This window comes from Bufo bufo, chromosome 1, assembly GCF_905171765.1.
Source record: "Bufo bufo chromosome 1, aBufBuf1.1, whole genome shotgun sequence".
NCBI lineage: Eukaryota > Metazoa > Chordata > Amphibia > Anura > Bufonidae > Bufo > Bufo bufo.
Window position 1 is genome coordinate 290,732,057 of NC_053389.1, and position 72,089 is coordinate 290,804,145.

A 72,089-nucleotide genomic window follows, 5' to 3' on the forward strand; every position below is an offset into this window, starting at 1 on the left:
TAAGTAAAACAGGGCTGGAGGGGGTTAAAAAAAATAAAAAATCATTTAACTCACCTTAATTCACTTGCTCGCGATGCCGGGCATCTCCGTCTGACTCTTTTACTGTATAGGACCTGTGGAGAGCATTAACTATAGTTTAAGGACCTGGGATGACGTCACTCTGGTCATCACATGGTACGTCACATGATCTTTTACCATGGTGAATCACCATGGTAAAAGATCATGTGACGTACCATGTGATGACCGGAGTGACGTCATCCCAGGTCCTTAAACTATAGTTAATTCAGTGCGGGTGCAATGCGTTCACCTCCCGCATCGCATCCGCGCGGAATACTCGCTCGTGTGAAAGGGGCCTTACTGCGTCCCACCTCAGCAGCGATGGCGCGCTGTGAGAGACCCTGTTTATGCAGTTCAACAACCCGACCACGTTCAAAAAGGGAGAGTTTTTTTGCCTTTGCCATCACAACGTGTGACTACCTGACAGAAAATGACAATGAATCCACATCTATGCACAGATTTGGCCTTTTAAAGGCATGTGGTCCTAAAATTTGGATCAGCTGAAAAACAGCCTGTTTCAGTTTAATCGTTATTTTCAATTAATTGAATGCTCAAAAAATGTTTTGTCTCACTCTCATTTTTTCTTGTTGCATGTTGAAGCTCTACTTGGAACCTTGTTAAGATCCTGCTAAATAAGATTTTTTGCCATTTTTCAAGTGGTCTTAAACTTTTGATCAGGACTGCATTATACTGTGCTCTGTATTTCCCAGTAGAAAATAATCCTTGAGAAACACAGTCCTCATTCCTGACCACCAGGACCAGGTCGCGCTGTCAGTACATGGCGGCCTCCCATGCTGCTCCGCTGTGTACTGGTGCTTACACTAGGGCTGGGTTCACATCCTATTTTTGCCATCCATTTAATGCATACCAAAAATGTATGCGTTAACAGATGCCTCAGACTGATGCCGTACAGTGGCGTCCATTCACCATACAGTTCCATGGTAGAAAAAAAAATTACGTTAACGTATGCATTTTTTTTATGTACTCTGCAGGATACAAAAACGTGGAGTGCTGCACATTTGTATACATCAAACCGATAGGAAATAAAATCTTTCTAGTCTGCAGCAGGGCACATTTTTGAGAGTTTCCCTTTAAGACGCATAATAATGGCCCCTGATTAAAATACATATTTTTTGTGGGAATCTTTGCCAATGATCCCCCTCTGGTATATCACTTTCCATGTTGTGGGACTATTTGTGTACTTCTAGTAAGTGTTTGCTGGCTGCAAATATGACCTGAAGGTTTTTCAGGTTTCGCCTGCCATTAATGTGAATGGAGAACGCGCGGTTCGCAAACATTTGATTGCGAACACGCATTCGCCGATGTTCATCCATCACTACTCATCATATCATCACGTGTGCAGATGCCAACTTTGCCATTCTTAAAGACTATCTTATCTTCACCAATCTGTTTATAATATACACTATAGCACAGGTGCTCGCTCTCTGCAGTTCTTCATCATTCATGCCCTCAAGCATCAACTGAACTAGTTCTAACACCAGTCTCTAAATGTTGCTTTTACAACCATACAACCATTTAATACATCTACATCAAACACATACTTTAACCCAGTGCTGCTCAGCAACTACCACGCGAGTATCTGTAGTTATCCTTTTATTGTCCTTGACCAACCACATAATTAACAGCAAGTTCTACCACTAGACTATGTAATATGGTCAAAAGAATTTTTTTATTTTTTTGAAGGAACGTGCAAGTGCACTTGTAAGTTGCCTCAATAACCCAGGACAAAGTTTGTGACTTACTTTACATGGGTTAAATATCTCCGAGGTACAGTACATACTTATTATACAGGCCAGCATTCCTGTTTTTATCATATGTAGATTTTCACTGATTGCATGCAAACCTGCAGGTGTGTCTGCACGGGGCGCGGTCGCGTCAGGAGAACATTGCTACATTTCTGTGTGTGCTCCGATACATGTAACAGGTAAATAGACCAGAGCAGAATATTCATTGGACAGATCTGTTACGGCACAGTCACAGCAGATTCTGCAGAGCATAAGGCCTCTGGACACCGAACCTTTTCAGGTAAGGCAAAAAAAATTATGCTTTCTTTTTCCTGGACTAATATCAAGATAACACCTTAAAGGGGAACTCCAATTTTGGAGAACTTCATCCTGGATGCAGTAGTTGTACTATTTAAGATCTGGGGCCCTCAACCAAGGACTCTAGGATTTCCTAAACTCTCTTATGAACCTTGCAGGAAACATGTTCTCATTGAAATAAACTGTATATATAGCCAGAGAGCTCCTAAGTTCCATTGGGAAACATTCAATTTGCATACAACATGAGGATTGCGTTTTTCATTTGCGTCTCCTTTTAGTCTTGTAAAGATTAACTGAAAATGGATGAAAACAAATAACAATAGATGATTTTTGGGGCTATTTTAGCACATTGGTGGTCCCAATCCAGAAAAATGATTGTGCATGTGTCTTTTATTTTTGCACCCAGGTTCCATTTACTCTAATAGTGTGTGCCAGTGACAGATACCCCATAAATACATAAACCTCAGATCCCTTCATAAATGACTTAGGTCGCCCCATCCAGTGTCCCATATTCCCCATGGAATAAGTCCGTATGACTCAGGTGACCAAACAAGTGTCTCAGGTATCGGTACCTCAGTTTTGGATTTCTCTGATCCCGCCATGTCTTCTTTTATTCCAAAACCACCCTAGATTTTGGCAATTGTCCACTTTTGGATACCTCCAACATCCGACCTACCCCTATATACAATACACATGTACTTCTATTAAATATGACTGATCCATATCTTAAGAACATATTGGGGATATTGCTTAGACAGCAGTTCTGTAAAAATATTATTTCTTGTGGAGTCTTGAAGAGTCTACTTATCCTAAGATGTATCCTCCTTAGAACACATTTTTACTCATAGAATTAATCTGTATAAAAAATTCAGTAACTTTGTACTATGAATGTATATGTTACCTTAGGTATCTTGTACTTATCCTGAATTAAGCCTGTATCAGACGAGGTGACTGTTGGCAAGTTCATCGTTAATGAGCATTCGCAGGAACACTCGTTATCAAATATTTGGCAGTCTAATCCTGCCGCTCGTTTATCAGGCAATTCAGATTTTTAAGCATGTTGTGGAGGAGATCGCTGCATGTAATAGCAGTGGTCCCCTCCACTGGTGAGCAGGCGATTGCCAGGAAGGCATGCTTCCCTCCCGATAATAATCTGCTAGATTGTTTAATCTAATACAGCCGTCACAGTCTGTATTATACTCTAAAGCTGCATGCATAATTCTGCAGGCGTTCACAGCTGTAATCATGGGCGGACTGGCCATACACCCTACAGGAAATCTCCCAGTGGGCTGATGGCCAGGGGGCTGCCTAAGCCCTACTCATGGCCGCTGGCCAAGTACATAATGATCTGATGCTCTCAGCATTAATTAATGCTAGGAGTATCAGGTACTTATGCACTGGCCAACAGCCACAGGTGCCCTCCTGTATCAGCGTCCACAGTATGCTGATAGGACAGCATTTTATGCTGTGGTTTAGCTAGGGTGGTATTTTATGCTGCACTACGGTATTGCTGACCCTAACTACTTCTATTGTCCCTGCCTACTTGTGTTGCCCCGCCTTTTGTCAATTTGGACTCTCCTACAATTTGGGAGAACTTTTAGTTTTTTTTTTCCAGGGCCACTTTAAATTCCCAGTCTGTTCCCTGGCTGTAATCTCCCAGTATTCCTTTCTGCAAACTGGTGTAAAGTAAAACTGGCTTAGTTGCCCATAGCAACCAATCAGATTCCACCTTTCATGTTCCAAAGGAGCTGTCCAAAATGAAAGGTGGAATCTGGTTGGTTGCTATGGGCAACTAATCTAGTTCTATTTAACACCAGTTTGATAAATTTTCCCCGTAGTCATTACACTTGACCACCTCCGGACTGCCTAATGCAGATTCGCATTCCGGAGGTGGCAGCCCTGCGCAGAGTCACGCATATATGCGTCATCTCGCGCGAGCCGAGATTTCCTGTGAACGCGCGCACACAGGCGCGCGCGCTCACAGGAACGGACGGTAAGAGAGTGGATCTCCAGCCTGCCAGCGGCGATCGTTCGCTGGCAGACTGGAGATGTGTTTTTTTTAACCCCTAACAGGTATATTAGACGCTGTTTTGATAACAGCGTCTAATATACCTGCTACCTGGTCCTCTGGTGGTCCCCTTTGTTTGGATCGACCACCAGAGGACACAGGTAGCTCAGTAATATGTTGCACCAAGCACCACACTACACTACACCCCCCCTGTCACTTATTAACCCCTTATTCACCCTTGATCACCCTTGATCACCCCATATAGACTCCCTGATCACCCCCCTGTCATTGATTACCCCCCTGTCATTGATCAACCCCCTGTAAAGCTCCATTCAGATGTCCGCATGATTTTTACGGATCCACTGATAGATGGATCGGATCCGCAAAACGCATACAGACTTCTGAATGGAGCCTTACAGGGGCGTGATCAATGACTGTGGGGATCACCCCATATAGACTCCCTGATCACCCCCCTGTCATTGATTACACCCCTGTCATTGATCACCCCCCTGTAAAGCTCCATTCAGATGTCCGCATGATTTTTACGGATCCACTGATAGATGGATCGGATCCGCAAAACGCATACGGACGTCTGAATGGAGCCTTACAGGGGCGTGATCAATGACTGTGGTGATCACCCCATATAGACTCCCTGATCACCCCCCTGTCATTGATTACCCCCCTGTCATTGATCAACCCCCTGTAAAGCTCCATTCAGATGTCCGCATGATTTTTACGGATCCACTGATAGATGGATCGGATCCGCAAAACGCATACGGACTTCTGAATGGAGCCTTACAGGGGCGTGATCAATGACTGTGGTGATCACCCCATATAGACTCCCTGATCACCCCCCTGTCATTGATTACACCCCTGTCATTGATCACCCCCCTGTAAAGCTCCATTCAGATGTCCGCATGATTTTTACGGATCCACTGATAGATGGATCGGATCCGCAAAACACATACGGACTTCTGAATGGAGCCTTACAGGGGCGTGATCAATGACTGTGGTGATCCCCCAATATAGACTCCCTGATCACCCCCCTGTCATTGATTACACCCCTGTCATTGATCACCCCCCTGTAAAGCTCCATTCAGATGTCCGCATGATTTTTACGGATCCACTGATAGATGGATCGGATCCGCAAAACGCATACAGACTTCTGAATGGAGCCTTACAGGGGCGTGATCAATGACTGTGGTGATCACCCCATATAGACTCCCTGATCACCCCCCTGTCATTGATTACCCCCATGTCATTGATCAACCCCCTGTAAAGCTCCATTCAGATGTCCGCATGATTTTTACGGATCCACTGATAGATGGATCGGATCCGCAAAACAAATACAGGCGTCTCCCTGGAGCCTTCCAGGGGGGGTGATCACCCCATATAGACTCCCTGATCACCCCCCTGTCATTGATCACCCCCCTGTCATTGATCACCCCCCTGTCAGGCTGCATTCAGATGTCCGTATGATTTTTACGGATCCACGGATACATGGATCGGATCCGCAAAACACATACGGACATCTGAATGGAGCCTTACAGGGGGGTGATCAATGACAGGGGGGTGATCACCCCATATAGACTCTCTGATCACCCCCCCTGTCATTGATCACCCCCCTGTCATTGATCACCCCCCTGTCATTGATCACCCCCCTGTCATTCATCACCCCTCTGTAAGGCTCCATTCAGACATTTTTTTGGCCCAAGTTAGCGGAATTATTATTTTTTTTTCTTACAAAGTCTCATATTCCACTAACTTGTGTCAAAAAATAAAATCTCACATGAACTCACCATACCCCTCACGGAATCCAAATGCGTAAATTTTTTTAGACATTTATATTCCAGACTTCTTCTCACGCTTTAGGGCCCCTAGAATGCCAGGGCAGTATAAATACCTCACATGTGACCCCATTTCGGAAAGAAGACACCCCAAGGTATTCCGTGAGGGGCATATTGAGTCCATGAAAGATTGAAATTTTTGTCCCAAGTTAGCGGAAAGAGAAACTTTGTGAGAAAAAAATAAAAAATATCAATTTCCGCTAACTTGTGCCAAAAAAAAAAAATTTTGAGGAACTCGCCATGCCCCTCATTGAATACCTTGGGGTGTCTTCTTTCCAAAATGGGGTCACATGTGGGGTATTTATACTGCCCTGGCATTCTAGGGGCCCCAAAGCGTGAGAAGAAGTCGGGGATCCAAATGTCTAAAAATGCCCTCCTAAAAGGAATGTGGGCCCCTTTGCCCACCTAGGCTGCAAAAAAGTGTCACACATCTGGTATCTCCGTATTCAGGAGAAGTTGGGGAATGTGTTTTGGGTTGTCATTTTACATATACCCATGCTGGGTGAGAGAAATATCTTGGCAAAAGACAACTTTGTATAAAAAAATGGGAAAAGTTGTCTTTTGCCAAGATATTTCTCTCACCCAGCATGGGTATATGTAAAATGACACCCCAAAACACATTCCCCAACTTCTCCTGAGTACGGAGATACCACATGTGTGACACTTTTTTGCAGCCTAGGTGGGCAAAGGGGCCCACATTCCAAAGAACACCTTTAGGATTTCACAGGTCATTTACCTACTTACCACACATTAGGGCCCCTGGAAAATGCCAGGGCAGTATAACTACCCCACAAGTTACCACATTTTTGAAAGAAGACACCCCAAGGTATTCCGTGAGGGGCATGGCGAGTTCCTAGAATTTTTTATTTTTTTTCACAAGTTAGTGGAAAATGATGATTTATTTTTTTATTTTTTTTTCTTACAAAGTCTCATATTTCACTAACTTGTGACAAAAAATAAAAACTTCCATGAACTCACTATGCCCATCAGCAAATACCTTGGGGTGTCTTCTTTCCAAAATGGGGTCACTTGTGGGGTAGTTATACTGCCCTGGCATTCTAGGGGCCCAAATGTGTGGTAAGGAGTTTGAAATCAAATTCTGTAAAAAATGACCAGTGAAATCCGAAAGGTGCTCTTTGGAATATGGGCCCCTTTGCCCACCTAGGCTGCAAAAAAGTGTCACACATCTGGTATCTCCGTATTCAGGAGAAGTTGGGGAATGTGTTTTGGGGTGTCATTTTACATATACCCATGCTGGGTGAGAGAAATATCTTGGCAAAAGACAACTTTGTATAAAAAAATGGGAAAAGTTGTCTTTTGCCAAGATATTTCTCTCACCCAGCATGGGTATATGTAAAATGACACCCCAAAACACATTCCCCAACTTCTCCTGAGTACGGAGATACCACATGTGTGACACTTTTTTGCAGCCTAGGTGGGCAAAGGGGCCCACATTCCAAAGAACACCTTTAGGATTTCACAGGTCATTTACCTACTTACCACACATTAGGGGCCCTGGAAAATGCCAGGGCAGTATAACTACCCCACAAGTGACCCCATTTTTGAAAGAAGACACCCCAAGGTATTCCGTGAGGGGCATGGCGAGTTCCTAGAATTTTTTATTTTTTGTCACAAGTTAGTGGAAAATGATGATTTTTTTTTTTTTTTTTTCTTACAAAGTCTCATATTTCACTAACTTGTGACAAAAAATAAAAACTTCCATGAACTCACTATGCCCATCAGCGAATACCTGGGGGTGTCTTCTTTCCAAAATGGGGTCACTTGTCGGGTAGTTATACTGCCCTGGCATTCTAGGGGCCCAAATGTGTGGTGAGGAGTTTGAAATCAAATTCTGTAAAAAATGACCAGTGAAATCCGAAAGGTGCTCTTTGGAATATGAGCCCCTTTGCCCACCTAGGCTGCAAAAAAGTGTCACACATGTGGTATCTCCGTATTCAGGAGAAGTTGGGGAATGTGTTTTGGGGTGTCATTTTACATATACCCATGCTGGGTGAGAGAAATATCTTGGCAAAAGACAACTTTTACCATTTTTTTATACAAAGTTGTCTTTTGCCAAGATATTTCTCTCACCCAGCATGGGTATATGTAAAATGACACCCCAAAACACATTCCCCAACTTCTCCTGAATACGGAGATACCACATGTGGGACACTTTTTTGCAGCCTAGGTGGGCAAAGGGGCCCACATTCCAAAGAGCACCTTTCGGATTTCACCAGCCATTTTTTACAGAATTTGATTTCAAACTCCTTACCACACATTTGGGCCCCTAGAATGCCAGGGCAGTATAACTACCCCACAAGTGACCCCATTTTGGAAAGAAGACATCCCAAGGTATTCGCTGATGGGCATAGTGAGTTCATGGAAGTTTTTATTTTTTGTCACAAGTTAGTGGAATATGAGACTTTGTAAGAAAAAAAAAAAAAAAATCATCATTTTCCGCTAACTTGTGACAAAAAATAAAAAGTTATATGAACTCACTATGCCCATCAGCGAATACCTTAGGGTGTCTACTTTCCGAAATGGGGTCATTTGTGGGGTGTTTGTACTGTCTGGGCATTGTAGAACCTCAGGAAACATGACAGGTGCTCAGAAAGTCAGAGCTGCTTCAAAAAGCGGAAATTCACATTTTTGTACTATAGTTTGTAAACGCTATAACTTTTACCCAAACCATTTTTTTTTTACCCAAACATTTTTTTTTATCAAAGACATGTAGAACAATAAATTTAGAGCAAAATTTATATATGGATCTCGTTTTTTTTGCAAAATTTTACAACTGAAAGTGAAAAATGTCATTTTTTTGCAAAAAAATCGTTAAATTTCGATTAATAACAAAAAAAGTAAAAATGTCAGCAGCAATGAAATACCACCAAATGAAAGCTCTATTAGTGAAAAGAAAAGGAGGTAAAATTCATTTGGGTGGTAAGTTGCATGACCGAGCAATAAACGGTGAAAGTAGTGTAGGTCAGAAGTGTAAAAAGTGGCCTGGTCTTTCAGGGTGTTTAAGCACTGGGGGCTGAGGTGGTTAAAGGAGTTGTCTGAGTTCAAATTTATTTGGGAAAAAAACTGCAAGGAGGCTGTTAAAATAATAAATAATAATAAAAAACCCACAGTCACCTTCCCAAGCCCCCTCCGATCCAGTGCTGCTCCATCCCCTCCGCTGGACTGCAGCCGTGAAGTAAAGTTTTGGCTGCACTTTTAGTATACAGGTACGTCACCACTGCAGCCCAAACATTACTCCATGGCTGCATCCTGGCAGAGAGGACAGAGCAGTAGCGCTGGAATGGAGGGGGTGAATTTAGATTTCTTTCATTATTTTAAGAGCCTCCCTACAGTCTAAGGCTACTTTCACACTCGCGTATTTTGCGGATCCATCATCGATCTTTAAAAACGCTTCCATTACAATAATACAACCGCATGCATCCATCATGAACGGATCTGTTTGTATTTTCTGTAACATAGCCAAGACGGATCCATCATGAACGCCATTGAAAGTCAATGGGGGACGGATCAGTTTTCTATTGTGCCAGATTGTCAGAGAAAACGGATCAGTCCCCATTGACTTACATTGTGTGCCAGGACGGATCCGTTTGGCTGTTTCGTCAAGCGGACAGCAAAACGCTGCAGGCAGCGCTTTGGTGTCCGCCTCCAGAGCGGAATGGAGATTGATCGGAGGCAACCTGATGCGTTCTGAGCGGATCCTTTTCCATTCAGAATGTATTAGGGCAAAACTGATTCGTTTTGGACCGCTTGTGAGAGCCCATGACGGATCTCACAAACGGAAAACCAAAACGCGAGCTTAAGGCTGGCCATACACATCACATAGCTGTTGACCCAGAGCTGAACGTTATCTCTTCCAACCCATCATTCAAGCATGCATGTGCTTTGAACAGTGAAAGGTAAGAAATCCACTGCCAGAAATGTTTCATCGAAAACAAAAGGATTGGGCAGTTGAAATGTAAAGCCTGTATTAGACTGGCCAATTGTCGGGCAGTTTATTGTTAGCGATGATCTGACAGTTTAATACTGCCACCAATTACCAGATGAATGAGCAAACCTTCATCAGGCAATCCAGATCTTTAAAGGGAACCTGTCACCTCAAAAATGCATCTACACCCGCCAGCAGTACCTCTTGGTAGCCCACAGCCTATTAATAATCATATGTTTCATCCTGTTGTCTGATGCTGCGTAAGTTCAAAAAACTTGGTTTTCTTCTCCATTAGCGCTATAGTGTCGGCCAGCTTGAAAGTCAAGGGGGCAGCGGCCTCCTTGCTTCAAGTCAAGGTAACCACGCCCCCTAACCGTCCCCTCTTGCCTGAGACTGACAGCCTGCAGTGCGGCCGCGATTCCCCAAGTCTTGCGCATGCGCGGTGCGCTCTGTAATAATGCGCTATCCCATCTCCTGCTGCCGCTGTTAGCCAGGTTTCAGCGGCGCAATGCGCATGCGCGAGACTTGGGGAATGGCGGCTGCACTGCAGGCTGTCACTCTCAGGCAAGAGAGGACGATTAGGGGATGTGGTTACCTTGACTTGAAGCAAGAAGGCCGCTGCCCCTTGACCTCAAGCTGGCCGGCACTATAGCGCTGATGGAGAATAAAACCATGTTTTTTGAACTTATGCAGCATCGGACAACAGGATGAAACATATGATTATTTACAGGCTGTGGGCTACTATGAGGTACTGCTGGCAGGTGTAGATGCATTTTTGAGGTGACAGGTTCCCTTTAAGCATGCTTAAAAATCATCATTTGCCGGTGGCAGATCGTGCTGTGGAGGAGATTGCTGCAGGTAACAGCATCGGTCTCCTCCACTACCGAGCAGGCGATTGCTGGGAAGGAACGCTTCCCTTCTGACAATGGCATGCCTAATCTGGCTGTCTATTACAGCCTTTACTGCCTGGTGCTTATCTCCTCTGCCATCTGCCATCAGTAGAGAGTGCCGAGAGGCCCCCATACACGTTAGATGGTTAGCTGGTCTGGCTGACATTTATCTAATGTATATGGCCAGTTTAACATTGTGAAGTAAACTGCTTTATGGGCAAAAATAACCCAAACAACATTAGCTTAGCTGTTAGGGGTGTGTATGTCAATAAGCTAGTCGACTGTTTCCATTAGCGACCAGTAGAATTGTGAACTCAGCTCTGGACTCTGTACAAGATAATTAAATGTAATGGGAATATTACTCAATTTTTTTGTAGATTAAACTGAGGTGTTTAAAGGGAGTCTGTCATCAAAATGTCACCTTCTGCTCTGCTTACCTAACACTGTAGCACAAATAAATATTATTTAAATGGCACCTTTGTTCTTTTCTTCCAATGTTCATAAACAGCAAAAATGTGGTTTTAATGATATGGAAATGAGGGCTCGGAAGTGCCCAGGGGCGGCGTTTGGGCAGTAAGTGCCCAGACCCCTCTGCCTTCTGCGTGCATAACTTCTCCCTAACCCCTCATCTGGCCCACCCTGCAATCCCTGCATCATCCTGTTGAGTGGCCGAGATCCTGCGAGTGAGTAGATCACCGCCAGCGCCAGCTATCCCTAGTGGAATGCCGTTAGCATGCGCACTGCTCTGAGCGCCCACCGTGGTTGAACATTTTGCACGCCCGAGCCTGGCCGTGTACTGCACAAGCACGGCATCTCGGCCACTCAACAGGATAATGCAAGAGGGTTACAGAGCGGGCCACACGAGGTGTTAGGGAGGAGTTGTGCACAAAGAAGGGCGTTTGGCAGGTGTGCACCTAGCCTTTCTGCTGCCTGAAGCGAAAATTTAAAAAGCTCCCCCCCCCCACCCATACCAAATTCTCAACCTAACCCCTTCCCTCCTAACATTACGTATATCACTACAGAACATATAGGGTAATACAGCGCCACATACCTCTTACATCCAGTGATCTCACTTTTGATGTAGATGTTCTCTTTCCTCATCTTCTCCTTTCAGACCTCCAGACCAGACCACCATTTTTCAGCCATTACTCGTCTCTGCAGTTTGACCAAAAAAATCTTAGTTTACTACTTTTCCGTCATCCTCCCATCTTCTGGACAAATCATCCTACCACCCCCAATACTGTGCCGCTGTGCTCCCCAATATTATACTGCAGAAACAGATACCCCCCCCCCCCCCCGATAATACTAGTGCCATGCAGATAGTGCCCTTTAATAATTATTTGCATGCAGTGTCCTAAAATAACTACACCCAGCAAATAGTGCCCCTGACACTAATAGTATAACGTCCCCCAAAAATAATTGTGGTAAGCTGATACTGTGCCAGGGTGCTCCCACAGTAATAGAGCTCCCAAAAGTCCCACCAATAGTAATAATTCTCTTCTAGAGCACACATGGTAGTAATAGTGCTCCTACAGTGCCTCCAACATGTCCCCACTGTGCCCCAGTAATCATGTTCCCCATAGACCCCCAGTAGTAATAAAGCCCATGATACCCCCCAGTAGTAATAATTCTTCTTATAATGTGACAGTACAAAAAATGCCCCCTTAAAATGGGTGCCAGTGCAAAAAAATACCCCCTTTTAATGCCCTCAGTTGAGCTAATGTCCCCATAGTGCCCCTATAATGTGCCAGTATAAAATGCCCCATATATAGTGCCCCAGTAGATGCCCTCAGTGTCCCCCATAATTTGCAAGTATAAAATACCCCTTCTTAGTGCCCCCCATAGATGACCCCATAGTATTCCTCTCCCCCCTTCCCCATAGTACCCACCATAATGTGTCCGAGTATAAAATGCCCCTATACAGAGCCCCCCTTATAAAATCCCCCTTCTTTGTGGCCTCAGTAGATGCCCCCATAGTGTGCCTCTCCCCCTTCCCCCATAGAGCCCCCCATATAAAATACCCCTTATTTGTGGCCTCAGTAGATGTCCCCATAGTGTCGCCCAATAATGTGCCAGTAAGAAGTGCCCCCATAGATGCCCCATGCCCCCATAGTGCCACCCAATAATGTGCCAGTAAAAAGTGCCCCCATAGATGCCCCCATAGTGCCCCAATAATATGCCAGTAAGAAGTGCACCATAGATGCCCCCCAATAATATGCCAGTAAGAAGTGTCCCCATAGATGCCCCCTCAGTCATGTGCGAGTAAGTAGTGCCCCCCATAGATGCCCCCCTAATCATGTGCCAGTAACAAGTGCCCCAACAGCGCTCCTCTCCTGTATTGTACAATATAAAAAATAAACTCACATAATGTGCCAGTAAGAAGTACCCCCATATATGCCCCCCAATAATATGCCAGTAAGAAGTGCCCCCCATAGATGCCCTCCTAATCATGTGCCAGTAACAAGTGCCCCAACAGCGCTCCTCTCCTGTATTGTACCATATAAAAAAAATAAACTCACATAATGTGCCAGTAAGAAGTACCTCCATAGATGCCCCCCAATAATGTGCCAGTAAGAAGTGCCCCCCATAGATGTCCTCTCAATAGTATTCCTCTCCCCCGTTTCCCCATAGTACCCACCATAATGTGTCCGAGTATAAAATGCCCCTATACAGAGCACCCCATATAAAATTCCCCTTATTTGTGGCCTCAGTAGAAGTCCCCATAGTGCCCCCCAATAATGTGCCAGTAAGAAGTGCCCCCAAAGATGCCCCCATAGTGCCACCCAATAATGTGCCAGTAAAAAGTGCCCCCATAGATGCCCCCATAGTGCCCCAATAATGTGCCAGTAAGAAGTGCCCCATAGATGCCCCCCAATAATATGCCAGTAAGAAGTGTCACCCATAGATGCCCCCTCAGTCATGTGCGAGTAAGTAGTGCCCCCCATAGATGCCCCCCTAATCATGTGCCAGTAACAAGTCCCCTATCAGCGCTCCTCTCCTGTATTGTACTCACATAATGTGCCAGTAAGAAGTACCCCCATATATGCCCCCCAAATAATATGCCAGTAAGAAGTGCCCCCCATAGATGTCCCCCCAATAATGTGCCTGTAAAAATTGCCCCCATAGTGCCCCCCAATAATGTGCCAGTAAGAAGTGCCTCCATAGATGCCCCCACAGTGCCCCCCAATAATGTGGCAGTAAGAAGTGCCCCCATAGATGCCCCCATAGTGCTCTCAATAATGTGCCAGTAAGAAGTGCCCCCATAGATGCCCCCAATAATATTCCAGTAAGAAGTGCCCCTCATAGATGCCCCCCCGAACATGTGCTAGTAACAAGTGCCCCCACAGCGCTCCTCTCCTGCCTTGTACCAGATAAAAAAAATAAACTCACATACCTACCTCCATCAGGCTGGCAGCGATGAGATGCAGGCCTCTTCCGGCCTGTGTCCTGCGCTGTACGGCTCAGGCTGCGCAATGACATAATCGCGCCGCCTGCACCGGCCTCTGAAGGGCTGCAGGCCTAGTGCCTGCAGCCTACCAGAGGAACGGGGAAGGGAGACGCCTCTCCTCTTCCCCGCAGCATCCATCTGTATCTCTGTCCTGAGGACGGCGATACAGATGACTATGGAGATGAGCGTTTCCATAATGGAAGCGCTCATCTCCCTGTGCCCTGCCGCCGCCCCCCCCCCCCCCCCCCCCCACTTGTCACCAGGGCCGCGCCACCTAAGGCGATCGCCTCACCTCTCCTAATTGGTGGTGCGGCCCTGGGGTTTGGGTATTTACTGCCCGAACATCACCCCTGGGCACTTGTGAGCCCTCATTTGCATATCATTCAAACCATGTTTTTGCTGTTTATGAACATTGGAAGAAAAGAAAAGGTGCCATTTAAATCATGTTTTTTGTGCTACAGCGTTATGTAAGCAGCGCAGAAAGTGACATTTTGGTGACACTCCCTTTAAGATGGTCTAGCTTATGCATTAGGATCAGTGGTAATACAGTCCCACCATAATACACTTTTCTGTCATCTGCATCTCTAATAAACCTACTCAAGCAAGCTCTGGCAGGGCCATTAAAGGTGTTATAGGTCATGGGTGCGGCTGAAAATTGGCAGATTGCCCTTGTCACACCTGAGATTCTTAATAACAAATATGTCACAAAAAGCAAAATCAGAGCTGAAAGCTGAACAACGGCATGCATGTTGAGTAGCAGAAAACACTTTCCTTTCCTTATTAGGAGCCTTTTGTTAGATTGCTGACTAACGACACAGGCTTTTGATTATCTCTTGGTTTCCATGGCAACTGCAACAGCACAAAAAGAGCAAATAATATATCTTTTTAAATTCTCAGAGAACGGTTCAAAATCTCTCTCTCAATATATATTCTACCAGTAAAGCTAGACATAGTTATAATGATATTTTACGTAGTATACCCAAAGGCTGTAATTATCATCTCATGTATTGTTGCCCTTTAAGGATGACATTTAAGAATATGAAAAATGTCTTAACACCCATCAGAGCATTTTGCCTAAAATAATATGATCTGTAAAATGTCACTTGCAAGAAAATAATTCTGTATATTATTAACAGTTGTTCCTCAGAAAGCTGACCAACAAACATTTTAGCTTAGGGACAGGTTTTCAAACACCATTCCTAGACTTCAAAATGACAAATCCATCTAGATATACACAGTCGAGTCACATTATAGTGATCACTTGCTAATTTCGACATTGCAGTGTGTAGCTCATGAAGGAAGTCATGTGTCTTGACTGGCTTGGTGGGTATATAAGGAGTGTGATAAGCTGTCTGTACAAGTATTCCTCACTTCTGTCAGGGCCCAGGGGTAAAAGTGGGGATTTATCAGAGTTGCAAAAAAAGGATGGTTATTGGCTTTTGGGCCAAGGGTGGCAGTGTTTCTGAAACCGTGCAATTTGTGAACTGTTCACGTGCTGCTGTGGTGAAAGTGAATGGTGAGTGGACAGATAGCACCACAGCAAACGTGGAAAATGCAGAGCACCATGTGCCATTAATGTGAGAGGTGAACGTCAGCTACGAGGGTGTGCAAGAGCGGACCAACACGGTACAGTGGAGCAGCTTATTGCCAAAATGAACCAGGGGGCTACCAGACATGTGTCAAACAGTTTTCCGAATCCTGTTATATATGGGGCTCCGAAACAAACCTATGCTTACTGCACCTCTGCAAACGAAGTTACATAAGCAGAAAAGACCTCAATTTGCGCGGCAGTATCAGAATTGGACCTCCGTTAATTGGCAAAGGCTGCCTTCTCCGATGAGTCACATTTTTTGCTTCATTAAACGGATAACCTTTGGCCTGTCAGGCGGGAAACATTCGAGAATAAACATCCTGCAACCATTGCTGAAGGAAGACAAGCTGTTGGTGACAGCATTATGGTCTGAAGAATGTTTTTGTGGCATTCTCTAGGCCCACTCATCCATGTGAAGGCACAACCGATTTGGGCATGAAATAATCCTTGCAGATCATGTACACCCATACATGTGCAGTGGCTAAGTTTGAGGTGGTCCCGACACTATGCTGGGTCACCTTGACACTTTTGAGTTGTCACCTTGTGTTACTGCTCACTGGAGGAACTCATGTGAAAAAAAGCACAGGCAAAACACTTAGCTGCCTTCTCCAGTCTCCTTTCTGGCAGAAGAAGGTTCTGTGCTGAGGAAAGGCCTGAGCTAGCAGTCCGTCTTTCTCTCTGTCTCAGAAGGCTGGTACCCTGACCAAAAGGCTGATGGCCCATGGTCTGTGGCTTAATCGTCCGACTGGCCCTCTGGCTAAAAGTCTGGTGACTCAGGGTCTATGCCAGAGTATCCTCATCTCAGCATGTTCTTCTAGACACTCATGCAGTCTGACACATTCTCTCCTACTAAACACTGGTCTATCTGCAGACAACTTAAGGCTCTAACTGCTCTCCTTATATATAGTTTCTAACTCAACTAGAACCTTCTAGTGGGAGAGTGGAGTGGATAATCACAGCCTAACAATAAACATTGTTGCAATGTCAGTTTGCCATAGACTTGTATTGAATTTCAATACAAATCTATGGGAATGACTAGCAGTTTTTCCAGACATAAACAAGTCTTCAGATGTAAACAACTGAGCTAAACCAGACAGTCAGAAGGTCAGTGTGTTTTTTATTTTTATTTTTCATCTCTAAAGCTTTGTATGGTACCTTATAGTAACTGTGGAAGATTTCTACGTTCTTGGTGGTGATTGTTTATTCTCTTGTATGTTACAAAGGTAAATGATGTCAATTGTAGTGAAGGTAATATTTTTACTGGTGACTGTATTTGTTAATAATTATTCATTCCTTTCTGGTCCTCAGCTGTGTCATGTGACCTCCTCTCTGACTCTCCAACTGACACAGTCTTACATGTGAACAGAAAGTTAGTTTCTTTATATATTCCTAGATGTCAGAGTGTCAGTCAAATGAGACAGCTGAGGACAGTGGATAACTCACAAATACAATCTACCTTTCTAATGGGTCAGTGAATAAAAGATTTTGTGGGAGTACTTCTTGAACTTATTCTTCTATACAAAACAACTTCAACTGGTGGGTAGGTATTCTCCCATGAACTGCTCACTTCAGGTCCTTCTACATTTCTAGTGGATTAAGATCAGGACTTTAACTTGCCCATTAGAAAACTTTAACCATCCTTTGGTAGAGCAACTTGTGTGAAATTGCCTTGCTGCATGACCCACATTCTCATGAAATTCACCTAACGAGAGATGTCCTGTCATCTTCCTTTAAAATATGCTATCAGAAGTTATTGTTTTATCCATGATGGCAAACCATGCTGCCTTAGATGCAGCACAACAGGACCAAACCATGATATTGCCACCACTGTGTTTCACAGATAGAATTAGGTTTTTATGTTGGAATGTAGTGTTTTGCTTTCTCCAAACATAATGCTTTTCTTTTAAACCAAAAAGTAAAATTCTCATCTTTCTACAAAACATTGTTCCAGTTGCCTACTGGCTTGTCCAGGTGATCTTTGGCAAACTGCAGATGGGCAGCAATGTTCTTTTTGGAGAGCATAAGCTTTCTCCATTCAATCCTGTCATGCACACCATTTCTATTCAGTGTCCACCTGATGGTGGATTCATGAACATTAACATATGATAATGTGAGTTGCTTAGAGGTTACCTTGGGTTCCTTTGTGACCTCAAGGACTACACACTTTGCTGTTGACATGATCTTTATTGCACTACTGTATTACACACATTTCTCTTGGCCTGAGCTTTTCACTGCTAGGAATGGTATTAATGAACTTGCATTTCCTCCATTTGTACACAATCTATCTGACTGTGGATTGGTGAAATCCAAACTCTTTAGAGATAGCTTTGTAACTTTATCCAGACTGATGAGCATCAACAAAACTTGTTCTGAGGGCCTCAGAAATGTCCTTTATTCGTACCATGGTACACATCCACAAATATGTTTTGTGAAGAGCAGATTTTGATATATCCCTGATCTTTCAGTAAAACACGTCACCCACTCACACCTGATTGTCATCCCATTGATTGAAAACATGACTGTAATTTTACCTTCAAATTATCTGCTAATCCTAAAGGTTCACATACTTTTGCCTCTTGCAGACATGATATTGGAACATTTTCCTCAATAAATAAATCTGTTTTTGACTAATTTGTTTGATTTGGTTATCTCCATCTGCTTTTTTATCTTTTGTGAAAATTTGATATACTGTAGTTTTAGGTCAAACATATGCAGAAATGTATAAAATGCATAAAGGTTCACAAACTTTTTAGCACCACTGTATATCCTTCTCTGCAAGGTGGAAATTAGACCCTCAAGAGTTCAGGAACCCAAAAATATAATATTGGTTTATCTTTTTGCTAAAAATAAGTGGATGCCAAGCCAGGCAAGAAACTTAAGACTGTAGAAGGGTGGGATTAAGTTTAGACCAGTTCCTCATTTCCTTGTTTGTTAAATGTTAAAATCTCCCCAAGTGTTAGTATGTATGTGAGGCCCATAGTGGAGCTGGGAGCAGAGTGTCAGGAATCAGAAGCCCAGAGCAAGAGATCAGGAGGAAAGAAGAGGACACCAGCTGCTGAGATGCCTATGCAGAGGGTGTCAGGAGAGAGTGGGACGATCTCCCCAAGGTGAGTGGATCATGACACTTAGTTGGGTCCTTATTGATGTAAACATGGCACAAGTCAATTGCTTACCTAATAAGTGAATGGTGACAACAAGTAATGGTAATATTATTTAGTAATAAATACTACTGAGTGCTCAGAGGTGTAACTAGGTTAATCAGGGTAGTGTTTAGGGTGGAGCCTAATTCTCTGTTGCTTGATCAAATCCACTAGCTATTATGGTAAGGCAGCCACCTTTGGTACTGATACAACTGAAAACTGCATACAGTATGTTGTTCCTGCGTTCATATATTATCCCAGGGCATTCCACTTGTTTGTGAATTTATACAGGCAGTCAGGCAGCATTAGCTACTACAGTACATACATTATATATGGCAATGCTTTCTTCTCCAATACAAAACACTGGTATTCTAAGAACAGATGTATAGAAATAAGGCCACCCCATAATGTATTGTGTTGTCTTTCAGTACACAGAATCTAAAATGTTTTTCCATAGCTAACATATGTCATTTTCCATTTCAGGGCAGACTTCCTCACATGCCTACATAATTCCCCAAAATCATGGAGAAAGTGATTTTGATCCTTTGTCTCTCAATTTCCTGTTACATGGCTAATGCATTATCTCCATTGCACTCTAATCGTATGGGAGATATCAGGAGGCCTCTTCCCGTGGGGCAAAGAGTGGATGGATTTCTGCTCTTGGATACACCAGTCAGGTAAGCATTGTAAGCAAGCACTCGTATACTCTTGTCTAGGGTAATGAGTCAGTAAATGCCAGACACAAGGTGAATGATATCATTCATCATACAGTTCTTATTCCAGACATATGATGTCAACTATTTGTCAAGTCCAGAAAAAATAACATCCATAAATTCTGTACAGTACTAATATTTATGAATATACTTGAAATGGAATGGATCTGGGATGGGCATTATTCATTTTCAGTGCACATTCAAGTTCCCTCAAAACCACATGATTATGTTCAGATTTGGTATAATCTACTGTGTATTACATTGTGCTTTATTGCCATGATGTGTGGCAGTGACATACAATGCTTCTAACCTTTAAATGACTCCTATGGGAAAAGCATTGCTCACCGAATTAGAAGGCCAGTGGTTGGAGCAGAGGAGTAATTTGAAGCTCTTGGTTCCCAATGTAAAATCTCTAACAAGACCTCCAGACGCATAGAAGCATAACTTTAATGTTTCAGCAATCTCACCTATCAATATGCAATTTCTTTTGCTCTTTATTGAGCTGAAACAAGAAGGGGCGCTGAGCCTCCTAGTGCTACTTCTGCACCCCCTATACTTACATCCCTGCATTTGCCACTTAAAATACCGGAGTGGCAGGAGGCCCTTTGGGCCCTCTTAGGAACCAGGTGTGACTTCTGCACTTCGTATAGCTATGCCCTGGGGGTGGAGCTTTAATAAGGGCATTGTAATCCTTTTTGATGATATTGTAAGATGGATGTCCTAAGTTGAAATAGTGGATGTTAGCTGAATACTTGGCACCATCTACAGTTGTGTTATAGTATTAAAGAGCATCTGTCAGCATGATTAACCATATTAAACCAGACATATTGCCTGGTAGGGTACCTAATTTATCTTTGCATGTTGCAGTGTCGTTTAGATATAAGGATTTTTATCTTTATACAAATCGGACAGTTGGAGCACCAAGGGTCAGGCTGTAGTTTCCAGCATCACTACAGCTATGTCCCTAGTGCTCATTAAACTCCCTCTGTGCTGTCACTCATGGTCCAGTATTATTGTGTTATATGGAGTCATTGGCTTAAATGTATGCAATCATTGCTGGCAGTGGAGCTTCTGTAAATGGGAGTAAATGCAGTACACAAACCTGGGGGTATCTGCAATTGTTTCATATGTATTGTAATATCATGATATGTTCTTTCATGCATTCCAGCAGAGGATGTATGGTTGGCAGGAACAGGGCTAACCACCCTGTTCCTCCTCTCTTGGTAGGCATGGGCTAGTCCTACTTCCTGCTTTCCAAAAAAAACACACTGTAAAAAGTCAGCAGAGTGACCCTGCTGCAAGCGAGAGAATACAGATCAGAGGCTCATGACACAATGGCTGTGTAAGAAGGAGAGACTACTTACCTTTCCATCCTCCCAGCAGCTGCGTTCTTCCACTGTGTGTAAAGCCGCCGACATCTCCATATCTGGGAGGAAGGACACGCCGATGGCTTCAGACACAGAGGAGGAGCTCAACTGCTGGCAGGATGGAAAGGTAAGTATTCTCTCCATCCCACACCACGCTCGCTCCCTTTGCAGAGACTGGGGAATGCATTATTTTGATAAAACCTACTCACACCAATGACTACATTTAATACAGTATATTAACATTGGACCACCAATGATTATTAGTGTGTCACAGCTCAGCCACCATTAGACAAGGCTATTAACCCTGTAACTCAAAGGGGAGGAGGGACTGTAATGAGCACTATGGGCCTAGCTGTAGTGGTGCTAGAAGCGCCACAGCCTGGCCCTTGGTGTACCAACTGCCTGATTTGCATAAAGATAAAAAATCCTCATATCTCCACAGTGCTGCAACCTACAAAGATAAATAAGGTATCTTTTTATTCAGCACAATCAATCCTACCAGGCAATATGTCTGGTTTAATAGGGTTCATCATGCTGACAGTGGCCCTTAAACCCCTTCGTGCATTATCACATACATGTGTGTGATAATGTGTAAGCAGTTATATGGAGCAGGCTCAGCTCAGCAACATGGCGGGTGCTGGCTGCATAATACAGCAGGCATCTAGCTGCAATAATTGGGATCGACAATGACGCTGGACCCGGTTATTTAACCACTTTGAGTGACAGGGTCAGGGATAGTAATGTTTTCCCTGCCTGGTCCTGTCAATCAAAGTGGAGAGGGCGCGGCAGTTGCAGAGAGAGCTGAGCCTCTAGGTGTAACAGCAACGCCCACTTTGCTCCCAGATGCTCATATGCATATATATTAAAACATCATTTTTCTCAGCAATGCGGGCACATATGAACATGGAACCAACACAGATGCCTTCAGCTGCCAAGTGACAGATGCCAATTAAATCATACACATTGTCATATTATTATTATTTTTTTTAATAATCTTTATTGGTATTTATTTAATACAGATATATCAAACATTGTCTTTCTCCCATTTTCTTCTTCATTCCAGTGTAGACACTCAATATACATGCGCAATTACGTACCTACGTACCCCATTGTACCTTCTCTGTTGCCTGGTCCTCTCCTGGAGGAGGTGGAGGAGAGGCAGGGACGAAATACATACACATTGTCATTAATAAGAGTCTGTATGCAATGACCTGAACCACGTAGACACTTGTTGTCTCTGTGTATGGCTTTTTACCTTTATGCATAATCCATAACTATGGATTTTTATGGAAGCTGGATTTCTCCATAATTTTGTGTCAGGATTGGTACTCCCGATCCTGGTGTTATCCATGCTTCCAGGAATTACCCACAGGAGAGCTGGACTTGTGCTTTATATTTATATGAATAAAACACAGCCAAAAATGCTACCACAAAATTTTATAACATTCTGTTTTTTGGCATGATATAATTGTAAAGTGGTTAGAATTGTTCCCTGCAGCACTATGGTCCAACATTTCCAGCATTGTGGCCCAACATGTGCACTCAGCGATGTCCATAAGACATTATAATCTTATTAGGGGGTGAGTGTTGGAAATGGTGCCATGAATGGCGCAAGGGGACCTGCTGCAAAATCACCATTAGTTTGCACTCATAGTTGGAGGGGAATTCTCTGGCTCCCTGATCGGCTAGTCCAAGCCTGCCTCCAGGTACTTCAATGTCCATCAAAACTCAAAGAACATAAAGATATCTATCTTGGTTCCCTATGGAATTGACAGTAGCATGTACATGTGAGATAAAATGATTGGACTGCGAACGCCAGTGGGAAGAGGGACTAATGTGACCATGCAGAGGATCATAAGCTAATTTTCTAATAGTCTATACTAATATAACATCTTGCGCTTGCCCTTGTTGGCTTGGCCACTGGATCTTAAATTGGATGGCACTTGTGATTGCCCATGTCAAAATAATATATTTCAATAAAGGATTTAACTAGTTAACTTTTTGCAAGGGAGGTTGCACCACTGAATGCATATTTACTTATACTACCAGGGGCATCGCCAGTTGTTATTGCAACCTTTGATCTTGAGTCAATTTTAAATGTAGCTCGTATAATTCCATTTATTACTTATTGGAGGGAAATTACAGGTAATCTATCAGACACGTGACTTAATGGTTTAGTAACTGTGTAACATGTATCTAAGTTTCAGTAGCTCACTAATAGTAATTAGCGGAATGTCATAGGTGGCTTCAAATGTGAATGAGTAGTAGTAAAAACAGGAGCGGAACGGTGTCGAGAAAATGGTATAACTAACACCCGCGCAAGACCTGGACCAAACATTTTTTATTTTTTTTTGTAAATTCTTTATTTAGGATTTTCAATTTTTCGATTATCAAAATCATGACAAGCCATGAAGCAGATATTGAACAAAGTTCACTGAGTGAAGCAAAAATATAACAAATGACAATTGGTTAGGCAAATAAGCACAGTACCCAATGGGATACCACGCAGTCATATGTGGAACAATTTGAAGAAATTGGATCACAGACAGACGTATAAAGGAAAAGAAAGAAAGGAAAGGGATGAAAATAGTAAAGAGAAAGGGAAGGGGGAAGGGGGGGAGAGGGGGAGGAGGGAAAGGAAAGTTAACAACAAACTTCGCTCTCAAGTGTGGGATAAAAGTGTTCTACATTCTGTGGAGTCGTAGAATTCCAACCAATGACTCCAAGTTTTAGTAAACCCCTTCTCAGTGTGTCTTAATGACGAGGTGAGATCTTCCATTCTCATGGTCTCCTGGACTTTGTTGATCCACATGGTTACAGAGGGAACAGATGGTTGCCTCCAGAGACACGGGATACAAGCTCTTGCAGCGTATACCAGATGTCTTACCACAGATCTTTTATAGGTAGGGAGACGAATCTCGCACTGATGGAGAAGGAAGAAAGCAGGCGTCTTAGGGAGGGTATATGAGGTGAATTTAGATGTAATCAACCACACCAAATCCCAGAAACCTGAAAGATGAGGACAGCTCCAGAATGTGTGTAGGATAGTGCCTCTCTCGGAGCCACAACGCCAACATAAAGGTGAGATTGTCGGGAAAATGGAATTAAGTCTAGTAGGGACCCTATACCAACGGGACATAAGTTTGAATCCAGCTTCTTGGACATTGCTAGCAATATATGTTTTGTGAATGCATGTAAACAATCTTAATCTTTGTTCCGAGGAAAGCGCGATATCTAGATCAGCTTCCCATTGAGTGATATAGTTGGGAGGAGGTTGGTTGGGTGGAGTGAGTAGTAAGTTTTACATTCGAGAAAGGGTACGTCTTGTCACTCCAGATTGGTCACAAAGAGACTCAAAGTCTGTCTTGTCACAGACATAAAACACTGCTGGAGGAAGAGTGGCCATGAAATGTTTAAGTTGCCGAGACTGCCAAGGGTTAATGTTAGGGGTATCAGTCATCTCTGAGATTTGTTGGGGGCGAGCCACAAATTCGAGGCGATCAGATGATGGGCCCTGAATTTGTTGCAATTCACCAGAACACGAAAGGGTCCGCGTTCCATCCCAGAGGGAAATTGTGGATTACCCAGGAGAGGGAACATAGGAGAGGGGGACGGGGAGATACTGGGGCGATTTTGAATGGTAGAAAAGACTTTCAGGGAAGGGCCTATGGTCGGATGTAAGCGAGCCTCCAATGGTATGTGAGCGGCCAACCATGGAGTAGCAGGCAATGGAGTAGACAGAAAAGACTGTTCAACCGAGATCCATTGTTTATAGGCCTTGTGGCGACACCAGTCTACAATTCTAAGGAGGTGTGATGCTCTGTGGTAGGAAAGGAAGTCTGGCAGCCCTAGTCCTCCTTCCAGTTTGGGGCGAAAAAGTATCGACCTGGCTATTCTGGACGGTTTACCGGCCCAAATAAAATGAGTCAACATTTTCAAAAGATTGTGAAAAAAGAGTCTAGGAATATGAACCGGAAGAGCTTGAAAGAAGAAAAGGATTTTTGGCAATACGTTCATTTTAAAAATAGAGATCCTACCAAACCATGAAAACGTGTTTTTATGCCACCTGTCTAAGTCTGATTGTATGGTCCGGAGAAGAGGCGGGTAGTTAACCTGGTATAGGTCAGAGAGTGTAGGGGTCAGAAATATTCCAAGGTACTTTAAAGATGAGCGCGCCCATTTAAAGGGGAAATTCTCTGAAATTGACGTGACCGTGGCAGACCGGAGAGTAATGTTTAAGGCTTCAGATTTCTGATAGTTAATCTTAAAGTTCGAAAGGTGGGCATATACTTTAAGTTCCCGCAACAGGTTTGGGAGGGTAATCCTTGGGTTAGTGAGGAAGAATAGGAGATCATCAGCGTAGGCTGCGATTTTGTGCGAGGACCCATGGATCTGTAACCCAGTAATATCGGGGTTCCCCTTTATGTGGCAAAGAAGCGGTTCCAGACAGATCACAAATATTAGAGGGGATAGGGGGCAACCCTGTCTCGTTCCATTGCGGATGGATAGGGGCGAGAAAAATTGACCATTCACTTTGACAACTGCCGTGGGGTTGGAGTAAAGATTAATAATTCTAGACATCATCTTCTCACCTAGTCCTATGTGACGTAGGGTCTCAAACATGAATTTCCAATTGACCCTATCAAATGCCCTTTCGGCGTCAGTTGATAGGAATAATGTCGGTATCTTAGAGGTAACAGCTTGGTAAATCATGTTTATTGCTCTTGTTGTGTTATCCAGGGCTTCTCTCAAGGGTAAGAACCCAGTTTGGTCCAAGTGGATTAATTTTTGGAGATGTGGAGGAAACGTGTGGCAAGTTTTTTAGAGAACAATTTTAAGTCCACATTAATCAGTGAGATGGGACGGTAACTTTGGCATTGTGAAAGGTCCTTCCCTTCCTTGGGGACGACCGTGATGTGTGCTCTAAGGGTATCGTTGGGGAGAGTACGGGACATATCAAATGAGTTAAAGGCAGCTAGAAAATGAGTAGATAAAATGTCCCCAAATTGTTTATAGTAGGGTAGCGTGAGTCCATCTGGACCAGGAGCCTTCCCTGTTTGGGAATCTTTAATAGCAGCCTGTAACTCAGATAGTGATATGGGCGTCTCCAATACTGAAACCGCCTCTGGGGGGAGAGATGGAAGGCCCGCGGATTCGAGATAAGCCCTCATTGAGGGCATTGATTCACGGACAGTGGACTGATGAGAGTCCTCTAAGTTATATAGTGTGTGATAGTAGGATCTGATTGCTTCTGTTATTTCCCGTGGAAGGGAGACCTTTGAACCGGAGAGGGTTGACACGTGTGGAACATAAGAGCTTAGCCTAGTTTTTCGCAAAGCCCGGGCAAGGGTTCTGCCTGGTTTATTCCCATGTTCATAGTAGTGTCTACGGCATTTGGTTAAGGTCGCCTTCGCTTTTGAGAGGCAAAGTGAGCGAACCTGATCTCGAAGCTGGGTGAGTTCTGCTCCCAGCTGCGAGTCCAGGGTCTGTTTGTGTTGCTGTTCTAACGCGTGTATGCGCAATAGAAGGGTAGTTATCTTTGCTGCTTTCTCTTTTTTCAACTGGGAACCTAATTTTATAAAGGAGCCTCGGATAAAGCATTTATGGGCTTCCCAGATAGTAAGGGGATCACTCTCTGGTGTTACATTAGTCACAAAGTATTCAGTCAGGTCTTTCCGGATTTCAGAAGAGACCTGCAGGTCTTGTAGGAGTGAGTCATTCAACTGCCAATGCCAGGCCCTGGTTTGGTGGGTCGGGAGAGAAAGTGATATAGAGATTAGGGCGTGGTCAGAGAAGGCTATTGGATCAATCTCCGCCCTTGTAAGAAGGTCTAGTCTAGCATGATTCAGGAGGAAGTAATCCAACCTGGAGTAGGAGTTGTGTGGGTGGGAAAAGAACGTATAGTCTCGGGATGTTGGGTATAAGATGCGCTATGTGTCTGCGAGTTGCTGGGAGAAAAGGAGCTCCTTGAGCTTGGAAATGGTTGAGTGGGGATAAGAAACCTGGCCCTTGGAGGTATCCAAGCGAGGGTCTAGAACAATGTTAAAGTTCACCTCCAAGAATCAGGAGGCCCTCAGTGAAGTCCTCCAAGGCTCTAAGGGTCTTGGTCAGGAAACTAATCTGTCCCGTGTTAGGGGCATAAACAGACGCCAATGTAACTAAAGTACCAGCTATCTTTCCTTTTACAAACAGGTACCTGCCAGCTCCATCAGTGTGAGAATCAATCAGGTCCCAGGAGATTGCGTTGGAGATAAGGATAGAGACTCCTTTCGTCTTGGAATCAGGGTCAGTACTGTGATAGGCATGAGGAAAACGTCTATCAGAGAGCCTCGGAGTGGAAGAGGAGCGGAAATGTGTTTCCTGGATAAACGCCACTTGTGCTCGTTTTTTCCAGAGGAGACGCAGGAGGGAAGATCTCTTTTCAGGCAAGTTCAAACCCTGTACATTAAGGGAGACCAACAAAACGTCAGACATATTGTAACAGCAGGAGTCAAAAAGTAAGTGCGTAAAAAGTACATTTGTGAGAGAGAAGTGTGTTGCCAATAGGGCAGGGGGGGGGGAAGGGACGAGGGTAGGAGAGGGCGGAAAGGAGAGAAAAATGGAGAGGGGGGGGATTCTAGCTATAAGCAGGAAAAAGCTGCAAAACTAAAAGTAACTGTGAGTAGCCTGTCCAGAAGGGTACAAAGGAAAGGGCTCACAGTGCCCTAGTAGGGGAGGTAGAACAGATAGCGTCTAGAAGAGAAGATGGAACCTAATCTCAGGGAGAATGCCCAGTGACCTAAAAGTGAGGCAGAACAATTTTGCATCCGGGAGACCCCTTCCTAAAATGTAAAGTAACATTGACAGCGGTGAGAGGAAAGGATAGGTGTAAGGGTTTATACCTACAAGACAGAGGAAATGGAGGAAGCGCAGAAAGTTAACAGGGAACACAGAGGATAAGATAAGAACAGAGTCATAAGACAATTAATGTCCTCGGAGATTGAAGGGACGTGGAGAGTATCTCAGCAAAGTCCCCTTCAGGAATGCAGATGGAGGGTCGCATCAACGGAGAAGAGGATTGCGGATCAACGGGGAGACGGTGGAAGTCGTCTTGAAGGCTGGTAGTGGGGCCTGGATGGACGGCCGCGGGAGGAACTGGAACGGCCAGGAGATGTGCGTCTCGAGGAAGGAGATGCTGATCGTCGAGGGAAATCCGGCCTTTGTGGTGACTCTTGCAGGAGTGGAGGCAATGTCCAATCAGGAACTGCAAATGGATGGATATCCAGGAACTTGAAAAGATCCGAGAGATCGGCAGGAGAGCGGACTAGCATTGACTGGCCGTTAGAGTATCGGACAATGATGTGGAACGGATGACCCCAGCGGTAAGATGCTCCTGCTTCTTTAATTGCTTCTAGCAGAGGTCTAACCATTCTCCGCATAGATAGGGTTAGGTGGGACACATCTGGCAGGATAGTAATCGGAGTGTCCTCAAAGAAAAGTTCCTTCTTTTCCCAGGCTTTGCGTAGAATACGCTCTTTCACCGTGTAAAAATGGACCCGGCATATGACATCACGTGGCCTCTCCAAGTCACGATTTCTGGGTCCTGCGGTCCTGTGAACTCTGTCTAGCTCAATCTTGGTCAAAGGTGGATTATCTAGGGCCGAGTTGAATATGTCGACCACGATGGAATGTAACTGGTCGTTGGGGACAGACTCCGGGATGCTACGGAGCTTAAGGTTGTTCCGGCGGCCTCTATTTTCCACGTCGTCAAGGTGTGAAGAGAAGTCCTGCAATTGAGAGGTATGTGCAGACAGGGACGCGGAATGAGAGTGGCTAGTAGATGCTGTGACCGCATAACGGTGTTCTAGCGATGACAGCAGGATGTCTAGCTGTTGAACATCATCACGAACTGTCTGAAGAGCCTGGGCCTGTTTGGTCTCAATGCGGGCCACTTGTGCCTCTAGATCAGATTTTGTGGGCAATGCTCTCACCATTTCCCAGAGTTCTGCCAATGTGCGATCGATGGTAGATGGGGGTGGGGGGAGCCCCTGAGATTCCTCAGGTTTCTGTGTCAGCGAGGAGAAAATGGCAGGTATGCCTTGACTGAGAGGATGAGTGTCAGGGGTAGGCATTATGCGACCCTGAGTAGGAGCAGGGTTCAGCAGGGCCTGAGGCATCCCCCCAACGGAACCCCTTGAGGGGCTAGCAGTAAGAGAGTGGCTATGTGCATTATCCCTCCCGGGAGTTTGCTGTGTCCCAATCGTATGGCGACTTGCCGGGTGAGGCGAAGAGGCGCGGGCTTGTAGGCCGTCACCTTCAATAGGCCCCGATCTCGCCTGAGTGGCGGTACCTGGAAGCTCCGGCTGGTATGGAGCTGTGTGGCGTAGCGGGGGACCCGGTCGGGTGTCCATCTCGCTTAAGTAGGCCGGGGCTGAGTGGCATGGATGAGGATCACCCAGGTGCTGCTCTCTTAAAAGAGGGATCTCTGATGCTGGCGCTGGCAGAAACGGCTGTGCCGCGGGCCGCAGTGAGGAGGAAGCGGCGGCCATTGTAGGCGACTCCGAGCCTCCTTGCTGGGTGGATCGAAGAAAACGGCCGATGGAGTGCTCAGGAGGGACCGCGGGTTGGCTTCTCGATCGTGTCCCTTTAGTCATGGCCAGAAAGAAGTGAGTAGGAAGGTGGTCTCGCTTGTTTCCCTGAAGCAGGTCACGGAGCTCTCCTAACATGCGTCTTCACGCTGCCATGCCGAAGCCACGCCCCCGGACCAAACATTTTTAGTAGATAAACTATTTAATGCAAATAGAAGAAAGTAATTTACTCTAGAACATCTAGGGTGTGGAGTAAGGATTTATGGAGAGATAAGCTGTGATAAGCCAGATGTGTACTAAAGGCACACAGCATACTGAAAAAATAAATGCTTCATGTAGGCGTGGAGGCTTCTGTGTAACTGTCTATTCAATATTGGTTTTCTTTTTACTGGCTGCAAAGAGCATCTCTCACTCTGGAGGACCTGACTTAGCCATGAATTACACGTCCAAGATCTCAATGGGGATCATGTAGTGTCTGTTTACCTCCTGTGGTGGTACTGTAGGGGAATTGAACAGCTGCTGCATGATCCATCTATGGATTACAGCTGATTCCTGAAGGTCACAACAGCAGAATGTAGGACTTTCTGTGATCTTTTAATCATTGAGGACCCATCTAACAAAAAGGAATTGTCCAAAGCAGACAACTCTTTTAACATTTGCACGAGGATAGTCTCTGACTAGTATTGAAAAAAAAGTGGTTCAGTTAAGTCAGTGTTGGCAAACCTATGGCACGGGTGCCAGAGCCGGCACTCAGAGCTCTCTATGTGGACACCCACGCCCTGGAAACGTCTAGGGTGTACCAATATGCCTTAGACTTTTCCTGACATTCATCAGCGCAGGGCGCACTATGAACGGCACAGGCAGTGCTGAATGTAGGCAGGATATTATAGCCAAATGATAAAGTACCTGGAAGATATACTATCGGACTGTAGTATTCAGGTTACATTGCAGTGTTTTCACTTTGTGATAAATAAGTGGGTTTTGGGTTGCAGTTTGGGCACTCGGTCTCTAAAAGGTTCGCCATCGCTGAGTTAGGTAATAAAGTAGCATTTAGTAGGCCAGAGTAGAATTTGTTCCTGGACATAGCCATGATAACCAGTGTGAAAACATCTGTTATTTACATTGCTGGCTGCATTCAGATAATTGAAAAATAGGCCCGAAAACAAATAAGGCTACTTTCACACTCGCGTTTGGTGCGGATCCCTCATGGATCTGCACAAACGCATCCGTTCAGATAATACAACCGCATGCATCCGTTCAGAACGGATCCGTTTGTATTATCTGTAACATAGCCAAAACGGATCCGTCTTGAACACCATTGAAAGTCAATGGGGGACGGATCCATTTTCTATTGTGCCATCATGTGTCAGTGAAAACGGATCTGTCCCTATTGACCTACATTGTGTTTCAGGACGGATCAGATTAGTCGGACAGACACCAAAATGCTGCAAGCAGCGTGTTGGTGTCCGCCTCCAAAGCGGAATGGAGACGGAACGGAGCCAAACTGATGCATTCTGAGCGGATCCTTATCCATTCAGAATGCATTAAGGGCAAAACTGATCCATTTTGGACCGCCCTGAACGGCTCTCACAAACGGAAACGAAAACGCCAGTGTGAAAGTAGCCTAAGATTTATATTACAAAGTTACTTTTTTTCTCATTTCATGAACCTCTTCAACTCATAAGTAAAATTACCTTTTAACTAAAAAGAAATCATTTATATTTTTCGGATTGATATAATCCTAACTGGACACCTTAAAGGAACACTAAGGAATATAAAAATGCCCATAGATAAATATATAAATAAATCTTCTCTATGTGGCCCAGCCATGGATCACCCATGTCCGCCACCACCTTTATCGTCCCCCTCCGCACTGTCCTGCGCTGGGCTGTAAGCAGAGGCGGCTCTTCCATTAGGCCACTTAAGCCACCGCCTAAGGCCTCGCGCTGGTGGGGGCCTCGCTCTGGCTCCCACCAGCACCTGACACCGCCGCAATTTAATTGTCTGCTTCTCCGGACCTAGTTCTAGTTTACTTAAGACGAGCCGCCGCGGGAAAGCCGCTCAAGCCCCTCTGCTCTCTGCCTCTTTAAGAGAGCAGAGGCTGCTGGGGCTGAGAGCGTGCCGCCGTCTCTAAATGTCGTCAGAGGGTGCCGCCGTCTCTAAATGCAACTGCAGACCCGCCCTGCCCTTAGAGTGCTGCACAGGCAGGGAGAGAAGGAACGCCAGCCCCCAGGTTCCTGCTCACCTCACCGGCTGTCTGTTGTTCGGTGACCCGACCTGACCATTCTGGCTGCCGCCAGCACCGCCCTGAAGACGGTGTCAGTGGTGGTGGACTGTCACTGTGGAGTGTGGACTGGTGCCACTGAACCGAAGAAGAATCCTCCAAGGTGTTCAGGTGTGTGTCCTTGTCCTGCTGGCTGCTGTCCCCCCTCCCTGGCAGTGTGGGGGGCAAATTACTTAATGGGGCAATGTGGGGGGGAAAATTACTTAATGGGGGCAGTGTGGGGGGGGAAATTACTTAATGGGGGCAGTGTGGGGGGGGAAATTACTTAATGGGGGCAGTGTGGGGGGCAAATTACTTAATGGGGGCTGTGTGGGGGGCAAATTACTTAATGGGGGCTGTGTGGGGGCAAATTACTTAATGGGGGCTGTGTGGGGGGCAAATTACTTAATGGGGGCAAATTACATGATGGGGGCAGTGTGGCGGGCAAATTACTTGATGGGGGCAGTGTGGCGGGCAAATTACTTGATGGGTGCAGTGTGCCGGGCAAATTACTTGATGGGGGCAGTGTGGCGGGCAAATTACTTGATGGGGGCAGTGTGGCGGGCAAATTACTTGATGGGGGCAGTGTGGCGGACAAATTACTTGATGGGGGCAGTGTGGCGGGCAAATTACATAATGGGGGCATTCTAGAAGGGAATTACTATTGGTGGAGCACCATGAGGAGCCCTATTACTTTGGGGGCACTATTATTTCTTCAGGATAGTATTGGGGGGCACAGTGAGCAGCAGGAAAACACTGTGGGGACTCCAGGTTGGGGGATGATGATAGAAATGTGAGGACACTAAGATGTCTGTGTGTCACACTCTGCAGATACGAGGCGGCTGAGAGAAGAGTCCGGACCGAATGGAGAAGACTATGACAGAGAAGATCTACATCCGAGGAGACGTCACCTGCAGACCCTGGATGTGACAGGTATGTGCTGCTGTATAGCAAGTACAGCAAAATGCAGTGTGTGGGGGGAGGGTCGATTTAGAGAACTGGGCCAGGGTTAATGCAAAGTGTTAATATGCACTGTGAATATAAGCCCTGTACTGTGTTGTCACTGTGCATATTAACCCTTTACTGTGATGTCACTGAATATTAAAGGGATACTTCGGGATAGGAAAATAAATCCACTATCCAAAGGATAGGAGATAAGTGTCTGATCGGAGGGGTCTGGCCGTTGGGATCCCCCACGATCTCCTGTATGGTACTCCGGATCTCCTTGTGCCCGGAGCGGTGGTCAACACTCCCCCTCCATGTATCTATGGGAGAGCCGCAGATACAGCACTTGTGTATCTCCGAGTCTTCCATAGAGATACATGGAGGGGGAGTGCTGACCACACCACCGCTCCGTGCGGTGGTTGCCACAACTTATTTCTTGAGGACTGAGACGGGGCGCCGTACGGGAGATCACAGGCATCCCAACGATCTTCGTGGGGGCCGCATGTTTAGGTTTCGCCTAAGGCCTCACAAAGTCTAGAGCCGCCTCTGGCTGTAAGACAACCCACTGAAGAAGGAACCTTCTTTCTCTACCTTGTGTACAGTAGGAAAAAGCTCACCCCTCTGTCTAAGTCACACCCTTTGTTCACTAGCAAAAAATAAAACAGATCAGTAGGAAATTAACCCTTGTGTGCAGAATTTCTACAAGACTGTTTCGGGGGCATTAAGAAAATCCTGCAGACTGTGTGGTGGTTGCGAGATTATCTCCTGTTTACTTTTATTATTCATTTCTAGGTTTAGTGCTCCTTTATTATAATACCATAAAAGAAAAGGGAATGCTTTTATCATGATGATATTTTAGATATACTGCATGTAGCATTCTACAATTATTCCATCACTGCTGTGCTGTAATTATAAGGTGTGCAGAGGTTGCGGTGCCACCCAGTCTCCGTAGTCTGAGTGGGCCAAAAAGATCCTGCTGCCTTAGTGAGCACTATAAATGATGTGTGATAGTTGGGGGTCCTCTTACTGCTTGTGTATTGGGACTCTGTATCACTGTAATGTGAAGGTTTTATTGTGGCTGCACAAGCACTGATAAGGACTATGGAAAGTATGGGAAGTGTTACCTGCAATGAACCTCTCAGTCCTGTCCTTGTATTACCCTACACTGAATTGGGCGGATGTAATGAGTAATACGACTTTTCTGTCTCTCTCCATATAGTAATAGACAGCTATAAGACGGTTCACATTATTACTCACAGCTGCTTGGTGTGTCTTGCGGAATTCATTTCTTAAGATGTTTGTGAATAGTTGGCTCAAGGATCTCCTTGGCACTCCTAAAGAGTGACACATTAAAGGGGGTGTTTGAGAGTAGAAAAACATGGAATAATCTTGGTTGGTGGGGAGCAGACCACATATTCATGGTTGCTCTCCATTCAGTTTAATGGGAGTGGTTGTGCAACATGCTCAGTGAGCACCCTCATATGGTAAATTTCAGGAGAGCGTGACATGGGCAATGGCCTACAGCCGACACATTCTTGCTAGAGTCTTAATGATCCCCATGTCTTTTCTATTCCTAGACCTACCTACTGACAGCTACCCATGTCTTCTCCTTATAGTGTAAGCCTAAGTCCCAAGATAATGCCAGCCACAGTGTCCCCAAATAAAGCCTGTCAAAATATCCCCTCGTCCTCCCGTGCTGTTTATATCCCCAATAATTCCAAAATACCCTCTTACACTGGCAGCCACTACACATTTTACCTACTTGGCTTTGTTATGGGATGCACTGAGGTTGGCATTTTCTAGTGGAGCAGTATGGATTGGTATTGCTATTTACTTTAAAGGAGTTGTCCCTATTGTTCACAAAAAAATAAAGGAGCAACTGGATCTGAATACTTGTGTATTTGCATGTAATTAAGCATTTTGTATAGCCACTGAGTTATTCATAAAATCTGTATAGCACCACCTGTTGTTAGTACTCTTCCTTAATTCCCTGTCCACCTCACTGAGGACGTGCATGCTCTGTTCCATCCAGAGGGCAGATTGGGAACTCAAAGTGGCCCCTGGAAAAAATGTAGAAGTGGCCCCATGTTGTAGTCTGAGCCAAACTGGTAGAAGGCATGGCCAAGCCAAATAGGTGGGGTCAGCAAACCAGCCTGTTTTGCACTTTAGTGACCAAGCAATACTGTCGTGTTCCATTATTTCTTTATTTTATGTTATTTATGTAACTAGCATCATTCTCTTCCTTCAGCCCCTCCAACATACAGTCCCTTGTAAATAACATTACCACCCTCATTTCAGTCATCTCCAACATACAGTCCCATGTAAATAATCACTTCCTTCATTTCCGTCCCCTCCAACATACTGTTCTTTGTAAATATTTTCACTCCCTTTGCCCGCTTAAACATACAGTCCCATGTAAATAGCATCACTTTCCTCACTTCAGCCCCTCCAACATACAGTTCCATATATGTAGCATCACTTTCCTCACTTCAGCCCCCTCCAACATATAGTCCCATGTAAATAATATCACTCCTCCCCATTTAGCCCCTCCAACATACAGTCCCATGTGAATATCCTCACTTCCTTCACTTCAGCCCCATCCAATATACAGTCCCATACATGTAAGTAACATCACTCCATTCCTTTCAGCCCCCAACATAGAGCCCCATGTAAATAGCATTACTTCCCTCATTTCATCTCTCCTCCAACATACAGTTCCATGTATCTAATATCACTTCCCTCATTTCAGTTCCCTCCAATATACAGTCCTATGCTCCATCCACATACCAACCTGCAGCAACCCACTCCTCTCTTCATCAACATGCAGTGAAGTGTCCCCCTTAATCTGGTGGCCCTGCCCATTAGACCTCTTTCTGTGACACCATACCTACTAGGAGTAATGCTATTCTTGTCACGACCCACACATTATGGCAGTGCTGCCAACGGCCTGTGATGTATATTATATGCATTGCAGCTCCAATGGGCCGGTGTCACCCGGCCTCACTTACATTGTGGCTTAATGACAATGACAGCACAGCAGGGTCCCTGCAATACCTCACAGGCAGGTGACGGCTCCGCTGTTCTGTCATTATTTTGTGTATGATAATGACAGCTCAGCAGGGCTGCCTGCGACTTGCGATGTGTATGGCAGAGACACTGCTGCACTGTCATTATAATGTGCAGCCACAATGTGTGGAGTAGAGTAACTTGTGCAGCCACAATGTGTGGAGTAGAGTAACTTGTGCAGCCACAATGTGTGGAGTAGAGTAACTTGTGCAGCCACAATGTGTGGAGTAGAGTAACTTGTGCAGCCACAATGTGTGGAGTATAGTAACTTGTGCAGCCACAATGTGTGGAGTAGAGTAACTTGTGCAGCCACAATGTGTGGAGTAGAGTAACTTGTGCAGCCACAATGTGTGGAGTAGAGTAACTTGTGCAGCCACAATGTGTGGAGTAGAGTAACTTGTGCAGCCACAATGTGTGGAGTAGAGTAACTTGTGCAGCCACAATGTGTGGAGTAGAGTAACTTGTGCAGCCACAATGTGTGGAGTAGAGTAACTTGTGCAGCCACAATGTGTGGAGTAGAGTAACTTGTGCAGCCACAATGTGTGGAGTAGAGTAACTTGTGCAGCCTCAATGTGTGGAGTAGAGTAACTTGTGCAGCCACAATGTGTGGAGTAGAGTAACTTGTGCAGCCTCAATGTGTGGAGTAGAGTAACTTGTGCAGCCTCAATGTGTGGAGTAGAGTAACTTGTGCAGCCACAATGTGTGGAGTAGAGTAACTTGTGCAGCCTCAATGTGTGGAGTAGAGTAACTTGTGCAGCCACAATGTGTGGAGTAGAGTAACTTGTGCAGCCACAATGTGTGGAGTAGAGTAACTTGTGCAGCCACAATGTGTGGAGTAGAGTAACTTGTGCAGCCACAATGTGTGGAGTAGAGTAACTTGTGAAGCCACAATGTGTGGAGTAGAGTAACTTGTGCAGCCTCAATGTGTGGAGTAGAGTAACTTGTGCAGCCACAATGTGTGGAGTAGAGTAACTTGTGAAGCCACAATATGTGGAGTAGAGTAACTTGTGCAGCCTCAATGTGTGGAGTAGAGTAACTTGTGCAGCCACAATGTGTGGAGTAGAGTAACTTGTGCAGCCTCAATGTGTGGAGTAGAGTAACTTGTGCAGCCACAATGTGTGGAGTAGAGTAACTTGTGCAGCCACAATGTGTGGAGTAGAGTAACTTGTGCAGCCTCAATGTGTGGAGTAGAGTAACTTGTGCAGCCTCAATGTGTGGAGTAGAGTAACTTGTGCAGCCTCAATGTGTGGAGTAGAGTAACTTGTGCAGCCACAATGTGTGGAGTAGAGTAACTTGCCTAAAGTGAACTTGGTAGGTCAGCTTGGGTTAGCATTCTCGTAGGTCTTTGTTTACCACAGCTGTATTCTACTAAGGCCTTCCCCAGCCAACAGTACAGACACTTACCGGGAAATGGTCTAGAACATCTTGCAATGGTTCCAGTGGCACCTCTGGTTAACGGCTCTGCTCAGACATGGTATTTCTAAGCAAAAACGCAGCCAGTGCAGGCCAAGATGAATAGGAAAAAGTTTACCACCCAACAAGATCTCTGGATAGGCAACTCTAGCATGGTGGCTGGCTGGACCCAACTCAACTCTTGCAGACCATGCAGTGGTATTTTTCCAGCTGCAACCCAGCATTTATGCCGGAAAGCCACTGTATCTCATTATAGTCAATATGGACCATTGGTGAACTGTAAAATCTGGATCCAGTGAACTCCAGCAGGCAGTTCTCTGCTGGAACAGCCTGCCGGATAAGTTCATCGAAGATTTCAGTTTAGCCTTAGGCTACTTTCACACCTGCGTTGTGGTGCGGATCCGTCTGATTGTATCCGTTCAGAACGGATCCGTTTGCATTACCATAAAAAAAATATATTATAATAAATAAATTATTTTTTTATTTTTTTTTTGTTCATGATAATGCAAACGGATCTGTTTTGACTTACACTGAAAGTTAATGGGGGACGGATCCGTTTTTAATTGCACCATATTGTGTCAGTGAAAACGGATCCGTCCCCATTGACTTACATTGTAAGTCAGGACGGATCTGTTTGGCTCCGCATCGTCAGGCGGACATCAAAGGTGTCCGCCACCAGAGCAGAACGGAGGCTGAACGGAGCCAAACTGATGCATTCTGAACGGATCCTTATCCATTCGGAATGCATTGGGGCTAAACTGATCCGTTTTGGGCCGCTTGTGAGAGCCCTGAAACGGATCTCACAAGCGGACCCAGAAATGGCAGTGTGAAGATAGCCTAATTCCTCTATGTCTACACACACATGCATGACAAAACAAGTCTTCAAGACAAAGTTCAGGTTACTGCAACATATTTGACATGTTCTTGCTCAGATTTGTACATATCTATTTGCATATATTTTTGCAGAAATACCTTTGAACTTCCCAGGTGTCATCTACAAGATTAGATAATTTTGTATCTTGAACTGTGAGAAGTTCGGTGGAAGTCATATATTGCACATAGCTCCCATTCCTGTACCCCTTGTTACACACAGCATTGGTGTTTTCGTGTGATAAAGAGTTCACTGTCAGGGCTGTGTTAGGACAAAGTTTACTGACTTGTTCCCAGTAACCGAATGCAAACAAATAGGAGAAAAATAGCCAAGTCTGCATTAACTGTTTGATTCCCTTTCACTGCACCATGTTTATCTTTCTCTTACGGAGGAATGTATGCAGAGTTTTTCTCATGTGCTTCTACTGAGGTCTACGAATGCAGATTTCTTTTGGTTTCACGGAACGGTTTCTTCAAATTATTCAAGGGGTTATATAGAAAAATGTATTTTGGAGGCCACATGATTGGCTAATAAAGATGTTGTCTAGTCCAGAAAATCCACTTATTATACCCTATTAGGAATTTATAGGAGGTGGAAAGTGTCTACAAAGAGTGTCTCATGCTCTGGAGGACCTGTCCTGTCCTGTTGTGTCCTGCATTACGCAAACACATAGCTGTGGTTCACCTGAATAAAACACTTTTTTTCTTTTGTTCATCCGAGACTCCATTCCTAAATTATACTTCTTCTTAGAAGAAGTTAGGCCTTTGGTGCAATGAGGGAACCACCGTTGCTTTTGTTGCCCCAAGCTCTGCTCCGTTCTGTGGCCATCACCTCCTTTGCTGCTTTGCCACTGCCTGGTCCTGTGAATCAAAGCAGCCAGGTAGGGGCTGGCCATAGAAATTAGTGGAGCTTGGGTGCAACAAGAGCAATGGTGATGCCGTCATTGCACCAAATGCAAAATTTACATATTAACAAAAAGTATCATTACTTGAGAACAGAGACTCTGATCAACAAAAGAAAAACAGCATTTTAATCAGGTGAACCACAGCTATGAGACTATAGAAACCATTGAATAGGGAGGACATCCCAGTGTAGTTTGCCTCCTATTCCAGTGTGACAGTGGTCATCAAGTTGCTATGTATCATGGAGGCAAAATATACTGAAACTGTAAACCACAATTGTTATGCAACTTTTCCCAGCAACATTGGAGTCCATCAAGTGTAGAACCGTATAACTCTGAAACTGGAGGGTTATTGTGTTCCAGAAGCACCAAAAGCAGAGTGAACAAGGTTTTCCTGCCCTTTCGTGGTATCTAAATACCCTGTGGCTTTTGTTGCTTCCCTGCAACCCACCAGAAAGGACAAATACCCACCTACAGTAGCCCCTACTCCAGATACACCCATGATCAAAAGTATTAAACTGTTCTTCAGTTCATTCAAGGTTCACCATTTGTGGGGCAATGCATGTACGGTATGATGAAATATAATGAAACTTTCAGGTGAAGGGACATTAATATTTCTTGTCCACTAGTAGGGATCAAAGTATCTTCTGGTTATGGGTGAAGCAAGATAGTGGTGCATTATGGCATAACGATTGAGTCCACATCTACTGTATATAAAGTGTTCCAACGAGCCTGACAAAATACTCTTGTTATTCTGGGGGCCTATGCCCACAGTTGTCCCACTTCTCTATGAGGGCACAGGTGCCACATCAGTCACTGCCAGCAGTCCAGATCCACTGCTCCTACTCCTTTCAGCAGCAGGTCCGGGTGCTGGTGTTCCACATGCAGTCTGCGGGCTACTACTTTTGCCATCAGTCAGTGTTTCCCAGTGTTTTAACCTTTAGTATGTACTGGCGACATGTATCTTTCCTTCCCATGTGCATAACCTTACATTTGCCAGCGTTAAACCTCATCTGCCACTTCTCTGCCCAATCCTCCAATCTATCCAGATCCATCTGTAGCAGTATACTGTCCTCTTCTGTGTTTATTACTTTACACAGTTTAGTGTCATCTACTGTGCAAGCCTTCTACAAGATCATTAATAAATATATTGAAGAGAATAGGGCCCAATAATGGCCCATGTGGTACTCCACTAGTGACAGCGACTCAATCTGAGTCTGTTCTGTTAATAACCATCAGGGCCAGCTCCAGGTTCATGTGGGCCCTTGGGCGATAAAGTCTCAGTGGGCCCCCTTGTGGCATTTTGCACGTTGCTTACAGCAATGAAACTGCATTTATTATACAGTAGATTAAATACCTTACTGTCCATTCACACGTCCGTAGTGTATTGCAGATCCACAATACACCAGGCAGGCACCCCATAGAATTGCCTATTCTTGTCCGCAATTACGGACAAGAATAGGACAAGTTCTATTTTTTCACGTAGTTTTTCCCCGCAATTTGCGGTATGGATGCGGACCCATTCTACGGACGTGTGAATGGACCCTAACACATAGAATGCTACAGAGCGGATATACAGTATAGACCAAAAGTTTGGACACACCTTCTCATTCAAAGTGTTTTCTTTATTTTCATGACTATGAAGGCATCAAAACTATGAATTAACACATGTGGAATTTTATACATAACAAACAAGTGTGAAACAACTGAAAATATGTCATATTCTAGGTTCTTCAAAGTAGCCACCTTTTGCTTTGATTACTGCTTTGCACACTCTTGGCATTCTCTTGATGAGCTTCAAGAGGTAGTCCCCTGAAATGGTCTTCCAACAGTCTTGAAGGAGTTCCCAGAGATGCTTAGCACTTGTTGGCCCTTTTGCCTTCACTCTGCGGTCCAGCTCACCCCAAACCATCTCGATTGGGTTCAGGTCCGGTGACTGTGGAGGCCAGGTCATCTGGCGCAGCACCCCATCACTCTCCTTCATGGTCAAATAGCCCTTACTTTCAAAGTTTTCCCAATTTTTCGGCTGACTGACTGACCTTCATTTCTTAAAGTAATGATGGCCACTCGTTTTTCTTTACTTAGCTGCTTTTTTCTTGCCATAATACAAATTCTAACTGTCTATTCAGTAGGACTATCAGCTGTGTATCCACCTGACTTCTCCTCAACGCCACTGATGGTCCCAACCCCATTTATAAGGCAAGAAATCCCACTTATTAAACCTGACAGGGCACACCTGTGAAGTGAAAACCATTTCAGGGGACTACCTCTTGAAGCTCATCAAGAGAATGCCAAGAGTGTGCAAAGCAGTAATCAAAGCAAAAGGTGGCTACTTTGAAGAACCTAGAATATGACATATTTTCAGTTGTTTCACACTTCCACATGTGTGAATTCATAGTTTTGATGCCTTCAGTGTGAATCTACAATTTTCATAGTCATGAAAATAAAGAAAACTCTTTGAATGAGAAGGTGTGTCCAAACTTTTGGTCTGTACTGTATGTGAATCAGTCCTACTTTTATTTTCTACCCAGTGTTTCAGTCCCTCAGGTCTACTCACAGATATGTGCCCCCCTCACAGTAGATATGCCAAGATATGCCCCCTTCATATTATATATGCCAAGATATGTGTCCCCTTCACAGTAGATATCCCAAAATATGTGCCCCCTCAGAGTTGATATGCCAAGATATGTGCCCTCTCACAGTAGATATGCCAAGATATGTGCCCCTCACAGTAGATATGCCAAGATATGTGCCCCCTCACAGTACATATGCCAAGATATATGCCCCCTTCACAGTAGATATCCCAAAATATGTGCCCCCTCACAGTAGATATGCCAAGATGTGCCCCTTTCACAGTAGATATGCCAAGATATGCCCCCTTCATAGTAGATATGCCAAGATATGTGCCCAGTGCCCCCTTTACAGTGGTTATGCCCAGATGTGCCCCCTTCACAGGAAGTGAAAAAAAAACAATAAATACTCCTCGCATCAATCACCTGGCTCCTCCCATGATCTGCGCTCCCCATCAGCAGCAGCAGGATACTGTGACACATGGCGCTGCTGTGTAGGAGGAGCAGAGGCTGATTACCAGCCTGCCCGCTCCTCCTCCTACACAGATCAGCAGGATGATGTGTGAGGACATCGTGCTGCTGCTTGGAGCGCTGGCAGCTCAATGGTGGAGCGGGGAACAAATAGTTCCCCGCTTCAGTGGTGTGCTTACGGTGTTCGGCACCCGGGCGGGTCCTTTCTCTGGCAGCCCCCCCCCCCCCCCCCATACTTGAAAAAAAATAGTACCCCCTCACAGTAGTATTGCCCTCATTGTACAACCTTCACACTAGGTTTGTACAGATGTGTGCCCCCTCACAGTAGTTATGCCCACATTGTGCCCTCTCACAGTAGTTATGCCCTCTCTGTGCCCCTTTCACAGTTGTAATGCCCTATCTGTGCCCCCTTCACAGTAATAATCCCCATTGTGCCCCCTTCATAGTAGAAATCCCCATTGTGCCCCTTCACAGTAATAATTCCCTCTGTGCCCCCTCCAGGGTAGTAATGCCCTCTGTGCCCCCTCCATAATAGAAATGCCCATTGTGCCCCCATCACATTAGTAATGCCTTCTGTGCCCCCTCCAGGGTAGTAATGCCCTCTGTGCCCCCTCCATAGTAATAAAGACCTCTCTGCCCTCTCCATAGTAATAAAGACATCTGTGCCCCCTCCATAGTAATAAAGACCTCTGTGCCCCCTCCATAGTAATAAAGACCTCTGTGCCCCCTCCATAGTAATAAAGTCCTCAGTGCGCCCTCAATAGTAATAAAGACCTCTGTGCCCCCTCCATAGTAATAAAGTCCTATGTGCCCCCTCCATAGTAACAAAGTCCTATGTGACCCCTCTGTATTAAAACAAAAAAATACAGTAACTACTCACCTTGTCCCGTTCCTGAAGCTCACAGTCCTCTCTTCCCTGCAGGTACAGATTGCTTTGCAGCACTGTGTGGGCGGAGCTTATGTAGATTACCGGTCTGCAGGCTCGGCCCATACAGGCCAGCAGCGCGATCTGTGCTTGCAGGCTGAATGGTGGAGCAGGGAGAAGTCTTCCTGCTTCACCATTCAGATTGCCGCCGACCTGAAGGAGAGGAGGAGCGCTGGGAGCTGAGCGGTGAGTGACAGGACCCAGCTCCCTGCTCTCCAGCAATGAGTGCTTCCATCTGTATTGATGGAAGCGAACAATGCTTCTGGCAGCTGTGCTGTGGGCCCCCGCAGGAGCTGTGGGCCCCGGCACTTACCCGGGTATGCCGGGTGCTGACGCCGGCCTTGATAACCATCCTCTGTTTTCTATCACTAAGCCAGTTACTTATCCACATACACATGTTTTCTCCCATTCCAAGCTTTCTCATTTTATATACTAACCTATACAAGGAGGGCAGGGGTGAAGACTAGGTGGAAGATGATGATGTAGAGGATGATGAGGTCCTCGACCCCACATGGAATCAAGGTCATGTGAGTGACCTATGTAGTTCAGAGGAAGAGGCGGTGGTCACACAGAGCCACCAGCACAGCAGAAGAGGGAGCAGGGTGCAAAAGCGGAGAGGCCGTCCTCTAGACAGTACGCCTGCTACTGCCCACCGCAGCAAGGGACCGAGCACACCAAAGCCAGCTCCAAGGAGTTCCCTGGCGTGGCAGTTCTTCAGACAATGTGCTGACAACAAGACACGAGTGGTTTGCACGCTGTGCAATCAGAGCCTGAAGCGAGGCATAAACGTTCTCAACCTGAGAACAACCTGCATGACCAGGCATTTAAGTGCTAAGCACAAGCTGCAGTGGAGTAGACACCTCAAAAACCAAGAAAGGTCTCTGGCTCCTCCTGCTTCCTCTTCTGCTGCAGTCTCGGCCTCTTCATCCACCTCTGGAGTGACGGTGCCACCTGCCATCCCGCAAACACCACCACCTGGGTCACCAAGCATCTCCACAATGTCCCACGGAAGCATTTAGCTCTCCATCTCCCAAACAGTGGAGAGGAAGACGAAGTACCCCCCTACCCACCCGCGATCCCTAGCCCTGAATGACAGCATTTCTAAATTACTGGCCTTTGAAATGCTGTCATTCCGTCTGGTGGAGACAGATAGTTTAAAGGCCTTATGGCGGTGGCTGTCTCACAGTACGTCGTGCCCAGCCACCACTACTTTTCCAGGCGAGCCATCCCTTCCCTGCACAACCAAGTAGGGGACAAAATCAGATGTGCACTGCACAACGCCATCTGTGGCAAGGTGCACCTCATTACGGATACGTTGACCAGTTAGCATGGTCAGGGACATTATATCTCCCTAACAGCACACTGGGTAAATGCATTGTTTGCTGGGCCTGAGGCGGATAGCAGTTTGGCGCATGTCCTTCCACCACCGAGGATTGCAGGGCGCTTCAGTTTGCCTCCTGTTGCTTCCTCCTCCTATTCCGCTTCCTCATCCGCTACCAGCTCCTCATGCGGTCAGCGTAACACCTTCACCACCAGCTTCAGCACAGCCAGGGATAAACGACAGCAGGCAGTTTTAAAACGTATCTGTTTGGGGGACAAACCCCACACCGAGCAGGAGCTGTGGACGGGCCTTGAACAACAGTACGATGAGTGGTTGGTGCCAGTGAGCCTCAAGCCCGGCCTGGTGGTGTGCGATAACGGGCAAAATCTCGTAGCAGCTCTGGGACTAGCCGGTTTGACGCACATCCCTTGCCTGGCGCATGTGCTGAATTTGGTGGTGCAGAGATTCCTTAAAATTACTCCGATATGTCAGAGCTGCTGCATAAAGTGCGGGCCGTCTGTGCGCGCTTTCGGCGTTCTCACCCTGCTGCTGTTCGCCTGTCAGCGCTGCAGCGTAACTTCGGCCTTCCCGCTCACCACCTCATATGCGACGTGCCCACAAGGTGGAACTCCACCTTGCACATGCTGGCCAGACTGTGTGAGCAGCAGCAGGCGATAGTGGAGTTTCAGCTGCGGCACGCACAGGTGAGTCGCTCTGCGGAAGAGCACCACTTCACCACCAATGACTGGGCCTCCATGCGAGACCTGTGTTCCTTTTTGCGCTGTTTCGAGTACTCCACCAACATGGCCAGTGCCGATAATGCCGTTTTCAGCGTAACTATCCCACTTCTATGCCTCCTTGAAAAATGCTTCTGGCGATGATGGAAGAGGATGTGGCACAGGAGGAGGAGGAGGAAGAGGGATCATTTCGTAGGGTTTCCGGACAGTCATTCACAAGTGGCTCCGAGGGTCGGTTCCTGCACCCACAAACGCCAGGTACACAATTGTCCAGCCAGGGCACAGTTCTGGAGGATGAGGAGGTGGAGGATGATGAGGAGGAGATGGAGGAGGAGGAACCATGTTCACAGCAGGGTGGCACCCACACCAGCTCATGGCCATCACTAGTGCGTGGCTGGGGAGATACAGAGGACACAGACGATACACCTCCCACAAAGGACAGATTTTCGTTGCCTCTGGGCAGCCTGGCACACATGAGCGATTACATGCTGCAGTGTCTCTGCAACGACCGCCGAGTTGCCCACATTCTAACTTGTGCTGATTACTGGGTGGCCACGCTGCTGGATCCCCGTTACAAGGACAACGTACCGTCCTTAATTCCGTCACTGGAGCGTGATCGTAAGATGCGCGAGTACAAGCGCACGCTGGTAGACGTGCTGCTGGTGGCATTCCCACCTGACAGCGGGGGCACAGTGGAAGCACAAGGCCAAGGCAGAGGAAGAGGTCGCTAACGCAGCTGGGGCACCGCCAGCACCTCAGAAGGCAGGGTTAGCATGGCCGAAATGTGGAAAAGCTTTGTCAGCACACCACAACAACCAGCACCAACAGCTGATATGGAACGTCTTAGCTGGAGGCAGCATTTCACCAACATGGTGGAGCAGTATGTGTGCACACGCCTACAAGTACTGAATGACGGGTCTGCCCCCTTCAACTTCTGGGTCTCCAAATTGGGCACATGGCCTGAGCTTGCCCTTTACGCCTTGGAGGTGCCGGCCTGCCCTGCAGCCAGTGTATTATCTGAACGTGTGTTTAGCACGGCAGGGGGAGTCATCACAGACAAGCGCAGCCGCCTGTCCACAGCCAATGTGGACAAGCTCACGTTCATTAAAATGAACCAGGCATGGATCCCACAAGACTTGTCCATACCTTGTGCAGAATAGACATGTATACCGGCCTTAAACAGCCATTGTTATACTGCAGCTCAATTGCTCATTCTTGTATTTTGGATATTTCACACTCTTTTGGAGTGTACCCTAATAAAAAATAATAAAAAAAAATTAAAACCAAAACCCAGTGTTGGCTACCTCGTCCTCCTCCACCGCCACTTCCACCTTCACCGCTACGTCCACCGCCTCCTCAAACTCCTACTCCATATGGAACACCTCATAAATCAATTTTTTTTAATTCTATTTGTACGTATTTTATTTTATTCTATGTCATTTCACTACTTTGTCAGTTACATTTTCTGGTGAAATTCACCAATTTTTGGGTGTGATGTACCACTGCTATACCTATTAAACCGGTAAAAAATAAAAATAAATTGTCAGTTACATTTTCGGTTGCATTTCAACAATTTTTGGGTGTGATGTACCACTGCTATACCTAGTTGACAGGTAAAAAAATATATATATATTTTACCCCTCCTCTACCTAGTTGACAGCTTAATAAATGTAAATAATTTTTCCTTTACATTTTCGGGTGACAATAAACAATTTAATTCTGTCATAGACCCCTGCTCTACCAAGTAGACAGGTTAATAAATTTCTGTAATTTTTCTGTTACATTCTTGGGTTGACATTTTACAATTTTGGACGTGAATAAACCCCTGCTCTGCATAGGTGACAGGGAATAAAATTTTAGAAATTCTTCTTTAATTGATGCGCGCCACCTCCTTTCATTCAATGCTAAGTTGTCCCACATTTGCGCTTCAATAATTTGTCCCACACTTCCGCTTTACAAATTTTTCCCACATTTGCGCCTCAGTAATTTGTCCCACATTTGCACCCCAATAACTTTTCCCACATTTGTGCCTCTGTAATTTGTCCCACATTTGTGCCTCAATAATTTGTCCCACATTTGTGCCTCAATAACTTTTCCCACATTTGCGCTTCAGTAATTTGTCCCACATTTGCGCCTCAATAACGTTTCCCACATTTGCGCTTCAGTAATTTGTACCACATTTGCGCCTCAATAACTTTTCCCACATTTGCACCTCAATAACTTTTCCCATATTTCCGCTTGATCCCAAAAAAATGTAATACATTTATCTCCCTTGGATGTGGTCTCTCTTTCTCACGCTCCCTCTCCGGCGTGGAACCCTGATTCGCCGATAACCGTGATCAACATGGTAGGCTCAGAAAAGAACATTGAAAGTTGATAGAGAAGATATCCAAATGGATAGTGGATGTCACTGGGGCACCTCTGCATAGGTGACAGGAACATAAATTTAAAAAAATCGTCTGTTACATTGTCAGGTGACATTTTTCAAATTTTGACGGATAGAAATCCCTGTTCTGCATAGTCCCATATTTCCGCTCTATCATTTTTAATTTGAAACCATTAATCCTTCCTTGGATGTGGTCTCTCTTTCTCACGCTCCCTCTCCGGCGTGGAACCCTAATTCGCCGATAACCGTGATCAACATGGTAGGCTCAGAAAAGAACATCGAAAGTTGATAGAGAAGATATCCAAATGGATGGTGGACGTCATAGGGACGTGCGATCAGGCAGAAGTTAGCTAGAATATGCACAAAGAAAAGTCCAGCTCACCCAATTATCCAAACACCTGCGTGCACGGAAAAAGCTGGTGAGCCTGTTTATCCTTGATATGAAAACACAATGAAATTCCAGCACTCACGATTTTGGTAGCTAAAATCTTCGTCTTTTATTCAGGCAGTAGACAATTTAGACAGGACATCCACCCACAAGTGTAGCAACTTTGACGCGTTTCGAACAATAGTTCTTAGTCGTAACGAGTTACGACTAAGAACTATTGTTCAAAACGCGTCAAAGTTGCTACACTTGTGGGTGGATGTCCTGTCTAAATTGTCTACTGCCTGAATAAAAGACGAAGATTTTAGCTACCAAAATCGTGAGTGCTGGAATTTCATTGTGTTTTCATATCAAAGAAGTTAGCTAGAGTCAACAAAGCGCCAGCAGGGCCTCTCCTGGCTAACGTTTACAAATCAAAAATACCACAGTGACATTCCCTATAATTTTTTATTAATCATTCCAATAACAGGGCATCTTAAGAGTCCTCTATTGTTATTTATCGTCACTACCTCCCCGAGTCGGGAGTGAGTTATTGCCGCGCGCCCCCTCCTTAACTTGGAAGCTTATGCTTCAATACTTTGTCCCACATTTCTGCTCGATTACATTTAATTTCATCCATTGACCTCCCTTGCATGTGGTATCCTTTTCTCAGGCTCCCTCTCCGGCCTGGAACCCTGATTCCCCGCCACCCATGATCACCATGGTAGGTGCATAAAAGAACATCGAAAGTTGATAGAGCAGATATCAAATTGCATCATGAACATCACGGGGACAAGCAACATGGTGGGGCAGTAAGTGTGCACACGCCTACACGAACTGACTGACAGGGGTCAGCCCTTCAACTTCTGGGTCTCCAAATTGGGCACATGGCCTTAGCTTGCCCTTTAACCCTTGGAGGTGCTGGCCTGCCCTGCAGCCAGTGTATTGTCTGAACGTGTGTTTAGCACGACTGGAGGGGGTTATCACAGGTTATATTTCCAAATGTTTTGGGGTGTACGCTAATTAAAAAAAATAAAAATAAATTTTAAACCAAAAAGCAGTGTAGGCTACCTCCTCCTCCACCGGCGCTTCCACATACATCGCCACATCCACCGCCTCCTCAACCTCCTACTCCATATGGACCTCGTCCTCCTAGATCAACATTATTATTTTTTATTTTTACATATTTTATGTTATTTAAAGTCATTTCCCTAACCACATTTGTTTGAAAATTGTTTGCCATGCTCTTAACCACATTTTGATGCCATTTTCAGCCCTCTAGCCCTTTCCATGACATTTTTACAGCCATTTTAGAGCTCAAAAGTTCGGGTCCCCATTGACTTCAATGGGGTTCGGGTTCGGGGTCAAGTTCGGTTCCCGAACTCAAACTTTTTTGTGAAGTTCGGCCGAACCCGTCGAACCCGAACATCTAGGTGTCTGCTCAACTCTATTGGTCACTATTTCCCAGTTATCTCCCAACTTGCACATCTGTTGTCAGTTCTATTGGTTAATACTAAGTCCAGTATGGCTGACCCTCTGGTTCCTGAACCAGTTGGGAACCAGTTTTATTTATGAGTTCTACAGGTTTCAGTTTCCCAGTTTATATCTGGGTAGTTGAAGTTCCCCATAATAACAATCTCATTATGATTTGCTGCTTCATCGATCTCCTTTAGTAGTAGATTTTCTATGGACTATTAGGTGGCTCATAATAAACTCCTATTAGTATTTATATTTCTACACACAGTGATTTCACATATTCATGTCCCTCATTTATATATTCCCAGAGTGTGGGCTTTAGACAGGACTTTACATAAAGGCAAACCCTGGTTTTGATGATCCTTTCTAAATGGACTTCAACCCTGTGCGTTAACTGCCCAGTCATAGCTATCATACAGCCATATCTCAGTTATTCCCACTATGTCATAGTCCTCCTCACACATCACTAATTCCAGTTCCCCAGTTTTACTAGACAGGCTTCAGGCATTAGTGTACATACAATTGAGAGGTTTATGTATATTTTTTTTACCCTACACCTTTTCTTATGAACTGTTCTAGTCCCTCCTTCCATTCCTCCCCCAGTTCCATTACCTCGCCCCAGGTCTCTATCTGCACTATCTTCCACTCCTATAATGTAATTACCCAGTCCCTAGATTAAATACTCCTCCAACCATCTAGCCATCTCCCCCCCCCCCAAAAAAAAAAAAAAATAAATGCTGCACCTTCCCCATTGAGGTGCAGCCCATCTTTACGATAGAGCCTGCAGCTGACAGAGAATTTGTCCCAATTCTCCAGGAACCCAAACCCCTCCTTCCTACACCAGTTCTTGAGCCACTTGTTAACCTCCCTAATCTCCAGCTGCCTTTCTTCTGTGGCTTGTGGTACAGGTAGTATTTTGGAAAACACTGCCTTTGAGGTTCTTGCCCTAAGCTTGTGACCAAAAACCCTAAAATCATTTTTAAGGATGCTCCATCTACCTCTACGTTTGTCATTGGTTCCAATGTGGACCATGACTTCTGGATCTTCGCCAGCCCCTCCCAGTAATCTGTCAACCCGATTCACGATATGTTGAACTCGAGTGACAGGAAGACAACACACCATTCGACGATGCCGATCTTTGTGACAGATCTAGTAACATAGTTTATAAGGCTGAAAAAAGACATCTGTCCATCCAGTTCAGCCTGTTATCCTGCAAGTACCCCTAATAATTAAGTCTCCCACTACCAGCACCTGTCTGGCCTGCCCTGCTCTGCTGGTTCCCTGCTTACTGAAGCTGACATTCCCCTGACTGGCTGAGGAAGGGTCCGGCTGCAGAAGTGCTCTCCCTGAACTAGCATCCCCCCTTATCTGCCAACCTTGAAAACTTGTTGGGCTAGCCTCTCTGGCACTCTTCCCTCTACCCCACTTTCAGCTATCTTCCTTACTTTCCTGAGCCTCCATGCTACCACCATCCTCCATATCTACCACATAGAGTGCCTGCTCAGTGAGCAGCAAACTATTTTCCAAATTGCCAACACTTCTCAGTGTTGAAACTCGCTCGTTTAGATGCACGATGTACGATTCCAAACAAGCAATTTGCTCACATTTTGAACAAAGATATGTACCCTCAAATGTCTGTTCCAGGACTGCATACATTAGACAAGATGTGCACTGGACTTCACTGTCAATAATGGAACTCATACTAATGGGAATTGCGCAAGAAAAGGGAAAGGAAAAAATACAATACAGTTCAAGGATAAGCAACTCACTTACTGTAGTCCCATCCTAAAATCCCTGAATCTCAATTCACGTAATCTAAAGTCACACACTGGAAATCAAACACACGAACGCTCACAAACTTGCGTTGTTTGTCTGCTTGTATAGGTGCTGCTCCCAAACAACTTCAAACCAGACTGCTTTTTTTTCCTCTGGATTCAAAGGACTGAGCTGCCCTCAAGACTGGCTATTTAGCTTCTCCTAATTTGACAGCCACACCCTAATTGCTCACCTGTGCAACACCCTGGAGAAGGAAGAGAAGAAAAATGTAATCACAGTATACTCTCAGCTGCTATGCAATAAACCTGGCAACAAAAGGAAGTCACAGTGTATAAGCTATACTACACTGCTCTGACTTGGTATAGAGTACAATAAAGTCAGGCACAGCCACTTAGCAATGCACACAAATAATTTAGCAGACTCTCACAGATACTCCCTCACATAATCTAAAGTCACAAACTTAATATAATACAAACACACACTTGAAATCAAACACGTGAGAGCTCACAAACTCACGTTGTTTGTCTACTTGTATAGGTGCTTCTCCCAAACAACTTCACACCAGACTGCTTTTTTTCCCCCCTCTGGATTCAAATGCTTTTTTCCTCTGGTTTCCTGATCTCTTAATGCTTCGCATCCCTTGTGGTTTAGCAGCCAACCACACGGGACTATTCCAAGAAGTAGCGGCCTGGTGGCAATCCTGCTGCCAATATCACGTCTCTGTATAGGGTTAATGGGTGAAAACCAGGGGACTGCCAGGAAAACGCCCTCAGGAATAGCACAAAGCCAAACCTGTTGTTTGGCACAGTGGGTCAACATCCACTGTCTATAAAAATTCTTGCTTTTTAGCTTTTACATAATTTATCTTTCTTTTAAGAGCATAACTTGTGTTGCATATGAATGTTCCAACTATAAGTCTGTATTTGGCAAAAATAATTTAATGTTTCATCATTTATGTAAGATTGCCTGATGTCATCTTTTTCTTTTCACCATTGTACCTTTGCTTTTCTTCTGCAGGTATTACTTTACAGTGAACAAAACTCAGAGTGCAGTAACCATAAGAGTGACTCCCTGTGAATCGCCAATCTTGTGGACGGTGTCTGTCCTCTCCACTCAGGGTATGATGTGAGAAGTAATTATAATCTCATATATACAGGGCTTTAAAGGCTATGTACACCTTTGGTGGCAATTCTTTTTTTATTATTGCATTGTACTCATTTTGAGCTACAAATAATTTTTTTAAATGGTCTTTATTAAAAATGATGAGCTGTTTTACCTGCACAGCTTTCAGTTTATCTACTAGCAGGATCTGTATTTTCTCTCTGCTGCATCATGCAGGGAGCTGACGGGCTACTTATCTCTGATCTCTGACCTGATAAATACTCATTAAAGCTCAGTTCTTATCTTACAGATAAGAATGTGGTTGAAATAAGTGTTTATGACCTTTTAGTAATTTAGAGATAAGGGTCATTAGATGAATGGCACAAAGTGAAAGTACCATTCACACAGCTATAAAAACAGTTAACCATTTGTGACAGAATGGCTCAATATTTTTAATGTAGCCTAAAATGAGTAAAATGCAATCATAAAAAAAAAAAATTGTCCCCAAAGGTGTTCATAGCCTTTAACCCTTTCGCTACCAGCGCCGTACATGTACGTAGCACTGTGCGAAAATTACAAAAGTCATGCACACTCCAAAATGGTACCAATAAATACTATAAATTGTCCCGTAAAAAATGAGCCCCTAAACAGCTCAGTAGACATAAGTATAAAAAAGTTATGGGGTCAGAATATGGTGATGTAAAAAAAAAAATCTCAAAGTTAAAATTTATTTTTACACTATTTACACATAAAAAACCTATACATATGGGGTATCGTTGTAATCATACTGACCCATAGAATGAAGGGCATGGGTCAGTTTTGCCGTAAACAAAACACCGCGGGAACAAAACCCGCAAAACTGTGGTGGGATTGCGGGTTTTTTCCAATTCCACCCCATTTAGAATATTTTCCCCGCTTCCCACTACATTTTATGGCATAATTAATGGTGGCATTAGAAAGTACAACTTGTTCCGCAAAAAGTAAGCCCTCATACAGCTATGTGACTGGAAATATAAAAAAGTTATGGCTCACGGAAAATGGGGAAAAAAAATGAAAACGCAAATATGAAAAAAAACTCCGGTATCCTAAGGGTTAAGAATGGTGCAAATTAACATTTATCAGTATATGATGGAGTGCATGCTAACTTTGGATGCAATGTTCTCTGTCCATACACTCTGTAGGCCATGAGGAAACCATATTCCAACAGCAATACACATCTAGTTTTGTATAAGAGAGAATGGATGAACTAAACATGTTGTCTGGCACTAGTAAAAGGGAACTAACTTTTTCTTCCAGTAACTGTAACCCACTATTGTCTTGGCTGAGTCTGGTAATGCAACTCGGTGTTCATGGGCAAGAGTGGTGCAGTTTCTGGGGTAAAAAAATTCATTTCTGGAGCCTGAGGTGGTGAGTAAAGGATTTATAGCAGGTATTAACCCCTCAGCTATCTAAACTATTGAGGAAATGAGTATTAATGGGTATTACAATAGACCAACAGAGAAGCAAACATTATACCTTTCGCTATTCTCATCCACTAGCGGGTTTTTTCCCCTGTATTACACTAGATCACCAGGGAACCAACCATAAACCCCAACACTTCTCTAGACCACTGTAACGGATCTCCTGGCCCCCCGACTGGGTACCTCCGTTGATGGATGCTTCTAGTGCTTCCCGAGGGCTCCAAGCACTCCGCTCGACACCGTAACCACCATAGGAACAAGGAACAGGAACAGCTATTACAAGAGCTAGGGGTTATAGCCAGGGGAGTATACAGCGTATAGCAATCCCCACACACATGAGACGAGGCTCTCTGTTGAATGTAAAACAGGAACTCCCTTTATTGAAGACCAACTCAATATATATACAGTTCAAGAAGTCTAACAACATAACGCAATCAACCATGAACAACATGCAAACAGACATCTCCCCCCACCCCCCACTCCATAATGAATGAATAGGGAGAGAGGAGACACATGTGATGGGATTATCTCCTGAGTGTATCATAGGGTGATCTACTCATCTAGGAGTCGGCTACTCCTAGAGTCAGCTATCTTAATCCCATTGCTAACACAATCAGTGGGAGTCTCAGTGCAGAGTTAACCCCTTTTTGTGTTACTGAATTCATACCCTGCACCTTTAATGGGCAATAGGAAATATGTGTCATATAAATGCCACACAAATCAGGGTCCATAGTTCCTTGTAACACCAAAAGGTCTGAGGGGGTCTCCATAGTTCTGGGTCCATAGTCCGTAGGAAGGAGGCTGGCCCTCAGGCTTCTCCAGCAGCCCCAGTGACGGTTTAGTCCATCACAACCACCAAGAATGGTGATCTTATTTCTGCCCTGAACCGCAAAGGAGGTAGGCATTAACTTCTCCAGTACCTTAAGGGCATTTTACACAAGGTGATAATCGTTCCCAACCATTTGCCAGGGTAAACGTGCAGTAAGCAAACAACAAAAGATAATTCATTTGTTGTTGATTGCATCTTTTATACTGACCAAAAATGATAGATTGTAGGCAGTACATCCATTTGAAAAGAACCTGCCACCACAAAATACAGTGCAATGTGCTGGCAGAATGTTACTGAGCAGGAGGAGCTGAGCAGATTATTATATAGTTTTGTGGGAAATGATTCATCAAAGCTTGTAATTTTTTACATATAAATCGCTGCTCTTTCTGAGCTCAGTTGTTCACGGGGACTGTCTTATTAGTGACTGACATCTATCTCTGTATACACTTAAACAAGGAAAACTATTAAATTAATTTAAATTTAAAGTTATACTGAATGTTATCCCACATAGCTGAGCTCCTTCTGCTCTATAACATGCTGCCAGCACATTGCTCAGCATTTCATGTTGACATAAACAGTCATCTAAGTGTCTTTTGTAATGGAAAGAGCATGAGCACAGAAGCGATCACTGGCACAAAAAACCCACATAAATATGTAGGTCTAATAAGAATTCATTCTTTCACTACGCTAGGCCAGAAAAGGAAGCTAGCATTATTCTCTCCTCTACCCTAGACCATTGAGAAATGAATTTTTTGTCCTTGTCTAAACATGGATGTGTCCTGTAGTTGGATATAGCAATCTATGTGGCCTGATTGGGGTAATGTTAAATTTTTCTGCCTTGAGATATAAGATTGAATAATTTTTGAAGTAATCACAATTTGTAATGTAATCATAATTTTTTATGGTTTTCACTGTAAAATCTTTTCATTTCACCTTAAAACAAATAAATGAATTTCATACAAATTCTTTTTTCCTAGATTATTCTGAGCACCTCATTACTCAAAAAAAGTATCATCACATAGGCCCTCAGAGAATATTTGTTTTCAAAGGAAATGGAGAAGAATCATTCTCATCCAAAGTGAGGTCCGAAGGCTATTACTTTCTTGATTTCATGTCACTCGAATCTGACACAAGTATACAGGTCTTTGTCTGGAACCAAGGGGATCAATCTGTCCCATGGCCTAGACTCCCTGAGAATCCTCGGGTACATATCGTTTCAGTAGAAGAAAACAAAATTGATTTGTCTTGGGAACAAAGCTTGGGGCCTGCTAAGGCTGAGTTTGAGTACTGCTTGTTTATCAATAGGAAACATAACTACAAGACATTGTGTGCGACTGAGCTAGATGCAAAGAATGAACTTGAATATTATCAAGACAATTTAGATACCAAAGTAAAGAAATCACTAAATATAATTACGGAGAAGTCCAAAAGTAAAGAATATTTTTACCCAAAGTCCTATGTGAAGGTTTCAGATATGGTGGAAGATGATAACTTTTTGTCTTCTAAATCTTTGGCTGGAGGTCAAAGAATGTGTGTGGGGACTTCCCTAAATGCTACTATACATGATCTAAGACCTAAAAGCCTTTACTATGTTGATGTCTTTGCCGTGAATCCTAAGGATGGTACTAGTGTGGCTTATACTGGTACTTTTGCTGAGACCAAATCCAAAAAAATAACCCAGATACCAAAACTTCCTGATGAAGAAATGGTGAACATTTTTCTGAAACGTAAAGGTGTTAAAATAATGAGTATCAATCCATCTATCAATAGATTAAGATGGCTTTTTGTTCATTCTTGCCTCCATAAAGCTCATATACAAATCATGGTAAATGGTCGAATAGAAGTTTCTAGAAGTGTGCAAGGAGCCCACAATTTCAAACTTCTTGGAAATCCAATGGATAACTTTATCATTAGCTTAAAATCAAGTAAGGGAGGTGCAGGCTTGGTGAAGCTCTTTACTACTACTGCTCATAATCATTTACCATTTTCCAACTTACCTCCTGAGAGTCCTGACATCAACTTGTCTGTATCTAAGAGATCATGCTCCTCTGCCACAGTGACCTGGACAGGAACTGGTCCTGGAATCAAGTACTGCATCTACGTCAGACACCTAAAGCATCATTTGGATCTGAAGCTGATACACAAACATCAGAACAGCTGCCTAAACACTAATGCTAGATCAAGGACTGAGAAAGTTGTTTGTCGACAGGCTGGAAGTCAAACTACTTTGGAAGAGCATATAACAGATTTGAAACCTGGTAAAGCCTATCTCATTGATCTGTACTTTATTGGCCTCCATAACAACACAATAAAGTTCCCAAGTCAGGTTGTGAAGGCTCAGGAATGGTGTACTTAAGTTGATTAGGAGGAAACCTGACCTTAAGAACCTTGCCGTCTGCATTCTCACTTAGCAATTACTCACTTATCACATACATACTCTGATAGAATGATGGTTAATATTACTGGGTGACTATTTCTACCTTTTAATTGCTAAAATATAAAATATACCTTGAACATAAGCAGGTGGTGGCTGCTGTTAAGACAACGAGGAGCAGATTTATTAAACAAATTACTGTAAATAAGTGTGTTGGAAACATACCCAGATTCCTTAAATTGTTTTCTATCTGTCTCTGAAGGACTCAATGTGTATTATATATACAGCTCATTTATTTCAATATAGACTATGCAATGTTTAATTTCCATTGTGGTGGTGCTGCAGGAGAATTGAACACTTCTTGCCATGTTGCCCCATAGACTGCAATTGATCACTGGAGATCCAAGGAGCAGGAGAACCTGTTATCTTATATTTTGGAAACCCTTCTAACATAAAGACAATCCTATTAATCTGTCAGAATCCTGGTTCTTTAATGTTACTTCACTCTCCCAGATGGCAGGTTGCAATAATGTACTAAATTTCATGTTATTATATGACATGATATTGGTTAGAAATGCACGTGTAGTTTATATTCCTTTATTATATCCAGTGTTTTATTTATATAGCATCACTGTGTTCTGCCAGAAAATGCTATTCACGCACATTAGTACCAGCAGAACATACAAGATTAGAAGGCGTTGCCACTATCCAAGTCACAATTGACCAAACAACATTAGTTCTATGTGGCATCTATGTTCATCCATTGACTATAATAGGCAGACCATGAAGCCTGGAAAAAGTCATGCGTAGTCAACAGGAGTTGAAGTATTATGATGCTAGAGCCAAAGCCACTTCATTCTAGTGATCAGCTGGGTATGACAAGGTTTGGACTACCACTTAGTGAACATTGATGACATATTACTAATCTCCTAGAGACCCCCTCAGGGGATGTCTGGGAACCTTAAAATATAGCTCAATACTGGAGCAATAGACACTTAACTTGTTAACATACTGTCCATCAAAGATTGGTTTCCATCTGATTGATCATGCATGGAAAGAATTGTTGGTTTACATAAAGCTATTCATAGATACAAATAGGAAATGGCTATGTTATGTACATGTTACATCAACATAAAATAATGTTATAGAGGACAGCAGAAGACAGACTTACTGCTTACAAGAGCATCTAGAGAGATGCCGTAAAGGATTAGTTGGCTCCTCAGAAAATTGGCTGAGGGGACATGTTAATTTGCACACAGTGATCACTAAGACCCCACTAAGACTTCAGTAAATTTCCGTGGGATCTAAAGATTTTCTAATTAAAACCATTTTCTTTTTCTGATTGATATTCAAAGTAAGGAAACATACAACCCCAAATTGTATTACATATAATATTATGTTATTTGAGGTCCATTTGTATACTCCTGAAGATCCTATTTAAGAATTTAGCGGCTAAATGTTAGTTTCACTTTCACTGCCTTTTTTATTTTTTTATTCTGTCAATGTAAATAAATTAAAAAATTAAAGCAAATTTGCAAAAGGTTAATAAAAAATTCCAACTATTACCATTTTGTTTCTACAGCTCATATGCAGACTATGAATCTCCTTGGTAAAAGACAACAAAAGACTGTATCTGTCCTCTACTTTTGGTTAACCTACTAAATGTAGGGGATAAATGCAAGAGACTACAAGACTACAGGAGCTCTAGTAATAAAATAATAGGGAAGACCTATTGCAAAGTTGCTTCAATTTTCATTTTAGATATATTGAAACAATACAAATAATAGAGATTGAAAAACACAAACAACATGACACGCTATAATATGCAATTATCACATCAACCCCATGTGGGGTTTTGCCTTTGCTCACATGTTATTTGGCATTGTACCAGTAACAAAGAATATTTATTGTATTTTTTATTCTTTCTGTTGAAATATCTGCACAAAGTAAAATAAATATGTACAATAATATTAAATATTATGAGATATTTTACCTTAAAATCAAGAGGCCTATTATACTATGGTGAAGTTCCATTCCATTAGGTTTGCCTAAAGAGATTATTTAAAATAACTCTAAACACACAAAATCTACAAATTAGACCCTGCCATTTACTATCATCATCTCTGCCTTTTTTTTTTGTTCTGTTTGACTTATGTTACAATGAAAACCGAGAAATATATAAAGAATTCTTTTCTCTGTGTCACAAGAGCTCAGCCATGCCCCTTTCTGTCCTATGTCTGACTGTAAGATAACTGGCTGGAGCAGAACCCCCCAGCCCCTTTCCCTCTGCACTGTCTGCAGCAGGACAATAACATTGTTAAAGGATAACTGTCACACTTAGACCCTAATTTCAATTTTCATATATGTAGTTACTAATAACATGATATTCCAGAATCAGTTACTATTAGACTGACTTACCCCATATTTAATAAGATTCAGCCCTTAGCAACCAGTCTGCATAAAACTGCAATTTCACTATTCAGTTAAGATGGCCGCCACTGCCCTCACCCTGAGGCTAATCCCGCTTGCCCTCACTAGCCAGTAACAATAGCCCCCCAAAAGTGTCAGTAACCAGAGCCCTCCCCCTAAAGGGTTAATCTCCTGCAGCACAAAGGGGTCCTCTTACCACATGTTGCTTTCATTTATACACTGAGCAGGTGGCAGATCTCCCTTCCCTGGTCTGCGCTGGTTCAACTCTGCATTCTCCAGCTCTGCTGAGTGAGGGAGCGTCTGCCAAGCGCAGGGACAGGGAGAAGTGCACACAGCCCAGGCACTGTTATCAGCTGCTGGGGAGGACCTGGCTTTAATCATTTACTTACAGTCCCTGGCTGTCAGTAATGTGACCTTGCATGCAGCCTGCTTCTGCGTCCTCCATCCTTCAACAGATAGACGTACCATGCCTAGCAACCCTATTTTAAGCACAGGTAAAAGTAGGCAGTACAGGGAACAAAACTGTGGAATTAAGGGGTAATTGAATACACAGTGAAAAGTTGAAATAGGGCCACCAAGGAGATATTAATCACCACAATCCAATACTCCAAAAAAAATATACGACAGTTATACTTTAAGCTTCACCCCTTTGCTAGGGTCATTCTTGTTGACCACCAGCTGACAATGAACTCAGCAGGAGAGTAACCCCTATATTGTTGGAGGATTTCTATATTTGTTCTGCAAACTGGGAAGCCATGGGAAAACTATATTTCTTGTTTACTTTTATCATTTTAGGTTTAAAGTTCATTTAAAGTGGTATTCCAGTGACACATGTTTAATTAAAAATGGAGTTAGAGTAGGGTAAAATAATAGTCAGCACTCACCTTACTGATAACTATCCTTCCAAATTTCCTGTTCTCAGCCTCAACACACTAGAAATGACTTGGACTGCCTGCTCAGACAATCACTGGCTGAGGTAGATCCAATAATTGGCTAAGCAAGTAGTCCAAGCCATATTCGGCATGTTGAGTGTAAGAACAAGAAGCAGAGTAGAGTGTGGACTGGCAGATGCAACAGCATCAGCGGGGATCAGTAAGGTGACTGACTTTATTATTTTACTCCAAAATACCCCTTTAACTTCTAGCAACTTTGAATTATATTTCCAGCCCCTTTAATGTTGATTTCTCTTGATTTTTATTCGAATTATTTCTATTGGAAAACCGCCAGCACATACATTGCCAGAATTATTAGGAACACCTGTTCTAATTCTCATTAATGCAATTATCTAGTCAACCAATCACATGGCAGTTGCTTCAATGCATTTAGGGGGGTGGTCCTGGTCAAGACAATCTCCTGAACTCCAAACTGAATGTCAGAATGGGAAAGAAAGGTGATTTAAGCAATTTTGAGCGTGGCATGGTTGTTGGTGCCAGACGGGCTGAGTATTTCACAATCTGCTCAGTTACTGGGATTTTCACGCACAACCATTTCTAGGGTTTACAAAGAATGGTGTGAAAAGGGAAAAACATCCAGTATGCGGCAGTCCTGTGGGCGAAAATGCCTTGTGGATGCTAGAGGTCAGAGGAGAATGGGCCGACTGATTCAAGCTGATAGAAGAGCAACGTTGACTGAAATAACCACTCGTTACAACCGAGGTATGCAGCAAAGCATTTGTGAAGCCGCAACACGCACAACCTTGCGGCGGATGGGCTACAACAGCAGATGACCCCACCGGGTACCACACATCTCCACTACAAATAGGAAAAAGAGGCTACAATTTGCACGAGCTCACCAAAATTGGACTGTTGAAGACTGGAAAAATGTTGCCTGGTCTGATGAGTCTCGATTTCTGTTGAGACATTCAAATGGTAGAGTCCGAATTTGGCGTAAACAGAATGAGAACATGTATCCATCGTGCCTTGTTACCACTGTGAAGGCTGCTGGTGGTGGTGTAATGGTGTGGGGGATGTTTTCTGGGCACACTTTAGGCCCCTTAGTGCCAATTGGGCATCGTTTAAATGCCATGGGCTACCTGAGCATTGTTTCTTACCATATCCATCCCTTCATGACCACCATGTACCCATCCTCTGATGGCTACTTCCAGCAGGATAATGCACCATGTCACAAAGCTCAAATCATTTCAAATTGGTTTCTTGAACATGACAATGAGTTCACTGTACTAAAATGGCCCCCACAGTCACCAGATCTCAACCCAATAGAGCATCTTTGGGATGTGGAGGAATGGGAGCTTCATGCTCTGGATGTGCATCCCTCAAATCTCCATCAACTGCAAGATGCTATCCTATCAATATGTGCCAACATTTCTAAAGAATGCTATCAGCACCTTGTTGAATCAATGCCACGTAGAATTAAGGCAGTTCTGAAGGCAAAAGGGGGTCCAACACCGTATTAGTATGGTGTTCCTAATAATTCTTTAGGTGAGTGTATATGACCATAGATAAGAATCCTACCGACAACCTAATCACTTTTTTTTTCTCCCTTTAAAAAAAAAAAAAGGAAGAAGAAGCGAGCCACAAGATAACCTGATTGCCTCAGGTCTCACTTTGGAAATCCCTGGTTATCAGCTGAGTCATACATTTCCCCAAAAGGAACAGGGCAAGTGTAGTACTACATGGTAGATAGTCAAATGGATGGCACAAAAGTCTCTCCTCTGGATTACAGAGAAAGTGTCATGTAGGGCAGTGTTCCTCAACTCCATAATTTGAGAATATCCCACAGAATAAAGACCTGTGGTACGTCCTGATGCATTAACACTAATTATATCACCTGCTCAATACTAAGGACATCCTGAAAACAGGTGGGTCCTGAGGACTGGAGTTGAGGAACACTGATGTAGGGGACCTCATGTGCCATAATATGGGATTGTTTTCATGAGAATATCCCTTTAATAGTATGCAAAACATAGATATCAAAATGTAACATCATTCATTATATGCAATATACGGTCTCAATTCCAAAAAAGTTGGGGTGATGTGTAAAATGTAAATAAATGTAAATAAATACAGAATGCAATGATTTCCAAATCTCACAGACCCATATTTTATTCACAATAGAATACATATCAGATATTGAAATGAGACATTTTACCATTTCATGAAAAAATTAACTCATTTAGAACTTGATGGCAGCAACGCATCTCAAAAATGTTGGTACAAGGGCAACAAAAGGCTAGAAAAGTAAGTGTTACTAATAAAAAAGGATGAAGGAACCATTTTCTACTAAGTCACATGACTGCGTAAAAAAAAGCATGTTAGACAGGCAGAGTCTCTCAGAAGCAAAGATGGGCAGAGGTTCACCAATCTGAGGAAAACTGCATCTAAAAGTATGAGCAATTTCAGAAAAATTATAACAAAATTGATAAAATTGTGAAGACTTTAAATATCTCACCATCTACAGTATAATATATGATCAAAAAATTTAAAATAAATCCATATATGCAAAGGACAAGGCCGACGGTGAGTATTGGATGCTTGTGATCTACGGGCCTTCAGGTAGCACTGCATTAAAAACAGGCATGGTTCTGTACTGGAAATCTCTGTTTGGGCTCAGGAGCACTTCCAGGAATCATTGTCTGAGAACACAGTTTACCATGCAATCCACAAATGCAAGTTAAAGCTGTATCATGCAAAGAAGAAGCCATATATCAACATGATCCAGAAACGCTGCCATCTTCTCTGGGCCAAAGTGGACTGAGGCAAAAAGGAAAGCTGTTTTGTGGTCAGATGAAACAAAACTTTAAATTCTTTTAGGAAACCACGGACACCGTGGTCTGCAGACTCAAGAGGAGAGGGACCGTCCAGTTTGTTATCGGCGCACAGTTCAAAAGCCAGCATCTTTTATGGTATAGAGTTGCATTAGTGACTATGGTGTGGCCATGGTGTGGCCTATCAGTGCTAGTGTAGGTTTAAGAACAACATATGCTCCCATCTAGACAATGTTTCTTTCAGAGAAGACCTTGCATATATCAGCAAGACAATGCTGAACTACATACTGCACCCATCACAACAGCATGAGCATGACTTTGCAGAAGAAGAGACTGGGTGCTGACGCCAGATTTTTCACCAATAGAAAATCCTTTGGTGCATCATGAAGAGAAAAATCCAGCAAATAAGTCCCAGGACTGAGCAGCTAGAATCCTACATTAGACAAGAATGGGACAACATTCCTCTCCCAAATCTCCAGCATTTGGTCTCCTCACTTCCCAGATGTTTGCAGACTGCTGTTAAAAGAAGAGGAGATGCTACACAATGGTAGACATGGCCATGCCCCAACTTTTTTGAGATGCATTGCTGCCATCAAGATCTAAATGAGTTCTTTTTTCATGAAATGGTTAAATGTCTTCCTTTCAAGATCTGATATGTGTTCTATGATCTATTGTGAATAAAATATGGGTCTATGAGATTTGTAAATCTTTGCATTCTGTTTTTATTTACATTTTAAATGGTGTAATTTTTTTTATTTTTATTGAATGTTGGATATTGTCCTATAAGCCAGAAATGGTACTTGATTATATTTCTTTCATCAATTCCTTGGAGGAGTTTCTGTTTTTCTCATACTTAGCAGAGTGTACTTTTTATTATATACAACACACCCATAATATTAATGTGGGAAGTACGAGCCAAGAGCTTCCTAAACACAGACTCTGTATGTTAATTACAATGTCCATTATTAGTGTGGGAAGGGATTAGTGGTTCTCTAGTTGTGGATCTCTAATGTGGTGACTTGTCGACCTCTAGTGGTGAAAATGGAACTACAGTCAGTATTAAAAAAAACGACTGCTTAGCCTACTGTCGTGAGTAGAGATGAGCAAATTGTCAATTTGCATATATGCTAATCAAAGCATACAATGTGAGAATTAATTTAAATCTAAGCTTGCTACATTTCTGCAGGGAATGCCATCTCTGTGTGTCCACTGGGGCTCATCATCTAATTCACTATCTCATACACGCTCTACAGCAGGCCATATTTCAGATGGGGCGCTATCTGAATGGCTTGTTATTCATGGTTGGTTTGTGAAGGTTGTCATTTGCATGACAATGCCAATAATTAAAATAATTCGCAGATTGATTTCTGCTGTGATCTGCAGCATAGCCTGCACTAAAGCACCCGACAATAAAAAAAATAAATAAAACAAGACAGATATCCACCACTAATCAGCATCTGCCATGCTTGTTTGTGTTACCATGGTCAGTTGCAAATGTTCCAAATCTGCCTTTTTAGCTGTCCAAATTCTAGCATGCATGGCCCGCTTTTTAATAGGAAGCCAAATAACGTGTGGGAAACTGACACATACAGAAGACAAATCCTTTAAATAAAGGCACTCCTTTTCAGACTCTTGATATAGACAATAATGTTTCCATTCACTGACAGCAATCATTATATATGCTGTGCTCAAGCTGAGATCAGGCTGGGTCTTCTGACTCATATCTTATTAGGGCGCATTCACATGACCATATGTATTTTGCGGTTCGCAAAACGCAGATCCGCAAAAAGTGCGGATGATATCTGTGTGACTTTCACGTTGCATCCGTTTTTCTTTACGGATCCATTGTAACAATGCCTATCCTTGTCCGATAAACGGACAAGAATAGGACATGTTCTATCTTTTTTGCAGGGCCACGGAACGGACATACGGATGTGGACACCATACGGTGTGCTGTCCGCATTTTTTGAGAAATGCAGAGTTCTCAAATGCCAACTCTGGTAAATCAGTCAATCAAGGTTCATGGTTCATTTTCCAGTGAAATTTAGGAAATGAAAGCTGAAATTGGATGGGTTGCAATTGGCTAGTAGGACAATAAATTTTTAAAATCCATGGTTCTGCTAATTACTAGAGATGTCCCGAATAGTTCGCCGGCGAATAGTTCTCGGCGAACATAGCTTGTTCGCGTTCGCCGCGGCAGGCGAACATATGTGATGTTCGGTCCGCCCCCTATACATCATCATTGAGTAAACTTTGACCCTGTACCTCACAGTCAGCAGACACATTCCAGCCAATCAGCAGCAGACCCTCCCTCCCAGACCCTCCCACCTCCTGGACAGCATCCATTTTAGATTCATTCGGAAGCTGCATTCTTAGTGAGAGGAGGGACAGTGCTGCTGCTGCTGATTTAATAGGGAAATTGATAGCTAGGCTAGTGTATTCAGTGTCCACTACAGTCCTGAAAGACTCATCTGATCTCTGCTGTAAGAACAGCACCCCAAAAAGCCCTTTTTAGGGCTAGAACATCAGTCTGTTTTTTTTCCCCCCTCTGTAATCAAATTGCAGTTGCCTGCCTGCCAGCGTGTGTGTCAGGCTCACAGCCCTGCAAGTGCATAGTGTCACCAGCACAACTCATATCTGGTGTCACATTACATTTAAAGAAAAACAACAATTTTGACTGAATAAATAGCAGGCAGTTACACACGTGTTTGTGTGTTTAAGGCCCAGTGCAGTGCATAGTGTCACCAGCGCAACTCATATCTGGTGTCACATTCGATTCCATTTAAAGAATAAAAAACTATTTTGACTGAATAAATAGCAGTCAGTTACACACGTGTTTGTATGTTTAAGGTCCAGCTGCAAGTGCATAGTGTCACTTCAGCGCAACTCATATCTTGTGTCACAGTAGCTTGCACGCATAGTACAACTTAACTAATAAAAAAAAAATGACAGGCAGAGGCAGGCCACTCCGCAGGGGCCATCGTGGTGCTGTGATTCCCTTTGGCCCTAGACTAATGCCCAGTGTTCAGAGGCCACGTACCCTGAACTCGAAAAGTTCTGAGGACATAGTTGACTGGGTAACACAGGACACCCAATCTTCTACAGCTTCCGCTCGGAACCTTGATGCACAATCCTCCTCCAGCTCAGCTTTGGGCACCTCTCAAGTTACCACTCACCCGCCTGCCGCCACCACCAACACTAGCACCACAGCCGCTTCACTTGATCTGTCAGAGGAGTTATTTACACATCAGTCGGAAGAAATGAGTGATGCGCAACCATTATTGCCAGAGGATGTAGATAACAGGGATATGTCTCAGTCAGACAGCATTACACACATGGACATACAGTGTGATGATGATGATGTTGTACCCGCTGCTGCTTCCTTTGCTGAGTTGTCAGATACAAGTGAAGCGGTTGATGATGACGATGTGTCCGTGGATGTCACGTGGGTGCCCGCTCGAAGAGAAGAAGAACAGGGGGAAAGTTCTGATGGGGAGACAGAGAGGAGGAGGAGACGAGTTGGAAGCAGGGGGAGGTCGTCGCAAGGAGCTAGTGGCACAGTCAGACAGCATGTATCGGCACCCGGGGTCAGCCAGACAGCACGCCAATCAACGCATGCTGTTGCCACCACCAGAATGCCGTCATTGCAGAGCTCAGCAGTGTGGCATTTTTTTTGTGTGTCTGCCTCTGACAACAGCGATGCCATTTGCAACCTGTGCCAAAAGAAACTGAGTCGTGGGAAGTCCAACACCCACCTAGGTGCAACTGCTTTGCGAAGGCACATGATCGCACATCACAAACGCTTATGGGATCAACACATGAGTACAAGCAGCACACAAACTCAAAGCCGCCATCCTCCTCCTGGTCCAGCATTTTCAGCCACATCAACCACTGCTGTCCTCCTTGCCCCCTCTAAACCATCCACCACTCCGTCTCTCGCCTTGAGCAGTTCCTGCTCATCTGCCCACAGTCAGGTGTCTGTCAAGGACATGTTTGAGCGTAAGAAGCCAATGTCACAAAGTCACCCCCTTGCCCGGCGTCTGACAGCTGGCTTGTCTGAACTCTTAGCCCGCCAGCTTTTACTATACAAGCTGGTGGAGTCTGAGGCATTCCAAGGGGACGTAACAGGGATTAAACTGATAAGAATAGAACAACATAACACACCACAACTATCTGGCGGCACATTAGATTGCACGCGCAGTGCCCCAAATTTGAAGTAGGAGGACCGACCAAGCATCTTTTTCCATCTCCCCATTCCTAAAATCGATGCCATATACACGTCCCCTGATAGGGGACGTAACAGGGATTAAACTGATAAGAATAGAACAACATAACACACCACAACTATCTGGCGGCACATTAGATTGCACGCGCAGTGCCCCAAATTTGAAGTAGGAGGACCGACCAAGCATCTTTTTCCATCTCCCCGTTCCTAAAATCGATGCCATATACACGTCCCCTGATAGGGGACGTAACAGGGATTAAACTGATAAGAATAGAACAACATAACACACCACAACTATCTGGCGACACATTAGATTGCACGCGCAGTGCCCCAAATTTGAAGTAGGAGGACCGACCAAGCATCTTTTTCCATCTCCCCGTTCCTAAAATCGATGCCATATACACGTCCCCTGATAGGGGACGTAACAGGGATTAAACTGATAGGAATAGTACTAATTAACACACCTTATAATAACGCAGAGAGAGGCAACGCAGAGAGAGGAGTCTGAAGAAGAGGAGTCAGAGAAGGAAGGTGGCTTTGAGGAGGTGGAAGACCAACCACAGTAGGCGTCCCAGGGGGCTTGTTGTCACCTTCCGGGGACCCTTGGTGTTGTACGTGGCTGGGTGGAGGAAGAGACCTTCAATGACATCAGTGAGGACAAGGAACGGGACATGGCTAGCTTGGTATCCAACCTTGTGCAAATGGGGAGTTTGCGGTTGTGCAAATGGACTGTTTGCGGTTGTTTGCGTGCGCTAAACAGGGAGTTTGGTCTGTCACTGTGAAGCGGGCGTAACCGTTACACTACCTGATCGATACAACATCATACCTGATGTTTTAAAGCACGTTATTCCAAACAATTTAGGAATGTTAGGTGATTTATGCCCTTTATGGATTAAAACCCGACTCTGCGTCAACTACGTAATTTTCCATGGGAGTTTTGCCATGGATCCCCCTCCGGCATGCCACGGTTTAGGTGTTAGTCCCCTTGAAACAACTTTTCCATCACTATTGTGGCCAGAAAGAGTCCCTGCAGGTTTTAAAATTTGCCTGCCCATTGAAGTCAATGGCGGTTCGCGAACATTTGCGAAAATTCGCGTTCGCCGTTCGCGAATGGAAAATTTTATGTTCGCGACATCTCTACTAATTACCACCCTAACCAGTTTTTACTGGTTAGATAAGATTCACAGTTCTGCTTTTCTGCCACAGAACTCTAAATCCTCTGCTTCACTTCACACAGCCATAGAGTCACAGAAGTTTTCTGGGACCCAGCAGGTCCCAAACCCCACCTTAATTACACATAACCAGTGGGGTACCTACCATAGAAGCAGACTATGCAACTGCTTATGGGGCCTGGTGGTTATGGCGCTAATCTGCTTCTAGTGTTTCCAATGTAGATTCACAGCATTTTCCATTAGTTGCCACTAGGGAGAGCTCAGTGAAAAGAGATTATTTACAGCTTCCATTAAAATCAATGGTAACTGTATACACACCTATGCACTGGGCACCCCCTAGTGGTGGTCACAGGCAGCCAGTTTCATAATATGCTTTGCGAAGGGAAGCAGATTTATCAATTTATTTATGCCACTTGTATGCTGAAAATACATTAGGTAGTTTGTGTAACATCCCAGAGTTATGTTACGAAACACTTTTACCCCGCTACAATCTGTTAAGTGTATTTATATTGTCATCCTGTGTAATTTAACATCACATTCTCACAAATGTGCATATTCTAAGCCTGTTACATGTATTTTGCTGTAATTTCCATGTTCACCAGCAGGTGGCAGCAATGTGTCAGCAGTTTAGCATTTCTAGACTGGAATAGTACATTCCAGTTTAGATCCCCCCTCTTTGAGCAGAGTGGGCTCGCCTATGTCCTGCCTCATGGGGAGGGAAGGAAGTTCAGTGAGTGTGCCAGCCACCCCGGCTAGGGGAAGGCTGTGCTGGTAGGAGCTCCCAGTTCTAAGGATCCCAGACCAGGATCGTGTCTCGGCTGAGACCAAAGATCTTCATTCCCAGTCTGAGTCCTTCAGCCTCAGCTGGTGACAAGCAAGCAGCCACCTCCAGAACTCCAGGAAGAACCATACCCTGTGAGCTAACTGTGAGTACCGTCCAGAGACCAGGAGAAGCCAAATTCCTCCTCAGCTAGTCAGTCCCATACACAGCAGAAGACAGAGCAGAAGATAGTAATTCCTGCCATATTCTCCAGGCATATGATAGAAGCAGAAGACAGATTCCTGCCATACATTGCCAATACCTGCTGGGACCAAGGACTATTGCTGTATCTCGTGTGGATTAATGCTGCATCCAGTAAAGACCAGTTTGAATTATATTCCAAGTCTGTATCTCATTCATTGCTACCAAGTTCCTCAATTACTCCTACTAGCAACACACTCATTTATTGCAAGTGAGCCAGGATCCAGGAGTCCAGCCGTACCCAGGTAGGAGACACCGTTGACACTATTACTACTACCACACAGAGACATTACACGACTCTGGCATTCCCAACCTGGTACGTGAGTTGCAACACATTAAAGGGCCCTGACACTGTACCCTGCGCATGCTGCAATTGGCGTCACGAACAAAAACTCTTAACTATCATTTACACCTGACCCAGTCATTGCATATTATAGCGTCAGTGTGCATTATTCCAATCCGGCTTACTGCATATGCTGTTACGATTAAGTGCCATATTTATGAAGCTCCTGTTCCACTTTTTCAGACACAGAAGTCGGATAGAACAAGTGAGGGCGGAGGGACACAATTTTTATTAGTACAATTTTTTTAAATGAAATATTTATTCCACTTACTAAAAACATTTGCAGAAATTTGAGGAGTTTCCCTTTGCATTCCATGTTACCTGGAAGTGTTTTACATACACATACTGAGAAACTTGGTGGAACAGGAGGGCCCATGCTAACTTTTTCTATGGGGCCCATTGAAATCTGTGTACACCCCGGCACACAAAACCTCTGTAGTAAAAAACTGGCAATCAGCCTCTCGGGAACATAGTCACACAACGCTCCTTTTCTCAAAATCCAGCTTCCACCAACATCTGTCATGAGGGTGTCAAGAGCCACGCCTGACTCCGTTATACCCGAGGTCAGGAAGTCGCAGCGGGTGGCTGTGCGCTCTATGTATAAAAATAGTTCTGTTTCTTAATGGTAGCTTTCTGGGTTTGCCTTGCAACCCTTTTTGGCTCACTCTTGGATCCGTAGCTCCTTCTCCTCAGCTGTCTCTTGTCCAGCACTCCCAACCTCCTTATATTCCCCTCTCCCACTTCTCTGGTTACCAGATATAGAGCTTCCTGCCTGGACTTCTATACTGACCCACTGGAGCTGTGTAGCTGTGTTCCCTGCTTGTTGTTCCAGAACGTTACCCTCTGGATCCCTGTTGGGCCTTTGTGGTCTGCTGTTGTCGCCCACCTGGGATTATATGTTTGTCTGTATAGTCTGTCCTCTCCTTGGTGTTTTCCTTTTAGTGTCAGTGGTGCGGACTAGTGATCCCACCGCCCTGTTCACTACATAGGGCTCCTCTTAGGGAAAGCCAGGGTTTAGGCACGTGATCGGCGTACAGGTGAGGAACCCATCTAGGGACGTCAGGGCAGTCAGGTGCCAGCCTCAAGGTGAGTCAGGGGTCACCACCTTTCCCTCTCCCTTGAACAGGGCCTTCCCATTTCCCTCCCTTTGCGTGACGCCGGTCATTACAACATCATGTTCTTTACCCGGTTTCTGGCCTGGGTTATAGATGGGACATTACTTCCGCTATGGACAATACCAGAACTTTTCCTGTCCTTCCGCATGCACCGATGAGGTGGATTCAAGTGTTTTCACATGTGCCAGGAGAGGCATATTTCTGGCTTCATCCAAAGTGGAAGTGATGACCCGTCTGTCCATAGCCCAGACCTCCTCTATGAAGTACATATGTACAGGATATAGGAGCATATGAAATTATGTAAAATGGCATACTTTGAAAAATCTCAGAAGCCTCTTTATAAAATCAGAGACATGCAGGGGTACAAAATTTCCCATAGCTATGTATAGTTGCTGTAATATGGCTACGTGCACGAGTCCTTATGTTTATGGACAGCTTTAGGGCCTTGGCTGCATGACAAAGACAAATCATTATCCAGCCTGTTCACTGTGGTATGAAAACCAAGTACAGCAAATTCTCATCCCTTCGTCCCTTTTTCCTCACCCGCAAGATCTCCCATCCCCCACCTGTGTATAATATTTTTGCTGTGTGCACACAGCTCTGCACCACAAACAGGATGTCAGATCACTGGATATTTCTGCCTCTGGGGACACAGGTCACACGTGGAAAAGGTCTGCATCATAAGTGCAAAATTCTACAAAATTCAATCCAGAAATAACAACATCTGGGCCCTGTCCGGGGTGTAATACTGGATAAGTCAGATAAGTCAGAGTGAGGGACATTTACAAAAAAATAATGTCAGTTTTATGCAGAGACAGACTGGGAACATATATTGGGCCTGGAAAACTTAAAGTGGCCCTAATGTTGTAGGTGGGTCCAAAACGACACAAGGTGGAACAGCGCAACTAGATGGGTCCAATACAAGTGGGTAGGGTCAGTAATACCATAGATAAGCACAAAATAACATCCCAAAGAAACAAATACCACAGTGTAGCACAACATACCTCCCCAGAACCTGTCCCTCTGTGGTGGCCATCAACAGCTGCCACGTTTTGCTTCTCCACCAATTGTGTCTAATATGGATATAGGGCTGGGGGCTTAGGAGCTGAGATATGGGCCACAACATCAAGCCAGGACCACCTTCAGCATGCTGCCTGGACTTCCTCTAATGAT

General features: G+C 44.2%; 1 protein-coding gene across 1 annotated transcript; it reads left to right on the plus strand.

Annotated features, from left to right (window-relative positions):
- Positions 1-1,983: 1,983 nt before the first annotated feature.
- Positions 1,984-59,201, plus strand: LOC121008093 (protein NDNF-like). Its single transcript, XM_040440439.1, has 4 exons — positions 1,984-2,103; positions 19,474-19,667; positions 52,140-52,240; positions 55,490-59,201. Exons 2-4 carry the CDS (start codon positions 19,513-19,515, stop codon positions 56,866-56,868), a joined length of 1,635 nt encoding a protein of 544 aa, XP_040296373.1. The 5' UTR covers positions 1,984-2,103; positions 19,474-19,512; the 3' UTR covers positions 56,869-59,201.
- Positions 59,202-72,089: the final 12,888 nt, after the last annotated feature.

Bases quoted from the DNA above. Each gene is read 5' to 3' on its own strand.
- LOC121008093 (XM_040440439.1), top strand. From the start codon at position 19,513: ATGGAGAAAGTGATTTTGATCCTTTGTCTCTCAATTTCCTGTTACATG. The intron at 19,668-52,139 runs GTAAGCATTGTA...TTTCTTCTGCAG, and splicing joins CTCTTGGATACACCAGTCAG to GTATTACTTTACAGTGAACA. The intron at 52,241-55,489 runs GTATGATGTGAG...CTTTTTTCCTAG, and splicing joins GTCTGTCCTCTCCACTCAGG to ATTATTCTGAGCACCTCATT.